Genomic DNA, 72,089 nt, shown 5'->3' on the forward strand with positions numbered 1-72,089 from the left:
ATTAGTATTATGAGTTATAATTTGATGATAGCAATATGAGCTTTGCTACCTTCATCTAATAGTTGATATCATATGTAGATCGTGATTAATTTGACACCATAAATTTTTATATGAGGAACTACATATTTGTCATACATAATCTATTTTACATGCATGTTGTCTATTATTTCTATTATTATTATTGAATAGTTGATATATCATGTGTAGTTTGCGATGAATTTGGATCCATAAATTGTTTTAATGAATGACTACATGTTTTATTTTTACAAAGGAATACGACTACATATTTATAATCTATAATAAATAGTAAAGTAGTTAAATTTTTTGATATTTTAAGATTTTATTGTCTAATATGAGTTTTTTTTTTCTCATTTGTTGTTGGATATTGTTATAAAATTTGTACTGAATTAATGCATAATTTAAATTTCTCATATCGTAATATATTTATTTTTTTTTTTATAAAAATAAAATGATATTCATTCATTTAAATCAAGAGATTATATCATTCAACACCGCTAAATAGCATATAACGACATAATTCATACAAAAATATATGATAAAATTAAAGTGACCGGAATATCCATGGTCTCCGGATCTCCATGGTCTCATATCGTAAATTTGAAAAGGGAAATTATGGTAAATTTGAAAGTTGGAAATTATATTAATGATTTTTTTTGTGTTTCGCTTTGGGGTAATCCAAATTACGGTTTCTCTTACAGACCATCTGTGGGGGTTTTCGGCGGCATTTTAACTATTTGGGACATTGCTGAGGTTGATGTCATGATTACTAGGAGCATGGCTCATGTTGTTATTATTCCAGGTAAAATGTTGAAAAATGGGGCTGATTTTTCTCTTGCAAATGTTTACGCTCCGTGTGAACCCCCTCGGCGGCAGGATGTTTGGAATCAACTTGGATTGGTTATTAGCAATTTTTCGTGAATCCAATTGGTGTGTTTGTGGTGATTTTAATGCCTATTCGGTCTCAAGCTGAACGCAAAAGCAGAATGGTGGGCACTTTTGTTGAAGATTATTCTCATTTCAATCAATTCATTGATAGTAATATCCTTTTAGATCTTCCTCTTTGTGGTAGAAACTATACTTGGTTTAGAGGGGATGGCGTCTCTATGAGCCGTCTTGATCGCTTTCTTCTTTCAGAAGAGTGCACTTGTTGGCCTAATTTAATGCAACGAGCCTTAAGTCGCGGTCTTTCTGATCATTTCTCAATTTTGCTATCTATGGATGAAGATAATTGGGGCCCTCACCCTAGGCGCATGCTGAAGTGTTGGGGTGAATTACCAAGTTACAAACAGTTTTCCAGAGATAATTTGCAATCATTTCATATTGAAGGATGGGGTGGCTATGTCCATAAATAAAAATTGAAGTTGATTAAAGGAAACCTGAACACTTGGCATCAGAACCACGCTCAAAACCTTGAAGGTCGTTTAAGCAATGTTCAAGATCGTATTGCTTTTCTAGATGCTAAAGGGGAGAATGATGATCTTTCACTGGAAGAAATTGAGGATCTTCATTCTCTATCAACAAATTTTCACTCCTTTCCTCGCATCAACACCAGCATGCAATGACATAAATCTAGATTACTTTGGTTGAAAGAGGGCAATGCTAACTCCAAGTTTTTTCATAGCATTATGTCCTCTAGGTGGCGAGCAAATTCCATATTTTCTTTAACTTTTGATGGCACTACTGTTGAAGGCGTGGAAGGAATTAGGGGACTGGTTTTTAACCATTTCTCATCTCATTTTCGATCCGTGGCAGGCGAAAGACCTAGCATTGAGAATCTCAATTTTAATATGCTTAATGTAGGTCAATGTGGAGAACTAACCAAACCTTTTTCAGTTGAGGAAGTTAAGCAAGCTGTTTGGGATTGTGACAGTTTCAAAAGTTCTGGACCAGATGGTGTTAATATGGGTTTTGTTAAGAATTTCTGGCCGGAACTCTGTGATGATTTTATGCGCTTTATATCTGATTTTCACAGGAATGGGAGGTTGACAAAAGGTATCAATAGTAATTTTATTGCTTTAATTCCAAAAGTTGAGTGTCCTCAGTGCCTGAATGATTTTTGACCAATCTCTACGGTTGAAAGTTTATACAAAGTTCTTTCAAAGGTCCTCTCAAACAGATTGCGAAGGGTTATGTCTAGTGTTATTTCAGAAACTCAATCAGCTTTATTCACGGTAGACAGATTCTTGATGGTATCCTCATTGCTAATGAGATTGTGGAAAATGCTAAGCGCCTAAAAAAAGATTTGCTCTTATTCAAAGTTGATTTTGAGAAGACTTTTGACTCAATTGATTGGTTCTACCTTGAAGCAGTTATGAAAAAAAATGAATTTTTCAACATTATGGCGTAAGTGGATTATGGAATGCGTTAGTACGGCCTCAACATCTGTTCTTGTTAATGGCAGCCCATCTGATGGATTCAAATTTGAACGGGGGTTGAGGCAAGGTGACCCTCTTTCTCCCTTTCTTTTTTTAATAGCCGGTGTAGGTTAGAATGTCATGATGAATGCTTTAGTAGAGGCTGGACTTTTTTCTGGTTACAAGGTGGGGCTAATAATAATCTTCTTTCAATCACTCATTTACAATTTGCTGATGACACCTTATTAATTGGGGATCGAAGCTGGGCTAATATTAGAGCTCTGAAAGCTCTTCTCATTCTCTTTGAAACGAGATCTGGTCTTAAAGTGAACTTCCACAAAAGTATGTTAGTTGGTGTTAATATTCATTATTCTTGGTTGGCCGTGACAGCCTCTGTTCTTCATTGTAAATTGGGCATAGTTCTTTTTCTATATCTGGGTCGGGGCTGCCTATAGGTGGTGATCCTCGCAAATTAAAATTTTCGCAACCCTTGATTGATCGTATTAAATCTAGATTATCGGATTGGAAGAGTAAAAATCTATCTTTGGATGGCCGTTTAATTCTTCTAAAAGTGATGAATAAACTACTAAATTGTACAAACTTTGTTTTAATTGTACGAAATTATGCCCTCACTCTATTTTGTTTGCATATTCTCCAAATGGTTCTTAACTTCAATTTCATCAATAAAATGATTTTTTTTTCTCTCTTCATTCATTAGGATTGTTGCTTATAGTGTCTATCCTTATTGATTTTTTCTCCATTTGTATTATTTAGTTTAGAGGAAATTAATGTTTCAATTTCTTTACATATACTTTGCTTTTACAAATTCATCTACTTTCAACTAATAGAATCTCTTTCTTAAAAAAAAAAAAAAAAATAGGATCTCTAATATGGCATGTTAATATTTGCTTGTATAGTCTATTACAAAATTGGAGAAGAAAAAAATATTATTTATTAAATTAGTATTAATAGTCAATTTATAACGTTTCAAAAAAAAAATTGAACCGTGTCCTTATTAGGTCACAATATTAATATATTTTTTTAACTAGCTAAAATGAAGAGCCTTTGAACGCACAAGGTGTGTCAAGAAGGACCACAAAATTAGTTTACAAACAGTTCAGTTAAAACCAAAGAAAATAGAAAAAATTAGTCCATGTCCAAACAAATAAAATGGCTCGACCATCACGTAAGAAAACTTAAATCAAAAGTCTCATTATATGCCTTCAACCACCAAAAAGAGTGTAATTTCACTTTCTCTATTAGTTGGTTAGCAGTGATTACTATGTTCTTAAATAATCTGTTGTTGCGCTCGGTCCAGATAACTCAAACACAACAAAGCCAAAGAAGCTGCATAAAGGAGCGCCGAGACTGAGTACCATCTGCTGAGTGCACAAATTGAACAAAATGGTCGCTTAAATGATCCTGAGTAACGGATTCAACACCAATCCAAGATCTAACAAGACTCCAAAGAGAAGTAAAAGAGGGACAAGAAAACACATGATGAGCAGACTCTATCACTCCACACCCTGTCACACAATATTAATATCTTACCATTGAATTAAGATAACATAGAGATTCTCATTTATAGTTATGACTCGAGTGCCTAATAAGTTGCAGAACTATAAACAAAACAAACGAAAAAAATATAGAATTAGATTTGCTCAGTGTCACAAATTTCATATGTTTGATGATAGTTGTACAATTGATATTATGAGTTATATGTTGAAGTCCATCAGTTGAAGCATGAATATCAGCTTTGCTACCTTCATCTAATAGTTGATATCATGTGTAGATTATGATGAATTTGGATCCATAAGATTTTTATACGAATGACTACATGTTTAATTTTTAGGGAACGAATGATTAGATATTTATATTTAATAGAGAGGTGCATAAAATCATTTCTTTAATAATAAATAGTAAAGTAGTTATTAAATTTTCAATATTTTTTTTGTCAAAAATAAAATTCAATATTTTAAGATTTTATTGTGTAATGATATGAAACATCAATTTAAATTTCCTCATATTATAAATCTGAAATTTCCATCTTTATGAAATCTTTTTTTATGATATGTTTTGTCAAAAAAAAAAAAAAGTTATGATATGTATTCCCTTAAAAAAATGTTATGATACATTTATAATGCAAGTTATGATACATATATAATGCAATAGTTTATGCTTTGTAAAAATACACTTTTTACATTCCTATCTATGATTTATTTCTTAGAAATGTAAAAATTACATTTATTCTCCCTGAATTTTACATTCTTTCACTCTCTAGTGTTCATTATATTTTTTCTTAATCTAACTTTTCTACAATTATTTCTTTTGTTGTAAAATCCTTAATTATAATATATAACAATATAAAAAGGGGATACACTTTTTTGGGTTTGATTTTTTTTGTATTTTCAAAAAATTTACTCTTCATTTAAATTAGTTTACAAAATTTATAATACTATTTAAATCAAAAAATTAGTTAAATTTGATTAAAATAGAAACACTCCACAACAATAGGACGGACAATTCACAACAATAAAAACAATATTGACCTTATATAAAAAGTAATATATTTTGACGTTTGGTTAGTTTATAGGCACTGTATGTTATTTTTGGACAATCATTTGTGGTTACCCTTTTGCACTGGATTGTTCATATCTTAATATGTATAGCTCTTATTTTCAAATTGGATAAATAGTTAACTGTATTGTATGATTGCCTATAAATTATTAAATAGTTAATTATATTCTTTAGTTCTTGCATAAATAGGGGTTCAATTCAATTCATCAATATATTCGTATCAGTTCTTTTAGTATGAAGAGCATCCACATTTATTTTGAACGTTAAAATTCGTATTCTTATAGTATGAAGAGTATAATATAGATATTTCATAATGTAGCTAAAACACTTTGTAAGAATTTGTAACTAGTTCAATGTTAGTTACAGGTTTAGGGTAATTTTTGAATAAAACGTGCTTATAGCATTTAATTAATAATCAGATGTTCAATACAATGAGGTATAATAGAATAAGTGGTGGCTAATAATGTTGCAACCCTGGCAAGGGCATTAGCTACCTCATTTGTTTGTCGCCGATTAAACTCAACTTTAAAGTTTGTGAACTTTGAAAAACTGACTTCTAAAAGCGGAAATAACAAGTCCAAATTCAGTAACAGTAATATCTGGACGAGGGTGATTGAATTGGAAGTGTCTGCAATAATGTTTGAATCCAACGCAAAATCAACATTATCAAACCTCATATCACTTAACCATTCGATTAATAAAGACCCACAGCTTCGCCAATATTAACAGTATGCATAATCGGCAACAGAATAGATTTAGAAAGAATAAAAACACCTTATTCATCACGAATACACATGCCTGTTTTATGCAGCTCATCCGAGAAAGAGGCATCAACATTAACATTACATTGTACTATATCTTGAGTTCGCTGCCATGAAATAGGAAGCATGTTGTTGCTTCCCCATAACACTTGCAGCCGAATTGATGGAATTCACGGTTGCATTATGTACAACCATTCTACTGCGGTATGCTTCAACAGAAGAAGCCATGTAATCCTCTATGAGATGTTAAGCTCTGTCTACTACCTTTGTAACTGTTTTCGGTCACTCCTTGCCAAAGCCGTAAATTCCAGCTTCCACATGTGCAGGATAATTATTCAGTATAGGTGTAGCATAACACTATCCTTGTAACAAACTTATAAAGTTAGTTTTAGTTATATAGCTTACAGATTAAAAACTCAATTCAATGTAATATTCAACGATCAGAAAATAAAAAACAAGCTTTAAAGCTTGTGAATAATCTCTTACACTCTCTCTGTTATGGAACATAAATCTCAATCCCAATTCTACCCTAGTTCAATAACGTGTATATGAAATCCCATAGATTCCTCGATTATGATCTTCTCTAGTGCAAACTGCTACTCCAATAGTTGCAACAACCGCGCCTCTGCCACTGGTAATTTCATCTTCTCTGTAAATTGCAACCATTTTTCTGCCATTCTCGAGAAAGCATCTCTACTTCTGCCTTGATTATGATCAAGTAGGAATGGTAAGTATTTTCTTTTCCAAATGTTGTCAAGTATCTGCCAAGACAATAATATCCTCAATTTACAGGTTTGAAAACCAAAAAGACTTTCATCTTTCCTCTAAAACTGTTTCCAAGTTGATCAATTGCACTTGCCATCTTCTTCTAATCAATGATCAAGAGAATGATGCATATGATTCTTGATGAATCTTGAATGACCGGAGGTGTATGTTGCTGATACCAGTTGATAGGATTGTAGGGAGAATAGTGAAAGAAAAATCGAATTGTGAAAAAAGAGAAAAAGTGTGAATTTTTGTGTATGCAACAACTCCTTGACTTCAATAGTATACATATACGACGTGGTGATAGGTTTTCTATATCATACATAGCCCCAATAATCTAATTATAACATATGGTTAATTACTTGCATAACACGTAACTAGTGACAGATCTTATAAGGGGCAGGTAGGTGCCATGGCATCCCCCAGATTTCCCTTATATACTATATTAGGTGTATAATTTCAATAACAATTCAGTTGTTGTGGTGGTAAGGGGTGCCATAAATTGGGGTAGGGTGGCAGGTTCAACACTGCCTAGTCTTCTTTTTAACATGTTTTATTTTTTACTTTTAAAAATTGTATTAAAATAAACAATTTTAATGGGATTTGAACCCACAATCTCTTGATGCTTTCAAAGGATTTATGTCACTAGATTAGTTATTATTTATTTTTAGTTATTAAAACTGTTTAATATATATTCCATGGAAGTTTGGCACCCCCAAAAAATTTACTCAAGATCCGCCACTGCACGTAACTACTTCAATACTAACTAACTAACAACCCTGTGTTAATCTAGAGTACATATATTATAACACCTGTATATTATAGTAGTGAACTAGCACATCCTCTGAACCTCCAAAACCTTGGTATTTGAATTACAGTTCAATAGTGTGCAATATGAAATAGTTCTAATGCCATGGGATCGAGTAAATAGTAATCGCAATCTTTATACCGTGTCTCAACTTATACATCTGTGACTTCCAAATAGAATGAACTTGACAACTTGCCACTTTTGTGTAAGCCGAACAGAGAAACGTTTTTACTAATGTTCAAAGATAGGCCTTAAAACACTGTTTCCTTCTTCTTCTTTTTGTAACTCATGAACGATAAAACTAAAAGCTTCAAATGAGACATCAAGATTAGACATGTATGTTTGAACTAATTTCTCATCACTCTTTAAATTTTGAATCTGCAACAATATTTATCTCTAACATCTAATTCATTTCAGACAATGTATTCATTTTTATTTTTTTAAATTTTGATAGTATATTGAATTTCTTCGGTTCAATTTATCGAGTTGTTTCCACCTTCCTCAATCTAATCAAAGGACTCAGGGACGGACCCAAGTGTATTCAAATAAGGGTTGTTGCCACCAGAGCTACAAATTACAAGGGTGAAATAATTTTCTTGTTCGACTTTACTTACCTCTTAATAGAATTTTAAATTATCATAATCCTTCTCCAAGATAAACTTTCTTTTTTAAGCTTTTTAACAAGTGCCCCAAATGTGCTTCTTAGCGTTTCCCATAAATAAAATAGGGGTTGTCACCCCTATTTTGATGTGAAAGATGGGGTTGTCCTCCAAGCAAATTCCCATCAACTTATGATTCCAAAGAAACATTCTATCTTCTAGAAGGAAAAGTGAAGAACACCAAATGGAGCAAATGAATCAGTTGAATTTGGCGCTGGTGACTTGGTTGTGTTTCCTAAAGGGATGAGTTGTACTTGGGATCAGGGTCGTTCCTACGAATTCGGAGGCTCGGCTCTGTAAGTGAAAAGAGGCCCATAAAAAAATAAAAACGTTTTTTTTTCAAGATAAATGTTCTACTTAAATTTTTTAAACGATAAATACAAGGTGTCGTATATATACGACACATCCAAAGGTGAAAATCACTACCGTATACATGAGGAACCTCAAACTACCCTCCCAAAAAAACACTCACCTAACACCAAAAGTAAAATGACCCAATTCTAATAGGCCTAAAACAAGACAACAAAAGAGGAAAAAGAAATCAAATCGGGGAAGAAGAAAAGGAAAGTCTGATGGAGCAATGGTGATGGAACGCTTGATATCATAGAGAAAGAGAATAAAAAAATATTTTTTTAGTGAGGTAGTACTACTGAGCTATATTTTTTTTTTAGACCCATACCTTAGGGAGGCCCAGCTCCATTGAGCTCTTTGCACACCCCAAGGTCCGACCCTGCTTGGGATGTGTCTGTTGTCGTAAACAAACGCTATCTATTTGAATAAATATTAAATGTGGCACCCTTAATGATTGAGATAGAAGGATTTTCATGAACTGATTTGTCATGATTGAGATAGAAGGAATTTCATAGGCATGACAATGGGGCGGGGTGGGGACGAGTTTCGCCTTCCCCATCCCCTACTCCCATATACTTACCTGTTACCATACCCATACCCAACGGGGATGAGAAATTGAATCTCATCCCCATCCCCGTCCCCGCAGTGAATCAATTTATTTTAGTAAAAAAAGAGTTTTTTTAAGCTTCAATGGTAATGTTGTAATGCATTATCTAACAATTTGCGCATCATGAAAATTGTCAAAACAAATAACATGACATATCATTATCAACCCCCTCAACAAAAATAAAAATATGACCTTTCTACATTCAGGTAGGGTCTGGGTATAGTTTCGGGGTGGATACATATATTCCCGTTACCCGTCCCCTACCCGTATTTTGAAATCGGGGAAACCCCAAACCCATACCTAAACCCAGTTAAATCGGGAAAAACCCGTCAAATCGAAGTTGGTTTTGGCGGGTACCCATGGGCACGGTTTTTGTTGCCATGCCTAGATTTTCATGAATTGATTTGTCATTAAAGTGAAATAAGAACTTTAAAGTGGTTCTTAGCTTTTTTTTTTTTTTTTTTTGAATAAAGTGGTTGTTAGCTTTTGTTGCTAAAAGTGTCTATGTGTGTTACTCCAATTGTGTAATTTTGCTTAGAATGTATCACAAATGAATACCATTATTATTGTGTCAATTTCTTTACTGATCTATCACTTTTATGGTGAATAAGTGGGTGTTCAGGGTTCGAACTCCAACCCTTATTTACAGAAACATTAGTGTGTATGTTGTGTTTAAAAAAAAAAATATTAAAAAATTGTACAGTTGGTAATTATTAGTTATTAAATATTTTTTTTTGTATTATTGTAGGTTTATCATAATCATGACGAGTCATTATTATTCCGACTAACCCCCTAAATATCAAACATGCATTAATAGTCATTTTACAAAATTACAACTATCTGCGATGAAACTTGAATTTTTACCATTGAACTCACATATCATAGAGATTAACATGTATAGTCAAGACTCAAATATAATTGGATTCGCTCTGTGTCACAAATTTCATTTGTTCGATGATAATTTGACAATTCATATTATGAGTTATATTTTGAAGTCTATTAGGTGAAGCATGAATACGAGCTTTGCTACCTTCACCTAATAGTTGATATCATGTGGAACTCGTGATGAATTTGGGTGCTGAAGTTGTTTATATGAATGAATTCATTTCTTATTTTTTTGTTTACAAGATATATTTGTCATTTATAAACAGTAGTAAATAGTTATTAAATTTGTTAATTTTAGGTTATTATTGTCCAATATATATGAGATTTTTTCCTAATTTATTGTTGGCCATCGTTATAAATTTCCTTCTTTGTAAAATCTTATTATAGAATGAATCATAAGAATAATATCAGTTGTTCAATTTGATGAATAAGTTATGATACATTAATTTCATTTTTTTTTTGGGGTCAAATAATCTAATGGTTAAATTCATATTCATTATGTAGGGAGAAGTGGGGAATCTGAAGTTTGAACCCTCCACGCACATAATATCCTTGATAGTTACCAATTGAACTACATTTATGGGACCATTAATTTCATACTTTATTCTTTGTAAAAACACACTTTTTACATTGCTATCTATTATTTATATCTTAGACATATATAATTACTTATTTTCTCCCTAAATTTTACATTCTTCATATTTTCTCATATTCAAAATTTTCTGCAATTATTTCTTTTGTTGTAAAATATTCACTTATAATACTATTAAATAATAATAATAATAATAATAATAATAATAATAATAATAATAATAATAATAATAATAATAATAATAATAATAATAATAGTTCTTTACTGTACATATTTAGGACCCGTTACATATTAAAATAAAAATAATTTTGACATTGAATAATTTAGTTATTATTTTTTAAAGATTTTATAAAAAAAATCACAATCTATTTTGCGTTTGTTTACCGTACTGAAAACCTTTTTTTTTTTTAAATATAATTTAGTTTGTTTGGATACAACTACATAAAAAAAAAAATTTGTTATAAAGTTAGTTCAATCTTCTTACCCTTAGTTAAAAAATATCATTCTTTTTTGAGAAAAGAGTGATTTTTTTCTCAAAAAAAACTATAAGAAATTATACAACGACTAAAGAGAAAAATGACTTAGAAATTATACAAAAAATATTACTTAGAAATTATACAAAAAATATTACTTAGAAATTAAACCCATATAAAAAAAGATTTGAGAAAAGAGGATTTTTTTTTTTAATAATTTGATGATGCATGGAGCATCACCTATATATACCACCAAAAATAAAGGAAAAAAAACGGGGACATAAACCAAAAACTTTACAAGAGTTTACAAATCTAAAATTAGGTAAGCCTAGTCTATTTATGACATAGTATGTTCTAATCTGAGATGGTACTTCATTAATCCATAAAAAAAAAAAGTTGGTAGATAATCCAAAATTTGTCAATTTACCAACACAACAATTTCCTTCTCTAAAGATATAAGAAAGAATGAAGTCCATATATCTTAACTTCTAAGCAGTTGTCTCACATGTTTCGTAAACAAACAAAGACGGGGGATTTGAATGCAAATTGGACAAGCATCAAATCCGTTTCTAACCAGAAGATAGAAGACCAACCTTTAATTTTTGCTAATTAAATTTCTTTTATTGCAACTGATAATTCAACAAATAACGATGACACAGTTCCCAAGTTCTAAGCAAAACAGCCGAAACACTCGGTTTCTTGTTCCTCAAAATAAATTCCCCAAATGTAGCATGTGAAACTACCAAAATTATATTATTTAACATTAATAAAAATGGTGTAAATTTGGAGCTTTAAAACTGTTATTTTCTCTACCTTTAAGTTTTAGTTCTCTTGATAGGTCGGATACCAAATTTACGAAAAAACATTAATAAAAATGTGCCATACACGTGTATTACAGTAGTCCACACGACATAGAACCACAACATTGAACACTAAACAATAATCACAATTATAAATACAAAGTGTTTTTTACCGCCGTTTCAGAGAATATTGTGCAATCTCTAGCATATGTATTATAATTTTTCATTAATTTAATTGTTTTCCAACGACCAACCACACACATACAGTTCGTATTATAAATTGAGGTCCATGTATCATTAATCAATTGCTCTATTTGATAGTTGACAAACAATACAAAAAATTGCAGATTACATTTACAAGAAAAATTGATTGCAGATTACATTTGCTTTCTTAACCAATTGTGTGCAATCTCTAGCAATACTTTGATCACGACTCATAAATTTTATGAATCGAACAACATCAACATGTTTAAAGTTGACTCCTACATAACAATTGTCAAACAAGATATTATGTATTCTTATTGGTTAACTTCAAAAAACTTGAAAGAAATAATATTATGTAGTCTTATTGATTAACTTCAACAAACTTGAGAGAAATAGTATTTTCACCCTTTACTTGCTTCCCAAGTAAAATGTTTTTCTGTCCTATTTGAATTCTCTGCGCAAACTTTAGTATGTTTACTGAGATTTAGGGCTTTTGAGGAGACTATTATGACTAGCATATGTACTGAGTAAGTAATGTGTAATCCTTCTTACATATAATTCAGTTATATGATCAATGCATCATTTCCGTGATACATTTTTTTTTTACTATAATACCACTTTGAAATTGATTATTCTTAAACATGAAGATTTAACTAGAGGTCATTTTTGTTTATAAATCGAGTATATCCTCACAATTACATAGACTAATTTCTCGAATTGAATAGTAATATATAGACGATCATCTGATTTGTGTGATATATATGCTAGTTGATGCTAGCCACTTTGTCTACGTATAAAAAAGCATTTTGGATGCTTACTACTTTAGTCACTTTATGATAATATAGATTTTGAAACTGTATTTTTGTGAGGTTGATTTCATTATGTTTTGTTGCTAAACTTTTAAGAATGATGTACGAGACAGATTGGTATTTTTTTTATTTTTCTTTAACTGTGTATGCTTGATTCTGCAATGATGAAAAGTGGTTTTGAATTAATTTATTTTGGTTTAGAGGAAGTTGAATGTAAATTGATTTATGTTTTAGATACATTCATAATGATTTTTATCAATTTATGTTTGGTCAATATTGCTTTTGAGTGTGTAAAGTGTCTTTCACTTTTAATTAATCTGAGAAATAATTGCTTTTGAGTGTGTAAAGTGTCTTTCACTTCAAAAGCTATAAATCTAACCTTTAGAGTATAATTGTGTTTGAGGCTAAAATCAATTTTGAGTGTGTAAAGAGTATCTTTCACTTTTAACTAATTTCTAGTCACACTATGTTTCACAAACCGAGACGTTATTCTAGGGTGTCTGGCCGTGGAATCAAACATAGGCTTACTTGCTTAAGTTTAAGGGGAATATTACATCTAGAATCATTGAACAATCTCTTCCAAAAATAGAAATTGATTGGACTCTTTCTTAACTCTGTATTGTTTGTTTGGATACACAACAACGAGTGTCAAACTTGAGTTTTCTCGTGTCGAATGTGATTTTGGTAAACATCTCGATGTTTGGTTATTTTGAAATCAGAATTGTGCCCTTCATCTCGATGTTTGGTCAACTCTAGTGCAGCAGTGAAACTGAATAGTACAGTGTTGCACTGCTGATCCAATTTCTAATTATCATCCAATTTCCAATGAGGGTATTTGTATGTTAAAGATGATAATGATAACTAAGCTATGATTAAGATAAGTGTCAAAATATGTTGTTTTAAACACTTTTCTTCTCAAAATGGTCTCCTAGGTTGTTAAACTAAACTAAATCAGGAACTATTACATGATAAACAAGTCAATTTCCACCAGCATTATATGATATAAAGGCCTAAAATGTTCTTTGGTGTCCGAGACGTGTCGATGTCCACATCCGCAAGACATTGATACATGTGGTTACATTGAATCACTTACGTTTTCTATAATTATTATTAGTGTCTACGCGTCAGTGTTACTCTAATGTGCTTAGAGGTATAATATACATAACTTTGCATTTATGGTTTATTAGTTCAAAATCCATTGGTTTAAGTATATTGCTGCCTCATGAATCTACTGCAGAAGATGAGGTTCAATGATTGTTTTTCAATGTGCGGCTTAAATTCATTTTACCTTGTATTGTTATTGATAACAAAGTGCATTTAATAATACTAATCAAGAGTGATGAATAAACTAGTAAAATATACATTTTCTTGTTTTATTTTAATGGTATAAAATTATACATTTACTCTATTTTTTTGCATGTTACTCTTCTTACTTTTCTCTCTTCTAGAAGGAAAAGTGAAGGTAACACCAAATGGAGTAAATGAGTCAGTTGAATTTGGTGCTGTTGACTTTGTTGTGTTTCCTAAAGAGATGAGTTGTACTTGGGATGTGTTGTTGTTGTGCCCCTGATGAGTGAAATAGAAGGACTTTCATGAACTGATTTGTCATTAAAGTGAAATTAGAATTTTAAAGTGATTGTTAGCTTTTGTTGATAATACTCCATCCGTCCTAAATTGTATGACGTTTTGGGCATTTCACACATATTAAGAAATGCAATTAATATTGTGTAGAAAAGAGATATTATGAGTTGTTTTATAAAATTATCCTTAATAAATAACATGGGAAAGATAAATGAAAGAATTGAAAGAAAAGAGATTAATAAATAGTTAAGGTTATAATAGGAAAAGTAACATTAATGTTGCATTGGTATTGTAAAGCGACATATAATTTAGGACAAATATTTTTCCTAAAACGAAATACAATTTGGGACGGAGGGAGTAGTGTTTATCTTCGTTATTTTCTTCTCCAATTGTGTTATTTAATTTATAATGTCATGTATCACAAATTAATACATTGTGTTAATTTTTTTACAAACCTATCATTTTGCTTTTACAAGTTCATCTTTTTGTCAACTAACAGAATGTATGATGTGTCATGTTAATTATTGGCATGTATAATATTCTGTTTAAAAAAATAAACAAGAGGAATTATTAGTTATTAAATGCATTTTTAGTATTATGGTTGGTTTATCAGAATCATAGTGAACCACCGTAATTTTATAAATGCTATAAGGTGTAGCTTCTATAACATCAGGGTGAGTCACTATTATTCTGACAAATCCACTGTAATACCAAACATCCACTAAATTTACATTAATAGTCGTTTTACGACCATCTTCATGGAATTTAAAATTTGTTTCATTTAAGTTACAAGATCAATATCTTACCACTCAACTCACAAGTTGCAGAATTGAATTCGCTCGGTGTCACAAATTTCACTTGTTTGATAATAATTTGACAATTCGAGTTATATCTTTAAGTCTATTAGTTGAAGCATGAATATGAGATTTGCTACCTTCACTTAATAGTTGATATCATATATAGCTCATGATGAATTTGGGTACATATTTGTCATACATGGTGTATTTTACACTGCTATCAATTATTTATATCTAATAATCGATATCCTGTGTAGATCGTGATGAATTTGAGTCCATAAGTTGCTTATATGATTGACTACATTTCGTAAAAATAAGTTCTTTATATGAATGATCACATATTACATTTACACATGTTTGTCGTTCATAATAAGTAGTAAAATAGCCATTAAATTTGTACTATTTTAGGATATTATCGTCTAACATGTATGAGTTTTTTTTCTCACTTGTTGGTGTCACTATAAAATTTGTTTAGTATTGTCAATCTAAAAATGGAAATACTTCTTTGTGAAATCTTGACTAGAGAATGGTTCATATAGAATAATGAGTATGAATAAGTTATGAAATATTTTTGCTAAAAAAAAAGTTATGATACATTTCATTTATTTTTCTGAGGAGAAGTTATGTTACATTTAACCAGGGACGGATGCAGGTGCACAAGGATGTAGGCTTGTGCCTGCACTAAATTTTGAGAATTTTTTTTTTTTAGGTGGTAGTAATATAGTAATATATAGTTATAGTTGAAATGTTGACTAAATAGCCCACACAAAACACTCAACACTTTTCTATTGGCCCACACATAAACACACACTTTGATACAATATACAATATGATGTATATTTTTTTTAATAGACGGAATGAAAAATTTGTGAACATTTAATATCATACTTTTATTCATTGTAGAAACACACTTTTAACATTGTTATCTATTATTTATATCTTAGAAATATCGAAATTACTTATGTTCTCTCTAAATTTTACATTCTTTCGTCGTCAAATATTCACTTTTAATAATAATAATAATGACTAGAAAAAAAAGGCATGTTTTTATTCTCTTTTTATTCCACTAACGCATGTAATTTATAACTTGTGATTTTTATGAAATTATGATTTTGATTAAAAATAGAGATTAGATGTTTGTGCTTTTTAAATTGTAAGAAACCCAAAAAATCATGTTTATCTTTTTCAACGAAACCAATAATATAACAAATATAATAAAATTATTATCTTTTGAATGACACCAACAATAAATTTGAATGAAATGATACGACATATGAGGCAACTTGAATATTTATATTTATTTTTTCCTTTGCAGTTTCACTTCCAGTTTCATTTCAGGTTAAGATTATGGCGAGGCAAAACCTGGATTGAGAAAGTTGGTGTTCATTAAGGTCGAACAGCTTCGACCGGGGATTAATGCCCACACTCTAACTGTTAAGGTGGTGAATACTAAGATGGTGATGCAGAAGGGTCATCCCGATGGTCCTCAACCTCGTCAGATGCTTGCTGGGAGTTTGGTTGGGGATGAGACTAGGATGATCATCTTTACTGCAAGAAATGATAAAGTCAATTTGTTGAAAGATGGCTCTACTATCATTTTGCGAAATGCAAAAATTGACATATTTAAAGGATCAATGTGGCTTGTTGTGGACAAATGGGGTCGTGTCGAAGTAACAGATCTTACTAATTTCACTGTTAAGGACGACAACAACTTGTCCCTTATTGAATATGAACTTGTTAATGTTGTGGAGTAACTTGTTGGAACAGTTTGCAGAAAGAAATGGTGTAAAAGTGTTATATGTATTCCTTTTACATAATGTGCTTATATACACATATTGTAGTACAATTGAGATCCTATAATTAAGACATTTATAATTACAATAATTGTAGAATGAATATAAATGGCAAGAACTAATTATGTTAGTTGTACACATGTGTTGACTAATGCTAGGCACATCAGGTCATAATTATTAGAATCACAACTTTCTCTAACTCCCCCTCTTAAACTAATGGTGACATAGTCACCCCAAGTTTGTGACTAAAAATGTTGAACCTTGTATGCGTGAGAGGTTTGGTTAAAGAATCTACAATTTGATCAGTTGTGGGAACATAGGATATAGTGATTTTATTTTGAAGTACTTGATCACGTATGTAGTCAACATCTATTTCTATATGCCTGGACCGAGCATGCATAACTAGGTTCGATGCTAGTGCCTTGGCACTCAGGTTATCACACCACAAAATTGGTTTCCTAATCATAGGGAGTTTCAACTCTCTTAGAAGTGATATGATCCAAGCTACTTCAGCCGCTAAGTCATCCAAGGCCTTGTACTCTGACTCTGTGCTTGATCGTGACACCACTATTTGTTTTCTTGATGCCAACGAAACCAGAGTTTCACCAATGAAGACACATTGTCCTGCCATGGATTTCCTTTCATCTACACTAGTGGCCCAATCTGCATCAGAGAACCCGGGAATATCAAGATCAGTTGAGGGTTTGATATGCAGACATAGATTTGTTGTGTCATGGAGATATCTTAATATTCTTTTTATTCCTTGATAGTGATTTGTGGTTGGGAAACTCGTGCATTGACCGAGTTTGTTGAGAAAAAATGTTATGTCAGGCCTAGTGTTGGTTAGGTACTGCAATCTACCTATAGCCTATCTATATGGTGTAGGATTGTCCATTGGTTCTCTTTCAGCAACGAATTGTTTCCCAGTCACCATTGGTGTAGGGCATCTCGAAGCTTTTTCCATATTAAACTTCTTGAGCAAGTCTCTTATGTACTTTGTTTGTTTCAAATACATTCCACCAGCAACTCTGTGCACTTCAATTCCGAAGAAGTAGTGTAGATGGCCTAAGTCTTTAAATTAGAAGGTAGGGTTTAGTTAAGCGATGAAAGTCTCTAGGAAATTGCTATTACTGACTGTTACTATAATATCATCAACATAGATGAGAAGAAATGTGATATGGTTGGTTCCTTTAGGAACAAAGAGGGATGAATGACTTTTGGTATTTTGAAAACCCCAACCTAGTAGAGTATGCTTTAAACTGTCATACCAGGCCCTCGGGGCCTGCTTCAGGCCATAGATCGCTTTAGTCAACTTGCATATGTGATAAGGTTTGGCTGGATCTATATAGCCTTCTGGTTGATGCATAAATACAATTTCTTTGAGATTGTCATTCAAGAATGCATTATTTATGTCTAATTGCCTAACTTCCCAATTTAAATGTATTTCAATGGTTAGGACAATTCTTATAGTGTTGGATTTGATCACATGACTAAAGGTCTCAGCATAGTCTAGACCTGCATTTTGTTGAAAACCTTTGGCAACTAATCTTGCTTTTCTTCTTTCAATTGAGCCATCTACCTTGTACTTAATTTTAAAGACGCATTTTAAGTCTGTGATGTTTTCTTTCCTCTGAAGTGGTACCAGTGTCCAAGTTTGATATGTTGTTAGAGCTTTGAATTCTGCATCCATGGCTTCTTTCCACTTTGGCTTCTTAGTGCTTCTTCGACACTTTTTGGTTCCTTATCTTCTTTGTGAGTTCTTGTCAGGCCTATATAAGGCAACTTTGGCTTGTAAATTCCTCCCATGCTCCTGATACGTATGCAATTTGTGTTGTCCTGCTGGGCCGGTTGGTTGTCCTATAGTGTGATTTGGTTGCTTGGTTCCACTAGTTCTGTTAACTCAACATCTTCACCTTCATTTTCAATTGAGATGGCCTCATCTACATTCGTAGAGTTCTCACCGAGGACTGGTTGATCTTTTGTTTCCTGATAGTTCACATTAGTTGGCTTATTTGTGTTGCTGCCAGTGATACATGTAGAACAAGAAGGCATAACAATAGGTGTAATTTCAGTTAGAGATTTTAATGGATTTCTTGTGTCAAGAAAGTCATCATGAAATGGAAAATGGTTCACATTGAAGACCACATGTCTTGAAACAAAGATTCTTCGATGAGAGTTGAGACACTTGTATCCTTTATGAGAGTTACTATACCCTAAGAACATGCACCTAGTGGTATGAAATTGTAGCTTATGTTGGTTATATGGTTTGAGACATGGATAACAGGCACACCCAAAAGGTTTTAAGGCATCATAGTCGATATTCTAGAAGGCAAATTCCCATGGACTTATGATTCCAAAGAGACATGTTATCTTCTAGAAGGAAAAGTTAAGGTAACACCAAATGGAGCAAATGAGTTAGTTGAATTTGGTGCTGGTGACTTGGTTGTGTTTCCTAAAGGGATGTGTCTGTTGCTGTGAACAAGCACTATCTCTTCGAATAAATCTTAAATGTGGTACCCCTAATGATTGAAATAGAAGGATTTTAATGTACTGATTTGTCATTAAAGTGAAATAAGAACTTTAAAGTGGTTGTTAGCTTTTGTTGCTAAAAGTGTATACGTGTGTCACTGCAATTGTGTTATTTTGTTTAGAATGTATCACAAATTAATACATTATTATTGTGTCAATTTTTTTTTACAGATCTATCACTTTTAAGGTGAATAAGTGGGGTGTCAGGGTTCGAACCCTGATCTCTACATATATTATGCATTGTTTCTACCAATTGAATTAGACTCACAAAAACATTAGTGTGTATGTTGTATTTTAAAAATAAATAAATAAATAAAATTGCACTAATACTCATTTTATAAAATTACAACTCTACGATAGAATTTGTATTTTTGCCATTGAACTGACATATCATAGAGATTAACATGCATAGTCAAGCAGAATTGGATTCGCTCAATGTCACAAATTTCATCTGTTCGATGATAATTTGACAACGAATATTATGAGTTATATTTTGAAGTCTATTAGGTGAAACATAGATACAAGCTTCGCCACATTTACCTAATAGTTGATAGCTCGTGATGAATTTGGGTGTTGAAGTTGTTTATATGAATGACTTCATGTTTGTCATGTTTTTTTGACAAAACATATTTGTCATTTATAAACAGTAGTAAATAGTTATTAAACTTGTTAATTTAATAATTTTAGGATAATATTGTCTAATATATGATATTTTTTTCCTCATTTATTGTTGGGGGTCGTTATAAATTTTCTTCTTTGTGAAATCTTATCATAGAATGAATCATAAGAATAGTATGAGTTGTTCAATTTGATGAATAAGTTATGATACATTAATTTTCAAGTAGTATAGCAGCTAAATTCACATTTATTATATATAGAGAAGTGGGAAATCTGGAATTTAAACCAGATCCTTGCACATAATGTCCTTGGTAGGTATCGATTGAACTACACTTCCAGGACCATTAATTATACTTTATTCTTGTAAAAACATACTTTTTACATTGCTATCTATTATGTATATCTTAATTAGTTCAATCTTCTTACCCTTATTTTCTCTCTACACTAAAAGATTTTTTTTTTTTTTAAGAAGCTACTCTTAACATCTAATTCTCATTTGAAGTTGTTTATTGATTAATTTTTTTAAAAGGTAGTAACAAATGAATGCGATACTCTTAAAAGTGATTTTGTTTTTGGAAAAAATGATTTTTTAAAGAAAATTAAATAAATATTTTTTAAACCTAACTTTATAATTTTTTTTAATAGTGACCAAAATGATAGTAAAGTTTATAAAATGACTAAAGAGGTCCCGTAAGTGTAGCTCAGTTGGTAGCTACCAGGGATATTATGTGCAAGGGTCGGGGTTTGAACCCCGGATTCCCCACTTCTCCACACATAAGTGTGAGTCTAACCACTAGACTATCTGACCAAAAATAAAATAAAATGACTAAAGAGAAAAATTACTTAGAAATTTTACAAAAAATATTACTTGGAAATTAAACCCATATAAAAAGATGTGAGAAAAGAGGTTTTTTTTTTTTTTTAATAATTTGATGATGCATGAAGCATCACCTATATATACCACCAAAAAGAAAGGGGGTCATAAACAAAAACCTTTGAAGAGTTTACAAATCTAAAACAAGGTAAGCCTAATCTATTTCGAAATAGTTTATTCTAACTTGAGATGGTATGTCATTTATCCTTAAAAAAAAAGTTGGTAGATAATTCAAAATTTGCTAATTGATCAGCACAACAGTATCTTTCTCTAAAATACGAGAAGCAGTGAAGTTCGCATGTTTAATAACTTTTAAGCAGTTGTCCCGTAAACTCCAAGAAACTAAAGATGATAACTTATAATGCAAATCGAATCAGTTTTCAACACAAGTTAGGACAACCTTTGTTTTGTGCTATTTCAATTGCTTTCATTGCCTGATAATTCAGCAAATAACGATGACATAGTTCCCATGTTTTGAGCATAACAACCCAAACACACTCAGTTGTTCATGAGAATAAATTCCCTTAAGGGTGTAAGGTTAGTTTCACTTCTAGAAAGTTAGTTAGACAGTTAGCACTTACTTATTATGCAAGCTATAGCTGGAACATTGTATACATACGTAGTTTCCTTGATCAATAAAGTTAATGCATTCATTTTCTCATTTTCTCTCTTTCTGTTTCTCATCTTTCTCTTCCAATCACACAAAAGCAAAGGTTTTACTTCGGTCAAACCATATAAGGTTTTGCTCTGATTTCAATTAAAACTTTCATTTGTAGATGGTTGAATATGTCATTTACATTAATCAGCATTGGACCGGATACCAAATTTACCAAAAAAAAAAAGGTAATAAAAATGTGTCAACATATATTACGGTCGTTTACGCCACATTCAACCACAACATTGATTGCTAAACTTATGATATTATAGATAGTTTTTGAAACTGTATTTTTGTGAGGTTGATTTCATTATGTTTTGTTGCTAAACTTTTAAGAATGATGTATGAGACAGATTGGTATGTCTTTTTTTTTTTTTTTTGTAATTTTGTGTGTGCTTGAATCTGCAGCTATGAAAATTGGTGTAATTAACCCGGTTGTTGCTGCTATTTCCGTCTCGGTCCCTTCGTCCATAACCCGTTTAAAAATTAAGAATGATTGGACTCTTTCTTGACTCCATAATGCATGTTTGGATACACAATAAGGAGTGTCAAACTTTAGTTTTCTCGCGTCGAATGTGATTTTGGTAAACATCTCAATGTTTGGTTATTTTGAAATCAGAGTTGTGTTTTCCTTCAACATCGATCCGACTAAAACCGCTTAAAAGTTGACTTTTTTTCTCCAACTTTTATATCAGACTTGCTTTTAGAATACAAAGATCCAAAATATATTCTCAATTTGTGGAGACAAAACAGTTGAATTTACACTATTATCTGGTGTCACATTTGGGCACCTATAGGGATTATAGTTGTTTATGACATTTCTATAGAATATGACAACTTAGGCAAAGCAGACTTGTCTTAGATGCGTGCATTTAGTGATAAGAATTTGTATTGAAATTTCGTAGATTCTAGCCAGGCTAATGAAAAAAAGAAACTTTAGAATTAAGTGAGCCATCGATGTTGTGATGGTGTTTGAACAGTCTGATTGAGAAAACCCGCAAACTCATTTGGTCGATAAATATGTGAAAATGATACTTAATATTGCATATTTTAGAGTGTGCATATGTTCAACATTGAGTAGTAAATGAATAGTTTCCATGCAAATATAATTCTGTCTTGATTGCATTATGTATCCTACAGTCATAACAGCTGAAAGTCCTTGAATTTGGCATGGTCAACTGAATAGTACAGTGTTGCACTGCTGATCCAATTTCTAAATATTTTTCCATGAGGAAAAAAGTTAAGTTAATGTTATTTTATAGTTAGCAAGCTCTGATTAAAACAATTATAAAAAAAATGCTGTATCAAAATGTTCTCCTAGGCTGTTAAACTAAATCTTGAACTATATTATGATAAACAAGTCAAATACCACTAGTATTTTTCATTGAAGGTATGTCTATTTTAATTTTCATTTTTAATGACATTGAAGGTATGTTTGGTGTCCTGAGACGTGTTAATGTTTGACTCTGACAAGACATGGATGTATGTTATTACACTCAATCACTTCCATTTTCTATAATTATCATCGGTGTCTACATGTTAGTGTTATTCTTATGTCTATCTTAGTACATCATAGATGTTTAGGGGTGAGTCATTGATTCTTACAAATCCACCGTAATACCAATCATCGACTAAATTTACATTAATAGTCATTTTATGGCCATCTTCGATGCAATTTAAAATTTATTTCGTTTAATTTACCACTACAAGATCAATATTTTACCCTAAACTCACAAGAATTGAATTCGCTCAGGTTCACAAATTTCACATGTTTGATGATAATTTGACAATTTAAATTTTGAAGTCTATTAGTTGAAGCATGAATATGAGTTTTGCTACCTTCACCTAATAGTTGAGTTGATATCATGTGATGATGAATTTGGATCCATAAGTTGTTTATATGACTGACTACATTCCCTAAAAAAAGAAAAGTTCTTTATCTAAATGACCACATATTTGTCATTTGTAATAAGTAGGGAAATGACTATTAAATTTGTACTATTTTTTATCACTTGTTGAGGTCCCAATAAAATTTGTTCAGTATTGTCAATCTAAAAATGGAAATACTTCTTTGTGAAATCTTGATTTGAGAATCGTTAAGAAAAAATTATTTCTTTCGGTTTGATGAATAAGTTAGGATACATTTAATTTATTTTTGTAGGGAAGTTATGATACATTTAATCTTATACTTTTTTAGATGAACGGAATGATAAATAATCATGGAAATTCGCACATATAAATGGAGGCGTTTGAGTTTAAACATCGGTCACAATGTTCGACCTAACAATTTCGATGTTTTTACTAATTGAATTAAAACTTGTGGACATTTAATATCATACTTTATTCATAATTGAAACACACTTTTTTCATTATTCACTATTATTTATATCTTAGAAATATAAAAACTACTTGTGCACTCCCTAAATTTTACATTCTATCGGATTTTCTCTTATATAAAATGTTCTACAATTATTTCTTTAGTTGGCAAATCTTTACCTAAAATGTTCTACATAAGAGATTGTTCTACTACCTTTCTTCCAACATGATGCAGCTTTTGATATCATTTACAGACACTTTGTTATTATTTCACGGGAGCTTTAAATCAGAACAGTTAGTAGTGCTTCAGTTATATTTCAGTTGGAGTGTCTTCAGTAGTTTTTCTAAGCACCTTAGGTGCAAGCTACAACGATAATAATCCCAATTCAACTTAAAAAAATTTGGTCTCAGCCATATAAGTTTCCAACGATAATAATCACAATTCACTTGGGAAAAGCTTGGTCCCTACCATATAATCTGAGAACAATGATAATGGTTTTAGAAGCCCCTTCCTCTTCCGGAAGGATAGTGGAACGCCATTCCAAGATTACACTCTTAATAGCCATGAGTTCAGCGTCATGAACATCGAACGCCTCCTCGGAAATATCACCATCAATGGTATTCGACAACTGAACCTAATTAATCAAAATAAAGAGTTAATATCACCATTGTTAGAATTATAGATTGTAGATATTCCCTATAAGTGTAACAACTTCAGATTTTGTATATTCCTAGGATTACAGAACTTCCTAGTCTAGTGGTTATTCAATGTATTTATTGTAACACGTATAAATACAATAGTGTGATCTCATTATAGACACAAATATTCAATCAGAAAATACAAATTCTATATGGTATCAGATCGATTATCTCCATCATATTCTGCTTTTGTGGTTTCCTTGGATTATGTGTCTATTCCCAAAACTACAGGTGAAGCTATGTCTGACCCTGGATGGCAACAGGCTATGGTAGATGAGATGGCTGCTTTGCACTCCAATGGTACTTGGGAATTGGTTCCATTACCAGATGGAAAAACCACAGTTGGTTGTCGACGGGTCTATACAGTTAAAGTTGGGTCTGATGGAAAGATTGATCGCTTAAAAGCTCGCCTCGTGGCCAAAGGATATACCCAAATACTCGGCCTTAACTATGGATATACCTTCTCCCCGGTTGCCAAGAGAGTAAGATGCTTAACGTGGGAGCTAGAGAGTAAGATGCTGGAATCTTATCCAGAGTTGTTTGCTTGAGGTAAATTTTCGAGGACGAAAATCTTATAAGTTGGGGAGAGTTGTAACGCCCGTTTCGAATTATTTAATTATTTAATTGAGTCTAGAATTTATTAAGATGAGTTTATATTATATTTATATGATATATGTGTGATTTAAGAGGTTTATATGATTGAGGTGATTTTATGTGATTTATGAGAAGTTGTGACTTATTTTATTGTTTAATAAAATAAGATTTGAAAATAAAATAAATATTGAGTTTAGGGGTTATTTTGAGATTTTGGAGAGTTTTGGGGGAGAAAGAGAAATAAGATAAGATAGATGGAGGAGATATAAATAGGGAAACCTAGTTTAGAGAAAAACATAACGTACGATCAATTTTGGAGAAAAGGGAGAAAAAGCCAAGAGAAGAGCAAGAGAGACCTAGAGGCTGCGATTTTGATCTATAAGGTAAGGGTGAAACTAACTTTGCAATTCTATTAAGCCTGTGATTCAATGGTTAGGTTTAACATGATGTAGGATGAGTTTTAAAGGAATTGGAAACTAGGTCAAAATTGTAGAATTGATGATTTAACGGTGGAAACTTGTTAGATTGGTGTAGAAATTGTTCCTAGACCTTAGATAATGATTATGATGAATTCTGGAATCGATGTTAGGCTTAAATCCATGAGAATTAGTGATTTTTATATAAAACTGCACTTCTGCCCGTAGCGACATTCATCGCTCGCCTCCCGAGCCATGATCCTCGCCACGGCGAGTGATGAACTTCATCGCTCGCCTCGCGAGCAAACCTTACCCGCCTCGCGAGTTGCACCTTGCAGCTCGCCATAGCGAGCTTGACCAGAGAGCTTGCAAGATTTCGTGATTTTTACTTTTGAGTTGATCCTTAGATGTTTTTGAGTGCCTAAACATGTCTAAATATGATTAGGGAAGAATGTAGGATGAGATTGAACCTGGAAAGATTGTAGAATAAACTTTTGGAAATCTGACCTGAACTCGCTACGGCGAGCAGAGGCTCTCGCCTCGCGAGTGACCTAGAAACAGAGTGCCTTGTTAGGATTTTGCGATCTGTGTCGCACAAGTTGTTAAGGGTTGAACCTTGGGGTAGTATTGAGACTTAATGATAATGATAATTATAATCTGTGAAGCTGTTTAAGATGTGTTGATGTTGATTATGATGTGATATATTGTTATACGCATTACTTGAATTATGAATGTATAATTGAGATGTTGTTGACTTGCATTTGATATTATTATGTCATGCTGTTTTCGTATACTGCATGTGTTGCTGTTTTTATTTAACTGAGCTGCATGATTCGGTCTAAGTTGATGAAGATGATGATGTTCCAAATTATTGGATTATATAAGAGGTTGTCGATTTAAGATGTTTAAGAGGTTGAGTCCATGCATTAGCATTTCATTGCTGGGGGCTTGATGCCCTGGAGCCTTGTGCTCAACACGATGGAGCTTTAGCTCAATAGCGATGGGGGCTTGATGCCCTGGTTTGGTACCACATGCATATAAGAGGTCTAAGTTGCATAGTCACATTGTCGAGTCAAAGATGATAAGTTGCCAAGATGTTGAGTTGTGTTCCATTTATGAACTATTTATGAAGTGATATGTGATATATTATTATCCATGATGTTATTATGATGTTTCCAAGTTGTTAAATATAATTGTTGAGTTATATGTTTAATATTATTGTTTTGTGAAATCTCACCCCTTCTGCTTGGAAATGTTGCTCTTCGTATGAGTAACTTGCAGGTGATCAAGTTTAAGTAGTTGGTGTTGCTGTCATGAGTGGCTTTCCCTCACTGAGTCCTTAGGTTGCTCTGATATGTAACGGGAGGGGACCTTTAGTGGCTATTTCTCTTTCCTTTACGTATATGCTATGATTCATGACTATGTTGCTTAACTGAATTTATGAGATGGTTTTTATGAGGCCTGCGTGCCAAGACTTTTTTATAATGTTGAATTTAATTCCGCTGCTAATATGTTGAAGATTTATGTTGACGAGGATAATTAGTTAATTATCTCTTTTATGATTTTAAGAAGTGTGATATCCCGTTTATGTGATGTTTTACTCTGATAATATGTTTGAAATTTTTAAGTTGGGAAAACGGGGTGTTACAGCTGCATCCAACAGTTGAAACAACATCTATCCCTTCACTTTCAAACTAAAGATTTGGGTCCACTGAAATATTTCTTAGGGATTGAAGTTGCTCAGTCCAAGACTGGAGTGGCTATTACTCAGCGAAGATATGCTCTTGATATTCTTGAGGAAACTAGTTTGCTTGATTGCCGACCTAGTGACACTTCTATGGATCCCAACGTCAAGTTACTACCAGGTCAGGGGGAGCCACTGAAAGACCCTGGCAGATATCGACGTCTAGTCAGCAAACTTAATTACCCCACAGTAACTAGACCAGACATTACATTTGTTGTTAGTGTAATTGGCCAATTTCTAAATGCTCCATGTGACGATCATTGGAACGCTGTGATCCGCATTCTTAAGTATATAAAGAATGCGCCGGGTAAAGGATTATTATATGAAAACAAGGGTAACACCAAAGTTGTAGGCTATTCTGATACTGATTGGGCAGGTTCACCAGCAGATAGAAGGTCCACCTCAGGGTATTGTGTCCTCATTGGATGGAATTTGATCTCATGGAGGAGCAAGAAACAGAACATAGTTGCAAGGTCTAGTGCAGAAGCCGAATATCGTGCTATGGCAGCAACAACTTGTGAACTCACGTGGCTAAGGCAATTACTCCAACAACTCAAATTAGGAGATGTCAAGGCAATGAAGCTAATATGTGACAATCAAGCAGCACTACATATAGCTTCCAATCCAGTTTTCCATGAAAGAACCAAGCACATAGAGATCGACTATCACTTTGTGAGAGATAAGGTTCTTTCAGGAGAAATCATTACGGATTTTGTTGGTTCGAATAATCAATTGGCTGACATATTTACTAAGTCCCTTAGAGGACCACGTGTTGAATCTATTTGTAACAAGCTTGGTGCATATGACATGTATGCTCCAGCTTGAGGAGGAGTGTTAGAATTATAGATTGTAGATATTCCCTATAAGTGTAACAGCTTCTGATTTTGTATATTCCTAGGATTACAGAACTTCCTAGTCTAGTGGTTATTCAATATATTTATTGTAACACTAGTATAAATACAATAGTGTGATCTCATTATAGACACACAAATATTCAATCAGAAAATACAAATTCTATAACCATCAACTATATTCGACAACTGAACCTAATTGATTAAAAGAAAGAGTTAAAGCCGGTTACTTGAAGCCTTCCTCCGGAGGGGCAGTGGCCTTCCTCCACGTTACACTTAGTAACTCAAACTTTTGTTGTTGTAAATGTCCCTTTTTATATGGTATTTTGTTGTATTAAGGTTTGAGCATTCTCCCATTATTGCAATTTTATTTCTGTATTTGATTAAAATAAAAAAATAAAATCTCTTTTAATCACATTTATCAAAACAATATTTTTTTCTTTAAAATCAACCAACGCATAAGTATTTTATACTCATAAATAAGTTGAATTCTCAATTGCAACAGGAGACACGTAAGAGAAAGAAACCACTTTTATTTTTGACAAATGAAAAAAAGAAACCAATTTTGTCAAGCATAATAATGAAAAAAACTTATTTGTCTGTTCATTTAAAGGGTTAATAGTGTTTTACCCCCCTGTAATATATATTATTTCCGGTTTTATCCCCTGTAAAATATATTTTTTGGATTTCGTTCTTGTAATATGAAGATTTTTAATTTTTATTCGTATTTAATAAAAACGAGAAATAAATATTTTTAAAGCTAATAAATCTTGCACAATTAATTAGAGATAATCATTTTTAACAAATGTTGTAGGGTGCTAAATCCTTCTCTGAGCATAAACAGCTTATGAATCTAAAATTTAGCTTTAAGGGCCATTTTTTCTTTTTAAAGGGGTTTTTCGATGTTTTCCCTGTTTTAATGAACTTTGGTTAGGACGCAACAACTCCATTTTTATACTTATAAGAAAAACAAAGGAAGAAGGAAAAGAGAACACTTGTACCTCAGTTGTTTTCAATAAGAGAATGGGAAATGCTAACCAGCGTTCTCGGACAGTGGTTGAAAGAATCATATATAGTAGTATTTTGTATTAACAGTTGTGTATTCAATACATTAAAAGTTTAACAAGTTTCAATTTTGACTCAAAATTTCCTTTTTGACTTTCTTAACCAATGCCCCCGGGGCACCGGTTAGCATGAGAATAAGAGAAAGAGGAATGTGAAACGGGTATGAATAATTGCAGAACAATGATGAAAGGTGGTTTTATGTAGCCAGTAGCTTAACGAGGAAGGAACAAGAACATGGAATGAATCATGGTTGAACTCTTTGAAACAGAACAATGAAAGAAATGGTTTTTATAATGATTAAAGGAGGGTTTGATGAAAGGGTTTGTTTTTGTAGCTTTATTGTGAAGGAAGCTTTGACATTTTAAATTTCATAGAAAAATGGGTGTGTTTGACATACAAACATATTGTAACTAACTCGTCAATTTGAATTTTTGTTTCGTTGTTCTGACCCTTCATTTTGCAATTGGCTTTTCAAATAAATTTTAAATATTATCATATTTCTTTTTTACAAAACCTATAATAATGTTTTTTTTTTAACAATTGACATGAAGTCTGATATAGAACTCATTTTGTAATTCCTGTGTTATTGGCTTGTAATTACCAATGAATTTGTTTTCCGTTGGGGGATGATGACTCCCACTCTTCTTGATGTGTCGACCATTCTTAATTTGTGGACAAGAGTTTACTTTTCGGAGTTTCTTCGCAAGAGCTCTATTCCTCGTGGAATAATAACCAAACAAGTTTTATGGGAATTGCTAGTTTGCTACCTGTAGCTTCAACTAAAACTTTTGACGTGCCTATGCGCTTATATTTTCTTCAACATCCGATCAATCAACTAGGATCCAATTTTATCTAAGGATTTTGTTCCCATCGGAATCCTTCAATCGACACACGCTGACATCTTTGATTTGGCTAAGATCTTGCTATGCAGCTTAAGACCCGTGTGTATGAACAACAAGACATCGTCTAAAACTTAAAGTACCCATTGCGTATCTAGACAATTAGGGCTTCTGCAACAAATCCTTCTTAGCATAAATCTTAACTGGAGGTGCCCCTAATGAATGAAATAGTAGGACTTTCATGAACTGACTTGGTATAATGTTTTAGTGAAATAAGAATTTTCAAGTGGTTGTTAGCTTTTGTTGCTTAAAGTGTCTATCATTGTTGATTTTTTCGTTTAGGGGAAATTAATATCCAAATTAATGTTTTAATTTTTATAGAGGAAATTTTTTTTTTTTTTGTTTTTGGATAAACCAGGAGAAAGGACAGGCATCAAGAGGGACCTCCGACATCTCAACTAGGTTGGCACCCCGGAGAACCTCCATCCTATGCCGCCAGACTCAAAATATTATTAAAAAAAAGGGAAAAATATATACAAGAGGGGGACTAGGCCAAAACCCTCAAAGCAAAAGTGAAAAAGAAAAAAGAGGAAACAAGGAGCAGCAGACAAAGGGAATCTGTAATTGGGCAGACCTACTCTATCCCTGAAAAAATCAACAGTCACATCTTGGGGTAACGAGGTGAACCAAACAGTGCCGTGAGCTGAATGTTCCAAGGCTGCCAACCTGTCAGCACAACAGTTGCCTTCACAGAAAATATGAGATGAAATTGACTTGGACACCACGATGGCGAGCATTGTGCCACCTATTACGCATCAGAATCGGGACCAAGAAGATGTTATGAAAGACCATAAGAGCACTCGTGGATTCACTCTCTAACCAGATATGAGACCACCCGTTTTGAGCCGCAAACTCTAAAGCAAGAATAAAACCCATAACTTCAGAATTAAAAACAGAGTCATTGCCGAGGTTACAAGTGAAAGCGCCAAGCAAAGACCCTAAATGGTCTCTGAAAAAACCACCGCAAGCAGCATGATTACCAATAACCGAACCGTCAGTGTTCACCTTCAACCACAGAGAGGAAGGAGCTTTCCAAATAACTGGGATGATGTTGGACATCCGTATGTTGTGTGCTGACACAGAGAAAGAATCCAGCAAAGGCCCATCAGACGGGATACATTTACCATTCGACATATTCCCACTCATTGCAATGGAGGAATGAAGGCGGACCTGAGAGGCGTGAATGATTTATGCGTGAAGGGTTACCCTCACTGATGTTATTTTTGGACAATCATTTGTGGTAACCCTCCTACGCTGGTTTGTTCAATTTTGTTAACAAACTTTGAAAGTTAGTTACAATCCTATCAGCTTATAAATACAAGTTTGAACTCAATATAATATTCAAATATCGGAAAATGAAATAATCTCAATCCTAATTCTAAGCCTAGTTCAATTTCTAACATGATATCATGAAATCCCATTGGATTCCTCGATTTTGATCCTTTATGTTGCAAACCGCTGTCACCATTGGTTTCGTCTTCTCTGTCACATCGCAACCATTTTTCTACCATTTTCGATAAGATTTATGCGCAAAGCTACATCATCTAGTGTCATCAAGTCGAACCAATAATTAAATATTACAAACTGCATCACTTTTTCGTTAATCCTTTGATTCTGTAACGTTTTATCATGATTGATGATTGTAATCAAAATAGTATCAATCAAGCGTATGAAGCTTGGGAGTTTCAAGATTATACACTTATTTATTTGCTTCAATCGACGATCTTGAAGCAGAGTGATTGTAAGTAAGCAATCTTGGCATCTACGGCAATGAATCCATGGATTCATTCAGGCCCACACCAATGCAAACTCACAACAGTTACGCTCGTGCGACGCAATTGAATCAAGGTATTGTATGTGAATTTCTTCTAAAAATTCAAACCATAATTGATTCACTACAAGCTACTGGGGAACGTGTTTCACCAACAAAACATTGGTAACTTTTGGTTAATTTCCACCGTGGATGGAAGGTGAAACACTATCCATCAATGTAGCTCTAGAGGCTGAATCACAGAGACTAGTTCAGGGATTTTCTCCAATGTTTTTTTTATTGACGTTTATGTAGTTTTTTGAACGTTTCTTGAAATTCAATATATTTAAAGCTATTTTAATAAAGTTTTGAGTTAAAATTTTAGTCAATTCCCATTTGAAATAAAAATATTTTAATTTATGATAACTCAAATTAGACGTTACAGTTGCATACTTGTACCTCTGAAGTTATATTTGGTTCCAAAAGAAGAAGAAAAAAAAAACGAATTTCTCTTTAAGCAAATTACAGAACGGACAAAAGGGGGGAAATTAAATCCATATTCATCAAAATTAAAATAACATTTCCCTAAACTGGTGCAAAAAAAATCACCAAAAATAAAACACTGAAAATAAAAATTCATAGTCTAACCATAGTCTAACCATGAACTGAAATATTATGGTTTAGAAGAAAACAAAAATTCTGTGAAATGGGGTTTCAAATAATTGATAAGTGCTAACATAGTGTTATTTTCCATAGCACATATTGACTTGTTTTGCAAAGAGTAAAGCATGACTGCCCTCAATTTGATATAGTTATTAATTATTGATATTAGTATAGTATGTCGGAAATCTATAACGTCAAGTTTTTATACACTTTTATAGGTTTAAGATAATGAATGACTACACCAATGCAAAATAATCAAAGGCATGGGCACACACTCGAGTTATTCCAAAGCATCATAAAGACATGTGGAGACAACCACAATTCGCTAAGCATGCATGGCAAATGAAAGCGGATCTAAACAAAGGATTCTAGAAGATCTGAGCATAAGTTTTTTCAAAATTCACTTTAAAGAGAATCAACTCCTTGCCTGATTTACGCGCATCATCCACTACCTCATTAGCAATAAGGATACAATTTAAAATTTATCGGCCTTGAACAAAAGCTGATTGAGATTCAAAAATAACACTTCCAATGACTTTTCTCAATCTATTAGCTAAAACCTTCGCCAAAATTTTATAAACACTACTACCAGAGAAATCGACCAAAAATCTGACAACTTTTGAGGACTTTCCACCTTAGGAATCAACCCAATAAAGGTGTTGTTCAAACCTCTAGACAACCTACCCTTCCTATGAAACTCACCAAAGAAGCGCATCAAATCATCTTTAACCTCTTGCCAAAATTCTGTTAAAAAGCCCAAATTGATCCCATCCGGCCATGGGCTCTTAAAAGTATCACAATCCCACACCACTTGCTTCACCTCTTCCAAAGAAAAAGGTTTCACCAATTCACTTGTTTCAAACATACCAATCATATTAAAATTGAGATTTTCCGCCCCAAGGCGATCCACCATAACAGATCGAAAATGATTCTTAAAATGATTGAACACAACTCCTCGAATATTCTCTACACCTTGCACCTCACTTCCATTATCATCAAGTTTAACAATAGAATTACCACGCCTCCTTGCCGCTAAAATATCATGAAAAAACTTGGTATTGGCATCTCCATCCTTTAACCAATGCATTCTAGACTGTTGCCAACGAATATTAGAATTTAAATGACTTAACGACATCAAATCAACGGATAAGGAGTTCATCTCATCCAACTCATCCTCTAATAAATATTGATTCTCCCTCTTAATATCAAAACAAGCAATTTTATTTTTTACCTCATTAATTCTTCCTTCAAGGATCTTAGTATGATTAACATGTTACTCCTTCATACTAGCTTATAGAATTCTCAATTTTTCTATTAACATAAAGCCTCCCCAACCTTCCAACTAATTCGATTGTCACTTATCAATTACAAACTCCTTATAACCTGGTAATTCTTCCCAACATTTCGACATACAAATGGGTCGAGGACCCAAATTATCTTCATCAACAAAATAGGGCAGTGATATGAGATTCCTCTTTGCGGCGTCGATTGCAGACATTTCAGCCATTTGATACACCACTCCTCCGATAACAAAAAAAACAATCCAAACAAATCATAGTTACCACATCACCCCGGTACCAAGTAAAGCTTCTTCCATGCAACGGGAGATCAAATAAGAAGCTATGATTTATAAAATTGTTAAACCCATAAAAATCCTCTGTTCTCCTCAAACCTACTCAACTATTTCTTTCATCAACAAAACAAATAGCATTAAAGTCTCCAGTCCCACACCAAAACAAGAATCATCAATTGCTTATAACTTAGTCTCCTGAATACACAACACCCAAGGACGATGCTCATTAACCAGCTTACGAACCTCCCTCCGTTTCTCCCATCCACCTAAACCACGGACATTAAAAGAAATAATCTTCATTAAAACCACCAAACCCTCACCACCCACCCCTCAAAACCCTAAACACTACTTCCGACCCCTTTCACACCCTCACCATTCCCGCCAATAAACTCTTAGAACTTTCAACCTCTCCACCCTGCGCCTGCCCTTCTTTATCTTTAATATGAGATAATGCATTAAACATGTTAGCATTATTCCCTTTAAAATGTACCTTAATAGCTTCACCTACCTCTGTCACATCCTTAGCAATCACATTCTGATTGACATGTAAAATCACACAATTTTCCCTATCATTGCTGCTCATCGAACTCTTTGTTCCCACTGACAATGATACATCATTGCCCTTCTCCACCTTTGGCATGTAATTTTTCACTACTCTCGCCTCCCCCTTCCTTCACCTTCATTAGTTAAAAGACCCTTTATTTTAATTTCAATTCATGATTAAGTCACGTGTCAGGTGATTAGATAAAGAAAAAATAAATAAATAAATAAAGGAATTACACAATCAACATGACATTTGTGCAAATTCTGTTGACATGTTTAAACAAGGGATTTTCCTTCAGAAAAATGTTTAAACAAGTGATTTAAAGTGAAAGAATCTGAAATGACAGAGACAGAATCTAAACTTTTTTTAATAAAGACAAAATTGGAATTCGCTAATATTACAAATACCAAAAAATGTATTAACCCAATTAATTAACTAGTTTATGTGTTATTTCTTCAAAAAAAACTAGTTTATGTGTTACTTCCTTATGTTTGAAGAAATATATTTTGTAAAAAGCTAATCTAAATAGCTTTTCATTTTGTAGTAAAAAATATTTTTTGTGAAAAACATTTTTTTAAAATCTTAAACAAACTTAAAAATGACATTATTGATTTTTTTCACAAAAATAAATAAATATATTTTCTCCTCAAAAAACTTTAGGCTCTGTTTGGTAAAAATAATGGATAGCTGGTGATTGATAGCTGATAGGAAGGGTTTTATATTTTGAAGAAAAATAAACTCCCCAAAGCATTCTTCTTTCAATGTCATCTATTTCTTTCACTTACTCCTTCTTTTTTTTTTTCTCTCTTCCAAACTCTCCCTTTCTTTCTTATCCAAACTGAGATACAAAACCTGGATATATTTTCTTTGTTCGAAAAATGGGGGTATATTATAATTAAAAAAAAAAACACAACAGAAATATATGAAAAAAAGATGCGGAGACAAATAGAAAGATACAATGAACAATCTATAAAAAAAAAAGAAGAAGATATTTTTATAAACTAGGCATATGTACATTTAAATTGTAATAAATTATAATAGGTAAAAATAAATTTTAGATAAAATAACAAAGGTAAAATTGGAAGAAAAAATGATAAATTATAAACTCAAACGTTATTTGAAATAGAGTCTGAAAAAATAAGCTATAAATTCATGAAATAAATCATAAACTCGTGAAAATATAATGTTTATCGAACATAACATTTTTAGACATAAAACTTATCCGTTATAAGTCACGCCCCTTAAGAGAACAAACTTTTAAGTTTTAATAGCTTTTCAATTCATAGTTTTTTTTTTAGGGAAGTTTTTTTTTTTTTTTGTCAAGTAGCCTAGTGTTTTTTTTTTTTTTTGTCAAGTAGTCTAATGGCTAGAGCTCACACAATTTAATTGTGGAGAAGTGGAGTGTGCGGGATTCGTACTCCGGCTCCTGTATATAATATGCAATATCGCTATCAACTGAGTTAAGCTCACAGGGATGGGAAGCTTTTCAATTCATAGTTAAAACTTATCTTTTGGCTTAAACGTACTTTTTACCCTCTAAGTTTGCAAAAGTTGCAATTTTGACCCCCTATTAAAAAAAATGGCAAAAGTGACCCCTCATATTTACTCCTTTTGCAAAACTCCAATTTTGACTAATCAACGCTTATGTGGCACTTCACTTGAGTGAGTTGGGTGCCACATGTGTAATATTTAAATTAAAAATAAAAGAAAAAAAATTTATGAATTAAAAAATAAAAAATAAAAAAGGAATTGGAAGGGGGCACACGTGAGAATCCAACCCTTCTTTCTCTCCCTTCTTTCTTCATCAATCTCTTCCCTCCTTCATCTTCTTACCCCCACAATTCATCAAACCCAGCAACGTCACCAAAAATCCCAAATCAACCGCAAAACGCTTCTCATCCACCACCACAACCATTGCATCATCCTTCGAATTCCCACATAATCTAACCGAACTTGAATTTGGGTTTAATGATTTTGGGGTAAACGAATTTAGGTTTTGCTTGAACGTGTTTGGTCCTTGTTTTTGCTTGTTTTTCTATTTGAATTGATGATTTAATTAATGAAGATTGAAGATTCTGTGTGTGTTAGATATCTGGAATTGATGATTTTATGAATATTGAAGATTGTGGGTGTTTTTGAGTTGAATTGATGATGATAAAAAATGATTATGTAAGCTTGAAGAAGAAGGATGAATATGAGTGAGACATCAGAGTGAGAGATAGAGCTACTAGTGTGTGTTCACTACCTTCATTTCTTTTTTACTCACGTGCCGTTACCTTTTCTTCTTTTCCTTTTTCATTTTTTTTGATTCAATTGGTAAATATGTGGATTTTTTATTTTTTTTTAAATACAAAGATATACAGCTGGCAGCTTTTCATGTTGAGTCGCTTGACACATGACGTTGACCAGGTCAAAATTGAAGTTTTACAAAAGGGGATAATCATGAGGGGTCACTTTTGCCATTTTTTTTAATAGGGGGTCAAAATTGCAACTTTTCCAAACTTAGGGGATAAAAAGTGTGTTTAAGCCTTATCTTTTTAATAAAATGATTTTTTTTTTAATTCCAAAAAAAGAATTTTTTTTTTCTTAAATATGGCCCGTTTAAGTTTTGGTCCTTGTAAAATAAAAATTTAGAAATCAGACCCCGCAAAAAAATCTGTCTTTTAAAAATATCCCTGGGCCCATTTAAGTCATGACAAGTCATCAAAATGCCTACGTGGCGCACGCTGATTGAACCCATTTTGTAGTTTTTGGTCCCTGCAAAATATTTTGTTTTTTAAAAAGGTCCCTGCAAAATTTTTTATTTTCAAAAACAAAAACTTTTGCAGGGACTGATTTCTGAATTTTTATTTTACAAGGACCAAAACTTAAACGGACTATATTTGTAGGGACGAGTGCAATATTTAAGTTTTTTTTTTTTTTTTTTAGGTCCAAAAAAAGAACTTAAAAATAGCAAATGTGATTTGTTTTTTATAGTATGAAGCGATTACAAAGATTGGATTTTAATCCCAACCCCAATCAACTTTTTCATTAAACTCAGCTGCTCTTTGCATCAGAAACAGCTTTGCTTTGAGTCGCACTCTTCCGCAACAGTAAGAAACTGAACCGGTTTTCCTTTTTTTTTCTTTTTTTTTTCTTTCAGATTGTATTCTTTTCATGTAAATTTTGTTACTTTCAGGTGTTTTCTACTGTATGGAGTTTATGGGGTGCCACTTATCAGCTTCTAACTCATATTCTCCTACTTTCAAGGTTTTTCTACTTAATCTTGTGTTTTCTAGCTAGCTTCAGTAATCATTCCATTTGCTATATAGCTAGTTTATAACAGATAGTAAATAAGTTAACTGATAGCTTGTAGCTGATAAGCTAGTTGGTTAAATTTGTAGTGTTGATAAAATTAGTTGTTGAACTGTTTGATAAAATTTTGAGCTAGGTTCAATTTGGATTAGTTTTCTTTTTAAGAGTTTCTCAATTAACATAAAGTTAGTGTTTTATAAGCTTTAATTTGTTTATGGAGAAGTTAAATGAGACAGTTTCTGTAAAAATTGAGATACAGAAGCTAATTCCAACTCATACTGTTTAAAAACAGTTGTAATTATTGCAAGTTTTTTTGAGATATATACTAAATGTTCTTGTTGTGAAGTTTATCTAAAATGGTTGATACTTTCCTGCTGTGTATAACGGAGAGAAGATCTCAATCTTGATATCTTTTAGAGTAGAGTAATCTTAGGATTGCATCCTCGATTTCATTTTTCATCTCAGGTGAAATTTACTTTGAGGTGTTATGCTAGAGCTTAAGATTCACTGCAATGGTTTTTCCGCATAACTCTTGTTTGCTATTCCTATTTATTAGGATGTCCCAGATGTTTTTCCAGTTGCTAACTGAATGCAATTTGCTTCGTTTCATCAATCCCTTGCATCCATGAACGTCCGTCATAATATGCTAGTGCTGAGTCGTTGACTCTGAGGCAACTTTAGTCTTACTACTCCTCTTATATACCCCATCTATCTCATATTAAGTGTCATATTTAGCATATATATTTGTCTCAAATTATTTGTCATTTTAGAATTTCAACAAAGCATATACTTTTATTCCCAATATTATCCTTATTTATTAAAACAATTGTGTAGGAAGGTTAATCATAAATGAGAGTACAAGGATATTATAGTCTTAATCATCATATTATTTTGTATTGAAAATTAGGATATGTAGTCATTTTCTCCAGATGTGTGCATTACCTGACAGTTAATATGTGATAGAGAGAGTACGTTCAAAAGCTAGATATGTATATGCAATGTTTGGTATCGAATGGGGAAACAAAAGTTGATCTATGCTGTGTTGGACTCTAGTTATAATTGGTCCATCCATCATATGGATAATTGAATTTGTTACTAGTTCCATTCATAAGATGTAATGAACCTTTCTCAAAATATCGCTACTGATTTCCTTCCATTGCTGTTTGATTTATGTCTTTCCATGTAGAAGTAGGATAGGTACCAAAATCAGAATAGAAGGAAGCCAATAAAAATGTATTGATAACTCTCATAATAGAAAACGAAACCAAGATAAATGTATTACTGTGTTATTTTCTGAAGTGTTTTTCTTCTCAATTGTTTGTAGCATTTATCATCCAAGTCATTTAAATATAATCTGCTTCTTAAGTTCAGCTTTCCGAACAGGCTTATTGGAACTTACACTTATCTTTGTTGCAGTTTAAGTGTCAACAATTCGACAAGTGTAGGTCGGCATTACCTGGAGTAATACTTTGTGGCAATCGGAAGCTTAGACCTGACGAATTTGTGTGGAGACGAAATGAGTCAACCCAAAATGTCGATTTCCCACCAAAATTGCCAAAAGGGAAGAAAAAACCATACCCTATTCCCTTTAAACAAATCAAACACGCTGCAAAGATGGAAAGAAAACTTGCGAGCAAGGGAATAGAGAAACCTCTTGAACCTCCAAAGAATGGATTGCTTGTTCCTGACCTAGTTCCCGTTGCTTATGAAGTATTTGATGCTTGGAAGCTTTTGATTAAAGGTCTTTCCCAGCTTTTGCATGTCATTCCTGCATATGGCTGTAGGTACACCATACTGTGCCTATCTTCTTGTTTTTTATTTTTTAAGTGAAGACCATTATGGTCCCTGAGAAAAGTAAAGGCAACTTTTAATCATTGAGAAAAATAAACCGAGACAATTTAATCCCTACTTAAACTAAACTTGAAATGTCGTAATGTTCTGCTAGGGACTAAGTTATCCCATTTTCTCAAGGACCACAATGAGTCTTTACTCTTTTTGTTGGTCAATGTCCAAGTTTCGTTGCATTTGTTTTCTTTTTATTTTAATGTTGATGCAGGAGTTAAGTTCTTGTCAACTCGATTTCTGCAGTGAATGCTCGGAAGTACATGTGGCTCAGACTGGTCACTCCATTCTAGATTGTGAAGGCCGTACCAGTTCAACACGTCATAGTTCTCATGCATGGGTCAGGGGTAACGTCAATGATATACTTGTTCCGATTGAGTCATATCATCTCTTTGACCCATTTGGTAAGCGTATTATGCATGATACACGGTTTGAATATGACCGGATTCCAGCTGTTGTTGAGCTCTGCATTCAAGCTGGCGTGGATATCCCGGAGTATCCATCCCGCCGAAGGACCAATCCCATACGAATGGTAGGGAGAAGAGTACTTGACAGAGGTGGACATCTAGAGGAGCCTAAGCCATTGCGCACTGCAGAGTTCTCTTCTGTCATCGACTTTGATACTTACCGAGCTTGCGAGCGATTTCCCCCTCCACCGTTATCAGACGTACCTAAAATTGCTCAAGAAACTATCGATGCATATCAAACTGTTAGAAAGGGTGTGAGGAAGTTGATGAAGAAATACACCGTGAAAGCATGCGGTTATTGCTCGGAGGTTCATGTGGGACCTTGGGGTCACAATGCAAAGCTTTGTGGATCATTTAAACATCAATGGAGAGATGGAAAACATGGTTGGCAAGATGCTACTTTAGATGAAGTTTTACCTCCAAATTATGTGTGGCATGTTAGAGATACTAATGGACCTCCCATAAAGGCTGCATTGAAGAGATATTATGGAAAGGCTCCTGCCGTAGTTGAAGTTTGTGTGCAAGCGGGTGCACGTATACCGGCCGAGTACAAGCCGTTGATGAGGCTTGACATTGTAATTCCAGACACCGATGAGGCAGGAATGATTGCTTAATATGTGATCTTACAAAATATCTTGAACAGGACATGTCTGATTCCTTGATGTATCCAACATGTATATAGGCCAATAGCAGAACAAGTAGGTTATATCACTAAATTTTGCTGTGTGAATTTGTCTGTATAATGTCTTAAACTAGTGAGTAGTTATGTAGGAAGATCAATGTATGTGTTCATTTAGTCTGTTATGGATACAATAAAATCAAATTGAGTTTTTATAGAATTCAAGAATGTTTGCAGTTATGGTTCACATTTTTTCCATCTTAAACTGGTTACTTCATCATTCTGTGAATGGGAAACAATTTTTTTGTTGTAATTACATTTTAACTCTCAAGTCAGTTATACTCCAGTGCATTTGTGATAACAGCAATGCTATTCATCGCGAGGACTTTGATCACGAACGCCACATGAATTGCTGTCGACCAATTGGTTCTGGCAGGGATAAAAACAACTTGTTAGGGACAATAATTGAAAAACTTATAATTTGAAAAGGTTTGGTGACTTTGATAAATCTCTCAAATTTATTATTTTTTAATTTCATATTCCTCTATATATAGTCTAACAAAACCAGCAACTTTGAGCTTGAAGTATCTATTGCATACTAGTATGGTCTATTGTAATATGTTGGCATTTTCTCATTTGCAAAGCTTGGTTAAACAAAAATCAGTAACTTTGGGATTGAATTCTCTTTAAGCTTTCATATCCTAAGGCTCGTTTTATTTTTCTCATGAAACAAATACTCCTTTTCATTTTTCTTTCAAAAAACAAAAATACTCCATCTCATTTTAAGTGTCTCGTTTATTATTTTTCTAAATCAAATTATTTGTCATTTTAATAATACTAATACAACATTAATATTTTTTCAAAATATGTAAAATCCACTTCTTTAATTCGGTGTTATTATTTCAAAATGACACTTAAAAAGAACGAGAGAGTAATAGATTGTTTGGATACACATTTAAATGGATCAAACGTGTGCTACTTGCTCAATGATAAGTTGGTGCTCTATAAAGTTGTTCGGATGGCATAGACATAAAGCAATTTTAGTGTTCAAGATTGATTCTAGTTGAAGCTTATTTTGGAGCTTCTACGTCAAATTGAATCGCTTTTCATTGTAATTTTTGATACAAATGTTTCTTTTACCTATTTCCTTTAAGATTGTTTTAGATAACTTATGAGATAGTCAAAATATACAAAGAAATGTAAGGATTGACATAAAAACTAAAGTAATAGAAAGAAAAAGTAAAAATGCAATGTGAGTATTGTAAGGATTGACACAAAAACCAAAACAATAAAGAGAAAAAGTAAAAATACAGCATGAATATGAAAAATTATCATAAAAGTTGTCACAAAATCACAAGTGGATCTATGATGTCACGCCGGATTTATTGTCATTTATCAAATACAAGAAGGAATATATGGCTATGTTCTTTATTCGAGACATCATTATGAAGATCTATAAATTGCAATCATGTTGCATCTTAAAAAATTAATCCATTCCTGTAATAAAAAATGAAAATTAATCCACTGGTCCCAAATAAATTATTGAATATTTTTGTTAATCAATTTATCCCTAGGGGAAGAGGATTAACCGATGGAACAAATTGATGGATGAAAATATAATTTATTAATTTTTTAGTTAATGTTAAACATTTAAATACTAAATTGATGAGAAAATGATAATCTAAAAATTAATTCATTGTTTATTTGGTTTATTTATTTTATAACGTTTCTTTTTTTCTTTTTTTTTTACAAATTTTATAACTTTTCTTATTAATATATAAGAGAGAATATTTTATTTCTGTCAAAGAGAGAATATAGAATATATTTTTTTTTTTGAAAAATAGAACAATTATTTTTGTTACACATGAACTTCTTATTAACAATTATTAATTGATTTTGTATAAATTTATCGATAAATGTTGAAAACTATAATACACTCATACAGTTAATAAGTTTTATTAAAGAATGAATTGTTTAGAAGAATACAAACAAGTTTACCAAGAAGAATAAATTTTAACAAAACTTTTACTTGTATTTTCATTTTTCAAAATTATTGAAGTCAATTTCCCTTGGAAACAGAAAAATCAAAGTATTATTCTTCAGCCTTGAAAAGGCAATCTAATTTATATTAACGTTACTTTTTTTTAAGGAACATTCTATTATTTTTAATTATTTCTCCTCAAAATAAATATTTTAAATTATTTAGTCCATAAAGTGGAAATTTTCTCTATATAGAACTTTTGGTTGAAAAATACAAACAACAATTTGGTAAAGCAATGAAACCCTTTGTGCAACGTTTATCAATCATCATTTTCGTTCCTCTCATTCTCTCCATCTTGTTTCTCATTCTCATGCCAAAGGAAACTTCCATGGCGACCTATGAAGTATTTGGAGTCAAGATAGAGAAGAATCCATCCCAATCCAAACTCATTGAGCTTGGTGTTTCAACTTGGCCTAAGTAACTTCCTTCTTCTTCACACTCTTTTTTTCTTCATTTTTTAATCACTTTTTGCATTTTCTTAGATTTTTTACTACTCCAATTGATGTGCTTCTTTTGAAGTTTTAAGCTTTTTGAAATGACAAATTTTGGGTCTTGATCTATGAAGCACGGACACTTGATAGTGACACACCGACGCGGCTAATAATTCGAGAAAATTGCATAATTCAGTGTAATTATAAGTGTTGGTGTCGTGTCGATGTCAGGCACGATACCAGGTCACGTCTAATCCGAGAAGTGTCTGTGCTTCATAGGTCTTGATCATTTTTTGTGTTTTAGGCTTATATTTGTTGCGGGGTAGTAATAGTAATTTTTTCCTTTACAATTATTATCAATGTTGTTTTAATTTGTGTTTTTTTACTGATCCTAGTAATGTGTTTTTTTAAAAATTTAAGCTTTTTTGCATAACAAATTTTGGGTCATGAATCATGATCATTTTTGTGTTTTATACTCATTTGTAGTGGGGGTGGTAATAGTATGTTTTCTAGGTGTGTTTGTAAATTTATTTTGCAATTTAGATGATTGGTAAGTTTTTCTGTTTAACCTCTTTAAAGGATGCACTCTGTGTTTCAATCCTTGAAAAGATAATGTTTGGAGGCTAATTTCTTCACTTCAACGCCAATTGAACAATGACCGAGAGGTCTCACTTGTTCGATCTTCGATCCAAATTTTAAAACATTTGTTCAGATGCGTGCTTTTAGACAATTTGTGTCGTCAAGATGCACACTTCTAATAACATGAAGTTATTTTAATAGCGAGGACGGGAAACTGCATCCCGAGTGTTTTAACTTTTAACCTCATTTTGTTTTGTGCTACATTGGGATGAATGAAGTTTTATTTCCGAGCATACAGTAAAACACTACATATTCACATCTCTTGTGAAAGTTTGCGATATTAAGATCTTTTGTTTTGTTATGTTCATAATGTTTCAAGTCTTTTACTTAATGTATTTAATCTTTAATTTACAGAGATGATAAGATTAATCTTATTTAGGATCAACTGTTCTGGTGATGATAGTTTAATGCATTTTGTCAGCGAAACAAGGCCAAATACCATTTTTGGTCTTTTAGTTTGACAGAATTCTCAAGTTAGTTTTTAAGTTTCGAAAGTTTTAAATAAGTCCTTTTAGTTTGACAAAATTCCCAAGTTAGTCTTCAAGTTTCAAATAGGTCCTTTTAGTTTGACAGAATTCCCAAGTTAGTCCTTTAAGTTTCAAAAGTTTCAAATTAAAAGGACCTATTTGAAACTTTTGAAATGGTGACGGTGAAAATAGTTTATCAACTGAAATGACCTATTTGAAACTTTTAAAACTTAAAGGACTAACTTGGAAATTCTATCAAACTAAAAGGACCTATTTAAAACTTTCGAAACTTAAAGGACTAACTTGGAAATTCTATCAAACTAAAAGGACCAATAGTGGTATTTGGCCGCGAAACAAAGTGAAAACATAGATGATTGTTTCATCTCTAGATATCTGAAGAGGAATAGATGTGTCTGAGACAGTAGCAAAATAAAAGCTTTCAGGAAAAAGGATTTTAGTTTCTTGACATATATACAAATATTTGCAGCGTTTTTTCTTTTTCTCCTTATATATCACTGACCAAGTTCCCTGCAATCATGCAATCAAGAGATCTTGACCGTTGGATGAAGATAAGACTGTTCATATTCTGACTTCTCGAAATCAACTTTAAAAGATATGACGGACTACGAACTGTCAATCATCATCTAACCGCTAAGATTCACAATTGCGAAATTGCAGAGATTTCAAATCCATTTTAGCTCAGCTCATAAGTCAAGTCATGATTGACAGTATGCTACTGAGTTAAAGGACCCTATTAATTAGTATCTCTTCATGGATTGGAGATTCAAATTAATAGGGTCCGGCTTTTCGCGAATAGTTGTGTTTGTTTGCGAATGAATGCATATTTTCATTTGACAGTATGCTACATAGTTTTGTTTTCTCTTGTGCACAAATTGAAGTTATGAAACTATTGTTCTTTAAACTATCATTGAATGATATGCTTCATAGTGGATGTACAATCCATTTCAAGGAACTCCGAAGTATTATGAGGGGATTCACGGCTACTCTACTGCATCTAGTTTAGAGAATTTGGTGGGTCGAATCGAACCTAAAGAAATATGTGCTTGCACATGCGAAGTAACCATAAATAGGTTCGATGCTGACTTCCGATCATATTTCATATCATTTTCACCGTCGGTGTATAGTTGCTAAACTCTCTTAATCATGTCATAGTATAACATTACTGTCGTAGTTTTGCTTTCTTTCTTGCTATGTTTCTACTCCGTCTTTTCATATTTCATTCAATCTTAAGTTACTTTGACACAAGATTCTGTCTGAACATTCAACAGGTGGGAAGGTGGTCCATTAAAAATTCCATGGTCATTTGAAGAAGAAGAAACAATGTATATACTTGAAGGAAAAGTGAATGTTACTGTTGAAGAGTCAATTGGATCTTTTGAAATTGGAGGTGGTAATTTAGTTGTTTTCCCTAAAGGAATGAACATTACATGGGATGTAACTGAACCTGTCAAGAAGCACTATAGTTTGAAAAAAGAATGAAGCCTTATAACTCTTATGGCTTAATTAGTAATTCTGCTATGTAGAATTTCATGAAGTGATTATCACACACTATGGCTATATAATTGATGTAGGGATGCTCCTTTAAGCTTTCATTTCCATTAGATTATGGATATATTATGCTAGTATTTCATTTGAATTATCTGGTGGAGTTGCTCTTTGTCATATCATTTGATGCCAAAAAAAAAAGGAATTAAATATGTTTAGAATCTGAAAATATTTGTTTCTTTTCTTTTCAAAATGAGTCTATTAAATTTATTTTCATTGGTATATGCTCAAACAAACTTTTATATAAAATAATTCTAAATCATAGCAGCTACTTTGCTATTCAAAAATTCTCAATCTTGGTTAATCTTCCCCTCATGCAATTTCTTACAATATATCTGTTCATCAATCATTAAATTTCAAAAATTTAACTTGAACATAAGAGTGTCATGTGATATACTATGCTAAGGTTAAAATTGAGGGTGACAATTAGCTTAGGACTAATTCAAATTAAGTTTTTTGACAGCCAAAATACATATTAATTTAGATATAACCCAACTTGTTTATTAACCAAGACTTTTTAAAGTCTGTTTTCAGCTAAATATTTGAAGCCTTCAATAGCATAAAAAATTAGATAGACATTTTTTCTGATACAATTCCTTTAGTTATAGAACACAATTCTGACAAAACAGACCTAAATTTGATCAAACTATTCAAATAAATGTAGTTTTTTTTTTTTTAAGGAAAATGTAGTTAATATAACTTAATTAACAATTTTAGATGTCAATCCAACCATATTGTCAGCCTCATCTAATGGAAGAAAGATTTGATTGTTTTGTTGTAAATATAAGTAGTAATAAAATGATGTTACTAGTATTTATTTATCAATATAATTAATTTATTATCATATTAAATTATTACATCATTTAGCAACATATATTTGCTAGATTGTTTAAAGAAAGATATGTAAGGACAGTGTTATATGTTCCATTTTGATGAACACAAATCCAAGGGAGAAAAGAATGAGTATAACCATTAACTTCATATAAAAAAAATGATTACATTCAAGATTCCTCAAAAACAAATGGAAATATGTATAATGTGCTGCCTAAATTAGCAATGCTACACTACACTTTTCATTTTTCTTTTTATTTCCTTCCTATTCAGTAAGAACTGAGACCAGTAACTATTCTGTTATACAAGGGGATAATTACATCAAATTTTCTTTTAATGTCATTTTTACAAATAACAAATGACAATGAAAAATTATACACTGAATATGGTAACTATAATGTTACATGCTCATGGCTCTTGATGAAGTATCTGAATCCCTATCTTGTAACTCTGATTCAGCTACTACATCCTGCAAAAGATTAAAAAAAATATGGTCAAAAATAAAAATTACCAATTAACACTACAACCTCATTTCAGAATGGCGATGTAAAGAAAATGATAGGCCATTCTATATTTTTTTCCCGCGCTATACATGTGGTAGGTAGGGGAGGCACCAAATCATGCAACCGGGCAAGGTGCCAATGGCATACTAGGGCTGCGAATATCTGATTTTTAGGGAGGAATTTTCTCCATCCCAACATGAATTCAGATGTACACATCAGAAAAAGGCGCAAATTTTGTTCAGAAGTACCCTACTAGTTGAGTCAAAAAAATCGAAGTATCCGATTTTTATTCTGTACAAGCCCACACCAAAAGCAATATTACTCAATTATAGTCCTCTCCTTAGATTGACGGGGTATTCTCGTGTTGCTACATGGATCAATGTATCTGACTCGTGTATCCATGTAGCAACTGAGTTTATCATGGGAGACTCGTGCATGGATATCATGGATGCTCGTGTGAAAGGTGAGAGTAAATCGTCGGATCCTTGATCCCTTCTGTCAACCCTCAATTAGGATAGGCCTTTTATAACAAATATTCTCAAAAGAAAAAACCAGTCAATTAGCCTTTATGAAAGATTGTACCTCTGAATCCTTTATCTTAGCTAGGTACTGCTCCAAAGCACCATCTCCGCGAAGAATTTTTCCTCCGCATCCAGGAGCTGTTAGTGATCCTACTGATTCTTCATCAACAACTACGGCGTCAATGCGGTCACTTCCTGTCTTAATATCAGGAATCTGGTGCACACATAAGCATTGTGTGTAAGTAATATCAAACCCGCAGAGATTGATAACAATTTTTGATAATCGAAGATAGTCAGATCAATACCTCATACATGGCATCGGTTAAAATGTTTTCTATTAAGGCTCTTAAACCCCTGGCACCAGTATTTTTGGCCATTGCTTTCTTTGCTATCATTCTCAGAGCTTTGTCTGTGAAGTGTAACTTTACCTGAAGTGCAAGATTAAAGTTTCAGACACATTGAGTACGTGCGCGCACAAACACACAAACGTAGATGCTTACTTCATTCATGCCGACTAATTTCTTGTACTGTTTACCAAGAGCATGTTTTGGTTCTGTGAGGACCTGCAAGCCAAACAATATTTTCATTGTCATATATTTACTCTAAATCTAAAATAATCCTGCATAAGGGATTAAAAGCGATATAAACAATGAGGGATTACCTGCATAAGTTGCTCTTCGGTTAAAGCTGACAAGCTAACTAAGATGGGGAATCGTCCAATAAACTCTGGTATGAGACCATATGCAATAAGATCAGAACTTTCCACCTGAAAATTATTACCACGGCGTTTTATACTCATTTGGAATTTGGAATTTCTCAGATGTAACAATCAACTACAGACACAAAACTGACATTGACACGTCAACACCATAATGATATGAAAAAATAGAATAATTGATTTTAACTATATGTGTCGGTGTCTGGGCATGGCCTCAATGAAGTGTCAGTGCTGCATATATGTTCTTTTATGGTCTTGGAGGATTTGGTAAAGCACACAGCACTGCAGTAGCTTGAGTACATTACTACTTTTTTTTTTTACAAGAAGCTCGAGTACATTACTCATTAGTTTCAATTTCTTAAACTATACATATACTTTTCTATCTATTTTGATTTATAAGATTAAAACAAAACGAGTCAATAAAATTTCAGCTAATAAAAGAGAATTTCTCACCGATTCAAGTAAAGATGATGCTACTGCAGAATCGATTATTCTACCGCTTCTAATGTTGGCACGAACTGGTGCACCAAAACCAATAGAAGAATCTTGTCGTCTGGTTTATTTGATTGATAATTCAAGTTAACGAATATTCCGCAGAAACCAATACGAGTGTAAAACATTTATCATCAGTTAAAGAATTTTTTATTCAAGACCAAGGCATAAAGATTACCTCTCTGAAATGGTTTTTTCAAGATCAATAAATGCTCCACCACATATAAAAAGAATGTTCTTTGTGTCTATCTGCATAATATATTAGAAGATAAATAGAAAATTATTATTCATAACATTAACAACTTACGTGTATATCAGTGTTCATTAAACAATTAGGTGACTTCATTGTCCTCATATTTTTATTCTTTGTCCAATTGCAGACAAATGTACCAGGATTCAAGAAAATGCAAACAGACAAAAGATGAGAAAATTTGTCTAATCATATATATATATATATATAAACAAAACGGAGCGAAGAGAAGAGATGATATTTGTTCCAAAACAACATACCTGAATGTTATCACCCCGTGGATTTTTCCTGGCTCCTTTCTCCGGAACATTTACTATCTAGACAATAAAAAATCATTGTGTTTAGGATGCAAGGCTAAAAATCAATTGCAGATCAAGTTATAATCAATTATACTCAAAAACATTCAAACATGTCAAAATCAATTATGCACCTATGGAACTTAAAAAAAAAAAAAAAAAAACATTTACACCTCTGCAAACAAATTTGCCTCCTCCAAATGTGAAACCAAAACTACACTACAGTGTTTGTTTTGTCCTTCGAATCTCAAAATTCAGAACCCACCAGGCAAAATAATATACTTATTCTGTATTTTCTTAACCTAATTGAAATTACCATACGCCATCAACGATATTTGTTATCGGTAAATTACCAATTAAAGTATCCTTGCTCGTATTATGTAATAGAAACTCAATATGCAATTGTTATGAGAACCTATGTGAACAAATTGCTTCTTTATTCTAGTTTTGGTACATACGATATATCTTCGCAATGTCATGATACAAGCGCTGCTAATGCAAAATTGTAAAGTAAACTAATATAGTTCCCTTAACAGAATTCATTAAAAAGATATTATAAACCAATTAGCAACAACAGCAATCTGGAATCGCTCTACTTACAGTTCCTTCGAGCATTTTTAATAATGCCTGCTGAACACCCTCACCAGAAACATCTCGGCTGATATTTAAGCTCTCAGCCTGTAAAATTATGCATCGTAACATTTAAAATCTATTGTGGATGAGAAAATTTGAACTAAATCCAATTATTTTAGACAAACAACCTTCTTTGTTATCTTGTCAACTTCGTCAATGTAAATTATTCCTTGTTGAGCTGCTGCAACATTGTAATCTGCTGCCTATACGGAAAAAATAATCGTTGTAGCAATAAGAAAGGTAAAATTACAATCAATGCGATGAAAAAAAAAAATTGCAAAGAAGATCTGCTGTTGACAAAAAAATAAATACACTTCAAACAAAAATTATGACAAAATTTCTAGGATACGGCACTATGTCGAATAGCGGTTTAGTGGCACTGTAGCATAGCGATATTTGGAGAAATCACTATTGTTCTACGATATGCCATTTAGGCTGGTGCTATTCAGCAATTGCGGCGCTATAGCTAGTGCTCGAGAGTAGCAGAATTTGAACAAGCCGCTATTTATTGCGATCCACAATCGACAACATTGGGATGCTGGACAGTGAACATTGAAAGAATTGATAATTTATTCAAACACCATAACCCTGCTGAACAATACACGTACCGCAAGTAGTTTATATAGTATTGATTCGACATCTTCTCCAACATAACCAGCCTGAAAATCAGAACATTTCATCTTTCAAGTTAACACAACAAAATTGAAAGCAACTCAGGGTACTCATTTAACGTAAAAATTTATAGCAAATATGAAAACCAGCTTAGCCTAATAATTTATGCTACAATACCAAATATGAACTTATCACTCAAATAAGTAAAATTTTGAATAGTTATTTTTTAACTTATTTATGCTGAACAATTGGTTTGCGAATTTCTAATATTATCTCATAATAAATGCATACTTGCCTGTGTTAAAGTTGTTGCATCAGCAATGACAAATGGAACATTCACAAATCGAGCTAGTGTTTTTGCAAGTAATGTCTTCCCTATATGATGAAAGTTAGATTAGATTAGCGGACACATTGTACTTTCAGATACTGATATGAAAGGTGCATCATGTTATTTTCGTTTTATAAGAGAAAACGGAAAAGAAAGGAAAAAAAACTAGTTGTAATGAATGTTATACCTGATCCTGTTGGACCCATCAAAAGAACGTTACTCTTTTCTAGTTCAACATTTTCGTCATCATCTAATATGCCTGAAATTCCTGAATCTGCACCCGACCTAGTATTGAAATCCACCATTTTAATCACATAAAAAAGATAATGCAAAAGAACAAACTATAAGTTTATCATTCCTTATATTTTCCAGACATTTATCATCACATATAATCGGAAGCATCAGTTGAAATTCAACCGAGGAACACAAATAAAGAAAATGAAAGGGAAAGTAAAAGAACTAACCCTTTCGGTAAAGTGGCATGGTATATTCTTTTATAGTGATTATAAACAGCTACAGAAAGCACCTTCAACAGAAACATAAACCATTAATTAATGAGGTACAATCAAAGGCAATAAGTTAGAAAATGCATTTGCAGTATGTCTTGAAAACAGTAAATGGATAGACAAATATGATCGGTCCCCGTGAGCTTAGCTCAGTTGGTAAGGACATTGCATAATATATGCAGGGGTCGGGGTTCGAACCCCGAACACCCCACTTATTCACCTTATAAAGGTGAATTTCTAGTCACTACGCTATTTAACGAAAAAAAAAGATAGACAAATATGATCGAACCGTTTTCTATACAGATTTGCCTTAAAGACACGACTCCTTTCCAAATCTATAATTAAAACTTACAACATGATTATTGAAACTAAAATTAGATAAGTTTTAATAAACATCGATATTATGAAACTGAAACTAGCAAATTAAATTAAAATGAATGTCCTACAATCCTACGATAGAATATATACACAACGAAGCACAATAGAAAACAGAGACAGACGGGCACGCAATAGCACACATGCCCGTATTTCCGCCAATATTGATAATAGTAAATAGATTTGGGAAGAACAACATACCTTCTTGGCTCTACCTTGTCCAATAACAAACTTATCAAGACCTTTACAAATCTCCTTTGGTGAAGGCAAATCCTTCCCCAAATTAGACCCTCCCCATGTATTCTTCTCACCATTACCACCACCACCCGGACCACCCTCCTGCGGCCCCCTAGCCCTTATAACATTAAGCCCCGGCGCAAAAGGAGGACCTGGAGGAGTATGCACAGCCAAACCATTCCCATTACCACCACCTACCGGCAGTGGCCATGTCTCCGGCGGCTCCCCATTATTACCACCACCAGCAGCATTTCCACTACCACCATTGTAATTTCTCAAAGTTTCCCACATTGACACTTCAAGCCAATTACTAGCACTACCATTTAGACCTAAATCCTCACTTCCATGATGACCACTCTTAATACTATTACTATCTTTCCCAATACCATTTTTAAACCTTCTAGATAATTGAGTTTTACTACTACCACCATTATTATTACTCACTCTACCAATTTCAACAAATGTACCTTGCAATGGTGATGTATTATACGGTCGAAAATGATATGCTGTTTTACAATTTGGACATAAATTCACTGCTTGATAACCCCCATCACCATTAGAACCTAAATTTTCGCCGTTGCCGCCACCGGAATCACCACCATTACTTTGCATATGACGATTGGAGAAAAACAAATTCATATCTTTGGAACACCTTGGACAATTAGCCTCAGCCCGGATTTTCCGGGTCGGGTTTTGCATATCACCATCCGACCCACCACGTCCCCACTTGTACCTTTCTTGAACTCCAACCACCGCCACCCGCCGGCATTGTTTACCACATCCGGCAACTATGATGTGATTCAGATGGGTTGAAATCGCCTGAACCCGGTTGAACCGGTTTAATAAACTGAACCCGGTTCGACGGTTACCTGAACCAAATTCCATGTGGGTCCCATGAAATGAAGTCATTTCCTTCATTTTTTTGCATCTTGAGATGAATCGAGACATGGGTAATGAAAATTTCGAAAATGTTATAAAAATTGTGTCTTTGGATTGAAAAAGCAACAAAACAGATTGATCAAGTATGTTTTTCTTGATACGATGATGTTTTTCTTGGTACGATGATGGATTTTTACTGTCTTTGTATGAATTTGAATGACCCAATTGAGAATTGAAGAAGTTTGTAAGAATTTGGATGACCCAATCGAGAATTGAAGAAGGAATGATGAAAAAGAAGTGAAATTTGGATCTATAAGTGTGGTTTTTATGGATGTTAATGATGTTTTTTTTTGTACGATGATGTTTTTTTGTCTGTGGATGTTAATGATGTTTGGTATATGAATGAATGACCCAAATGAGAATTGAAGAATGAATGATGAAAAAGATATTGAATTTGGATCTATAAGCGTGATTTGTGAAATGGGTTTGCGGTAATCTATGATTAAGATTGTGTGTGAGGTAGAGAGAGAGAGAGAGAGAGAGAGAGAGGATTGAGCAAGAAGATAAAGTGGGAGAGTGTTTATCGGTGAAGAGATGGAGTTAGAAAGAAGACAAGCACAAATGTGAAGAGGAAAGAAGAACATACATTTGGCATGTGTGATGTATGTGTAACGTGAATGTGTAAATGTGTGTAGTGGGTGATGTAATGCGTTAGAATGTGATGCAGTTTGAGTACTGCTTAATAACGTGGTTTAATATTTGGTAAGTTATCCTTCAAAAACAATATATTTGGTAAGTTAGGGGTTGAATGTGAAACTGTTTTGTCTTTGGCAAAAAGAATAATGTTTGGTCTACACCTTATTTTGTCTTGAGAGAAGGAAGAAGAAAAATATGGGAAATGTTATAGTAAGTGTTATCCATTTAAAATGAAAATTTTATCTTAGAATTTGTGTATTTATGTGATAGATTGATAAAGAGATAAATATTACTATTATAAGCGAACATCAACATTTAATATTCATTCAATAAATGATGTATGTGATATATAATATTGATCGAAGGGTGTGGAAAAATAATTTTCATGAGGTGTGATGGGAAAAAGATATAGAGATAAAACATAAGATAATAGTCATTTTGTTCCTTGAATGGCAACGAGTAGTCATAATAGTCCATCAATGTATCGAATTTTTAAAATAGTCTCTGATTGTCCACTTCGCTAGTCAAAATAATCCATAACATTAAAATATTTCGTTAATATTTTCATATTAGTCCTCGATTATTTATTGTCATATCGGTCTTTATAAATGCCTACTTGAGGCGCCTCCTTGCTTGGGAGGAGGAGGGTGTTACGGAGTGTTCTGTTTTGCTGCGTAATATTGTTTTGCAGGCTCATTATCATGACAAGTGGAGGTGGCTTCTTGATCCTATTAACGACTACTCTGTTAAGGGAACTTATCAGTATCTCACGACGGTAGAAGCGCCTTCTGTTAGGGGTGTGTTTGACTTTGTGTGGCATAAGCATGTCTCGTTGAAAGTATCATCGTTTGCTTGGAGACTTTTTCGTGAACGGCTAGCGACAAAAGATAATTTAGCGAGGCGTCGAGTCCTTCACACGGATGATACTATGTGCATGGGTGATTGTGGCGTGCTGGAGACCGCGGATCACCTTCTATTCAGTTGCGATACTTTTGGCAGCGTGTGGTCTTTCGTCCTACAGTGGTTAGGTTATCTTTCGTCGCTCCTGTTAGGAGTCGGGTTCATCTTCTTTAGTTTGGACAGTTGGTTGGGTTACCGCAGTTTACACATCCGTACATTCGGTTAATTTGGCTAGCTTGTGTTTGGGTAATTTGGAAGGAGAGGAATAATCATGTTTTCAACAATAAGGCTTCGCAAGTCCGCACCATCGCGGATGGAGTGAAGTTGCTATCTTTCTAGTGGTTAAAGGCAAATATGCATGTTTTTGTTTTTAGCTATCACGACGAGTGGTTGTACCCTTTGTCTTGTATGGGTTTTATGCTTTAATTTCCTTGTTATTATGCTTTTTCTTGCGGTGTTTGCTGTTAATACACCGGCGAATTGACCTTGTAATTTCTTTGGGTGATTATCTTTTGCACGCCTTATGTGAGATGAATCACTCGTGTTAATATAATTTCATTTTGGCCTGTTCAAAAAAAAATACCTACTTGATGTCATATCAATCCCTATATAAAAAGAGTTAATGTCAGCATTGAGAGATTATTTTAGCGTCAAGAACTATTTTAATCATAACTATTTTGAAATTTCGATACATTGAGGACTATTATAATTACTCGTTACACATTCAAGGGTTAAAATGACTATTACTCCGATAAAATAAGATGTTGAATAGATATATAAAATTTAAAGTTGTACAAAAATTATTGTTTTGTTTTCTCTATTAGCTCTCTAGTTCTTGGGAAATTGTGTCCTTGTAAACTAGAGTTCAAAATCGAACTCAAATTCTCATAATAATTTGTAATTCGGTAAAAATTCACCAACCATTTAAATTTAATCATTTAATTTAAAATAATAAAATAAGGTTTACAAATATCATCGTTGAACAAGTAAAATAAGGTTAGTTAATAATTGATGTTTTATTACTACTTTGTCTTTTCTATGTTTTGTTCGACCATAAATCCACTTTTGCGGATTGGACTTCGAATAATTACAACATGACTTTGTCGGATATAGGCTCTGTTAGGTAAAAATAGCGAATAACTGATAGCTGATGACTGATAGCTTATAGCTGATGACTGATGACTGATAGCTGATAACTGATGACTGATAGCTGATAAGCTAATTGAAGTATTTGGTAAAATTAGCGGTTCTGCTAGCTGATAAATGTAAAATGACATAAAAGGATATTTTTAATTTATAATAAAACTTATATCAATTAATATTTAAGTATTTGAAATTTCTTAATTTAGTCATTTAAATTTATTATTCTAATCAATATAATTTTTTTTAAATTTTTTTATTTTTTTTATATCATTCAGTTTGTATACTTTATGAATGAGTAAAGTATAAAATTTTATTTTATAGACAAAGTAAAAAATAATCTATCAATAGGATTAAAAATGATAAAACAAAATAAGTTTTAAAAGAATAGCAACAAAAACATAAAATACGTAATCTCTATCAATAGGATTAAAAATGATAAAAGAAATAAGTGTTAAAAGAATAGCACCAGAAACATAAAATACGTAAAAAAAAAAAAAGTTGACGGGAAAATACGTAATCTATATATATGTATACCTATAAAAATCATAGGTCATTTTTTTTAGGAAAATCATATGTCACTAGCGTTGTTGCACAGAAACTGTAACTATTAAAGAGAAGCATACGCCGTTTTGTTTTTAAGTATAATAGTAAATGATAAAGGGTAAATATGACTTTTAGTTAAAATAATAAGGGTAAAAATGGAACAAAAGATAAAAAACTAAAAGCTATAAGCTCAGATGCTACTTGAAATAGCTTCTGAAAAATAGTTTATAAGCTCGTGAAATAAGCTATAAGCTCGTGGTAAGAGAGCATTATCAAACAGAGCTTTTTTTTATCAAACAAGCTTATAAACTATAAGCTCATTTAATGGACTTACCAAATATTTTTTGCGGTCATTTAAGTTAAATATCTAACTAAATGATCGTAGAAGGTATTTAACTTAAGATGCATGGACTGTTCGATATTAAATCAGCAGTCTATATCGTTTGTGTTGAGTGTTTGTTGTTATCCTTCATCTCTACACTTTCTCTTATATTTGTAGCCATTAGATAAACTTTTATGTTATCTATAAAAATAGCTTATTGGTGTTTGATTTAGCTATGATTTTTTTTTTTTCTGTCAAAATTTAGCTATGGTTTTTAATAGGTAGTTTTTTAATAATAGTTTATGTTCTTTTTAATTAATAATACTATTTTTTGGTAGAATAATTAATAATAATAATTGTAACATCTAGGAAGATGTCTGGTACTAGGAACAAAGATAAATTTTTAAAATTATCTAAACTGATAAAGTTTGAATACTTTTGGGTCCTTTAATATTACAATTATAGATATTTTAAAATGTACAACAAGAATTTACAATCTTGTATACGACTTTTACCGTGATCCGATAACGAAGAACTCTACATTGAACTGTTGACGAGTAGTCCGAACATACTCTTTAACTTTTCAATGTCAAGCTTAACCTGATAACATCATCCAAACATAGTGAGTACAAAGACTCGGTAACATAAAATATAAAATAAAATGCACCTTGATGTTCTCAGCCATGTCCGGTGTACTAAACATGGAAAAAAACTCTCTTGTCAATATTACTAATCAATAATCTCTTTTACCTATCTAACGGTTTACCAAATAAACAATGGTTTATATACATAAGAATTCATATGTTATTTACTTTAACTGGACACTCAGGATTTACCTTCCTACTGGGTTTCCATTGTTTCCCAGGTTTGCCCTACAGTGTCATACTTTTAACTAAACTAACACTTAGGACTTTCCTTTCTACTGAATTTCCATCATTACCCAGGTTTGCTCTGCAGTGCACTTTCTTTATCTCAGAGTACTTTGTTGACCAGTTAGCAAAATCAACTACTGATATCTTAATCATAATTATTATTATCAACTTTTATCTTTATCTATTTAGGCATTCTACATAGATCAATAGTTAACCATGTATAACATGTTTATGTCAACAAAGGTGGGAAAAGCTGAGAGATCAATCAATACTGTAGAAAAGTGTAATATGATGTTAAGCCAGGAGCAATCAAATAATGCTGATTTGAGAGCAATTAAATAAGGTGGTTTAGAGTTTTATTGTCCCGTTATGGCGAGGAGAGAGGGCGGCTTAGAGAGGGTGGTAGGTTAGGGTCGGCGTGGTGGAAGGAAATTGTTAAAATTTGAGAGGGGATAGGTGTTGAAGGAGAAAGTTGGTTTGAAGCTAATATTATAAAACGTCTTGGTAACGATCTAAACACTTATTTTTGGTCCGATTGTTGGATGGGGAACGAGTCGTTGATCGAGAGATTTAGGAGACTTTTTGAGTTATCAGTTCATCAGGGTTTGACGGTGGGGGCTATGCACGCCTTAGGTTGGGGAGAGAATGGGGAGGCTTGGAGGTGGCGACGTCGTTTGTTTAGGGATAAGCTGAGGTTGCTTTTTCACTTCTTTTTAGTTTCGGACAGGTTGTTATTTTGTTGTAACTTTGTTTTGTTTCTTAATGCACTCCTTGTGCTAGAGAGCAAAACTTTTTGTTAATAATATATATCTCATTTTGGCTTGTTAAAAAAAATATATATATATAGCATCCAGAGACATCATACATGTATAATATACCCTTTTTAATTCCTAGCAAACTCAGCTAACTATAATAAATGTAAAAATCATGAACTCTTTCCACTAAAATATTTAACTAACCACAAAACTTTTATCAACCATAAACAAGTTACAAACCTGTAACTATTGAAGCAGAACCATAAATTCCAAACGAGAATAATCAGTACTTACAAATTCAACTAATTATTAGTACAAGAGATTCTTTCTTGTTAAAATATAACTCATATTGAAAACTTACAAAAATACATAAATTACTTTCAAAGTACAAAGTAATTTAAACTATATGGAATTCTACTTCTATTTCTTGAATCCAACATTAATTACAATTCATTTTAGGATTAAATAGGTCTTTCGTCTTGTAAATATATGTCATTTGAATTTTCGTCCTTGATGTTATTAATCCTTCCAATCTGCCCCTGCAAATATTAATCATTTGACTTTTGGTCCTAATTACATCTGATTAGTAACTTCAAGGACGAAAATTCAAATGACCTATATTTGCAGGGATGAAAGACATATTTAAGCAAACCACCTCGCCCAATCATCACTTGCCACATGGGCACCAAATCGCTAATGGAAGTCCACCTCAGCAAAAAATATAATTAGGACCAAAAGTCAAATGATTAATATTTGCAGGGGCAGATTGAAATGATTAATAACTACAGGGACGAAAATTCAAATGACCTATATTTGCAGGGACGAAAGACATATTTAAGCCTTCATTTTATTACCTTTACTAACATTACAAAAAAATACAGAATCAAGAGTTTTCATGGTACAATTATCTAAATCAATAGTTTAAATACAGAATTAGAGTTTTCATGCCTACACCCTCAGATACCATATTGAAATTCCTCCACCAAATTCAACCTTATCCCTTCTTTTCTACACTTTCTATTGTATTTGTATCAATTAGATATACTTTATTGTTTCAATGAATGAGAATAAAAAGACAGCTCATTGTTAATTGATGTTTGATTTGGCTTTGGTTTTATTTATATTTTTGGTATCATTTTTAGCTATGGTTTTAAATAAGTAGTTTTTAATTAATAGTAATATAATATTTGTAGCCATGAGATATATTTCCTTGTATTTATGTATAAGAATAAGAATCGGTCGTTGATGGACAATTTCAGCAAGTATACCAAATCGTTATCAAGTAATAAAATGATAAGTGAGTATCGTATCTATAGGATCGTCGTTTCAATTAGGCAACTAGCCTTGTATTTTAAGTGATGAGTTCGTAGGGAGTTTACGCCCCTCCAGTTAAGATGATATGTGGTCTTAGGGTCGTCAATCATAAAGAGGTTACACACGCATTCACTAGTTTGTAGTCTAGGGTCGCACTCTCTCAGAGGTAATTGAAACAGAGAAGAGGAATTCCTAATTTGCCATCTAACGGCTGCATTTATCTATGAATCTTAGAAGTACGTTAACATACCATATCTTATCTTAGTAGTTCTAAAAACGGGCAGCCCTATGTCGTCTATCTTACCAAGGAGAAAAGAGTAAAATTACTATGCAACATTTGAAATAGGGTTTCGTCCGATTTCTAACTTCATACATCTTCTTAGGTATGTCAGCTTCCTATGTCTAATGAAACCATTAAGACCTTTGCATAATAAAATTAAACATGACAAATAAAATAACTAAATATAAGACTTAAGTAAAATAAATGCAAAAAATAGAATAGAGGTTCATATTAGATCCCTACAAAATTGGGTTTGGCTACTCATCAAAACTAAAGACAAATTACTAAAGAAATAAAACATACCCTGGATATTAAGGTGGGGTGTAACGCCCTGGATTTCGGTCCAAGACTATTATTATTTTCTTTTTCTTTTTCCGAAAAATACTATTATTATTTTTTTATCATTAATAATAAATTCTTAATAAAAAACCTATACAAAAGTTCTTAACATAAATATCCTTCAAATCACTTTTCAAATTAAAATTCGATCAAAAACCCAATTTGTGTCCCCCGCCGCTCTTCAAGCAAAACACCAAAGCATACACCATGTCTTCTTTGATACCTAAAATGTTACTGTAAGGGTCAATTTCTTTATCCAAATTGGTTCATACTCAAAGCACAAGAACAATGCCATAAATAGATACTACCAAAACTTCTCAATCAAAAAGAAATAAGAAAATATTTAAGTCTTTAAGGTAAAGTGCATACACATTTCTTTTATATATTGTTGGGTATAGGCTTCATTGTTGCTAAAACAAATACTCATGTATGTTGGATACGATGTTCTAGTATCTTGGCACGGTTCAGTGTGCCCTGTTTATGTGGCTTGATTTGCGCAATCCTTATCTTATTAAGGAAACCACACTATATTTCTTGTTCACCAAGCATCGCGTTTTTGTCCAAAATCAGCTGGAAGATTTGTTTCTAAAATATAAACAATGTTTTAGAATTCCTTGTTGGTGTGTTTGGTGGTTCCTAAAGATGTTCCTGCTTTTTATGAGTTACCATATTTGTGAAATATATTTTAAAAAGAGATTTTGGAAAATATATTTCTGAAGAATATTTGTTTCAATATATTTCTAAAAAGAATATTTGATTCAAATATATGTGTATCCAGAAGAAAGATATTTTTCCAATGGATATTTTATTTGTAAAATATATTTTCAAAAGAGATTTTGGAAAATATATTTTCTAAAGAATATTTGTTTAAATATATTTCTGAAAAGAATATTTGATACAAATATATGTTTAGCCTATGACGAAAAAGCCCATACTTTGAATGGCTATATAAGGAAGACTTGTACCCTAGTTTTATTCACCAATTCAAGAATATTGAATTGAGGCTTTAGGGTTTCGACTTATGCTTTATTGTGAGCCTCTCTTTGTATCACCTTGATGCATCGAGTTGGACTTTTAGTTGAGTTCTATTGTATCAAAACCATAGATTGTTAAAAGAATAGTTTTTAGGGTTTTGAGTCGTCTTCCATGTATGTTCTTCTCTTGTATCGTTTGTGATGCAAGTCTAGAACTGTTTATTGAGTTGTAAACTCATGTTCACTACTCCGAAGCTGGAGCTAGGTAGATTTTGTACTACACCGAAGTTGTGAAACAAGGTGCTAGTTGTTTGTTTCAAGGTAACTTTAATTTTTGTGTTTGTGTTTAGGTCTGATAGGTCACAGGGGCTGTGACTGACCATAAGATAGTGAGATGAGATCTCATATCTAGGAGTTCTTAGGTTGAAGTCTAGACGGGTAGGTCCTAGGTCATAAAGTGTAAACGAGGAGTTTGCTGAGAGTTTTAGAATAAGGGCTACACTAGTGGATTTCCTTCCTGGCTTGGTAGCCTCCAGACTAGGTGACGTTGCACCGAACTGGGTTAACAAACTCACTGTGTTCTTTACTTTCTTGTCATTTATTTTCTTGTTTTTATTTCTGTTTATCGCGTGATGTTGGAACATTGAACGTAACATCGCAAACGTTAAAACATCATACATAACATATTAAAACAAGTGCGCTCGAATTTCATATATATAACAGTTTAATCACTTATCAACACACATATGTACAACAGACCCAATGCAATGCAATGATGTATAAAACACATGCTCTTAAATACTACATGATCCGGATATACCCCACCATACCCCGCCACACAGGCATCCACACAGAATATAGTTATAAATCGCCACACATGCATCCACACAGAATATAATTATAACCAGCCACACAGACACCACACAGATGCATATTGTAACACCCCGTTTTCCCAACTTAAAAATTTCATAGCAATTAATCAGAGTATTCACATAAACGGAATGTCACATTCTTTTCTTAAAATCATAAACTGAATAAATAACTATTTATCCTTTAAAATTCAATAACAAAATCTTTAATACTTCGCAGCGGAATTTATTCAATAACTAAAACAGTCTTTGGCACGAAGGTCTCTTCATAAATGTCTCATAAAAATTCAATCTAAGAATATAGTCATAAATCTTCAAAAACAATACGTAAGGAATAGAAAAGCAATAACAAAGTTCTCATCCTGTTACGTATCAGAGCACCTAAGACACACGAGAGAGAAAGCTCACACGACATCAACTATTCTTGGTTACCTGCAAGTTACTCATACGAAGATCAACATTTCAAAGCAGAAGGGGTGAGATTTCACAAAACAATAATATTAAGCATATAATTCAACAATTATATTTAACAACCTAAAATCATCATAATATTCATCATAGATAATAATATATCATATATATATCACATCTTTAATAGTTCATATAAAGAATCACAACTTCAACAACTTGGCAACTTAAACATCTTTGACTCGACAAATGCGATTCCAACTCGACTATGCAACTTAGACCTCTTATATGCATATGGTACCAATCCAGGGCATCAAGCCCCCAACATATTTGAGCGTAAATAGGCTCCCAGGGCATCAAGCCCTTAACTTATTTGAGCGTAAATAGGCTCCCAGGGCATCAAGCCCTCAACTTAATTGAGCAAAGGCTCCACGACATCAAGCCCACAACAATGAAATGTTAATGCATGGACTCGACCACTTAAACATCTTAAATTGAAAACCTCTTATATAATCCAATAATTTGGAACTTCATCATCTTAATCAACTTAGACCAACTCATGCAGCTTAGTTAAATAACAACAGCAACACAACAGTATACAAAAACAGCATGGCATAATAATATCAAATGCAAGTCAACAACGTCTCAATTTCACATATAATTCAAGTAATGCATATACAATTATATCACAATATAACAACATCAAATCATAATCAACATCAACTTAAACATCTTATATAATTCACATAATGCATATACAAATATATTACATTACTATCAACATTAAATCATATTATAATAGCTTCTCATATCATCAGTAATATTATATTCAACCCTCATTCCTACCCGAAGGATCAACTCACAACATGGGTTAAATACTCTTTAACACCTTAATTTAACTCATAGTATTTCTAGTTTTGAGGGTTGGAATTATCCCATAAGTTTTGGATTAACTTATAAACGGTTATGCTGAATTTTCATAAGGTTTCACTAAGACCTCCTTGGACTATTTTCATCATATCTCAAAAACTAAAAATCATTTTCAAGTGAAACCAAAGCCATTGGAAAGCTAACTCAATTATCTACAACTTTCATGTTTACACCGAAAGCAAATTCAAAACAGAAAAGGGTGAAAATTACGAATATTTTCCAGATTTGCTTGCCAGAAAATCGGGGTCCGAGTTTGACAAATCAGTGGCCGATTTTCGTTGAACCAAAGCTAGAAAATCAGCTCAGAAATCGGTGGCCAATTTTGAGCTTCACAGCAGTTCAAAAATCAGTTTAACAATGCGTTTTTCACTTAAGAATCACTCTTATTTCACTAGACTCAAACACAAACTCCCAAATTTGTTAGAAAACTTAACCTATGATTATTCTACAACCTGAACATCAATTCTTAACACAATTACCATGGTTTCTACACTTTTCTAATCAAACTCAACAATGGAAAACCTAATTCCCAATTCTCAAACTAAACATCCAACATGTTAAATCTAATCATCAGAATCATAGGTGTAAGAAAATTGAATGTTAGTCCCACCCTTACCTTAACAATGAAAATCGCAGCTCTCTAGGTGCTTCTCCCTTCTCTTGGGTTTTTCTCCCTTTTCTCCAAAATTGATCGTACGTTCTGTTTTTCTAAACTAGGTCTTTCCAACTGATAACTCCACCATCTATCTTATCTTTTTTCTCTTTCTCCCCCCAAACTTTCTAAAATCTCATAACAACCCCTGAACTCAATATTATTCTATTTTCAAATCTTATTCTATTAAATAATATAATAAGTCACTTAATAAATCACATAATCATATAAATATATTCTAAACTTATTAAAACAATCAAATAATTCAAAGAGGGCGTTACACATATGTCATTGCATGATAATGATAATGAAAACTAAATCCCACCACATAGACACAACAATGCAATATGATATTATCCCGCCACTAAAGCACACCAAAAATGTTTATGTCATGATAATAAAAATAGATGGAATCCACCACTTGGGCAACGAAAGTAATAACACAACATCATGTACATGACAAATCTGCCACTAAGACATTAACCATTGTCAGCTAGCTACAAGAATTAATTAAGCTATACATATACTGCAAATTTAGACTATTAACCGAAACGGAAAATAAAATAAACTTAAGCATTTTGCTCCAAGAAACATATAGCCACATATATATAAATGGTTGGAAAGGTGTTACCTTTACGTCACACGGAAAATAGACTTAAAAAAAACATTTCATGGATGATCATTATAGGGATGAACGAAATTAATAGCTATGGATTTTGTTTTGTTTAGAGCCGTAAGGGAAATTAAAAGGATGGTGAGAGACTGTCAAGGGCATCGTTTTGAGACCTAGAGAAATAGACAACTAGGAGATTTCTCACTAAACTAAAGGAAATAGTAAACTATAGCTTCTTACACCTTATCAATTTCGTTCACTAAATTATACTTTAATTATTTATTTATTGTAAAAAAAACCATTCATCCTATTTCTTACTATAAGAATTTCCCTTAATTAAATATCAAAACAATGTACCACAGTCAGTCGAAGACAAATATAAGTACATAGAAGATTATTCTATCATAGAGAACCAATCAAGCAAACTAGATGACTAGAGATATGACTTTATCTAGTCTCACCCCATATAATTCTAGTTACATCTAAATTTATTTAAAACTGTACAATAATACTAAAATTACCCTCTTCATGTAAATTTCTAAAAACTCTTCTTTCATTATCATTCTGAACGCTCACCCTTTTTTCACTCACAAACCACCATGGATATGCAATCAATACCTACTAAAATCACCAATTGAATCAACATCTCTTTCATTGATACGTACTCGATTCATACAAGTAAGTGAATTTCATAAATTTAATCGAGTTTCTATTTATTATTTGCTCTATGATTTATTCGATGTTGTTAATTTTACCATGGATGTTTATAGTTGTTGTTAATTTCACGTTGTCTGTCGATTTGTTTGATTTAAGGTTACGTAGAAGGGTAACGTAATTTAAGTTACATAGGTCTCATATGAATTTAGTTTACGTACATATTCTAAAAAGTAATAACATACACGTAATAGGTCTCATGTATCATTATGTTGAAGAAAAAGAAAAATGTACCGCTAATTGTGTAAGTAATACATATTGCAATGTTAACATTTTTCTGATACATATATCGTAAACTTGGAATTAATAACATAAAATTCCATCCTTTGATAAAATTATCAGTCTTTATTTTAATTTTTTACGGTTAATTTTTACCTTTCTTTATAGTAAGAATCATATATATATATATATATATATATATATATATATATATATATATATATATATATATATATTTTCCAACATTACTATTCTTAGATAAAATTACAAATTTTATTATAAATTTTATTTTATGAATGATTTTTATTTTGTTGCAGGTGAACCAAAAATTGGTTAAAGTTGAGATGAAAATAAATGAAAGGCCGATGAGTCAACACTCTTTTTTATACAAATAATATTTTTGTTGTCAAATTGATCAAAAACATTTGTGGACCAAACACGTGGTGCTTCCCATGCCAACTCAACCGACCCACTCGCCATCTGTCCAATCCAAGGTCGACCCAATCCAAACAAAATTTGGCCACACATTAAGATGGTTTCTCAATCCACCTCATCATTTGTCAAATATATCAAAATAAACTACCAAAAGTAAAATACCACATTTTAAGGATCATATTGAGCAATCATCCACATCAGGGCCTTGGTTTGGGCTGAATTCGCCTAATGTCCCTTATTTGACAAATAAAACACACAAAATAAAGTCTCTAGGATAGCTAGTCCGTTTAATGAAATATTAAGTACGACTTAATCGTGAGATCCCATTAAATATAAGAATATTATTCTTAAAGCATCCGTAGTGAATTTTTATTGTGAAGTGAGATAAAATTAAAGCATAAAGATTTTTATGTTGGTAGACTGATGATCACATCTCACATATCATCGATAAAGAAATATCAAACATTCACATAGATATAATATTAAGAATAATATTTATATTGATTGACCCATCATGAGAATATTACGCAGAGTCATAAGTTATTCTCTAGAGGTGGTTATGGACTTACGCCGAACAACACAAATTCCCAACTATAAATTCAAAAAAAAAAAAAAATCCTAACAAAAAGCAAAGTGAAATTGAATTTAAAAAAAAAATAAAATATGGCTAACAAATTATCTCTCTCTCCCCCTCTCTCTCTCTCTCTCTCTCTATATATATATATATATATATATTTTATTCTGATTTCATTTTGATGTGCTAAATGTAAGAATTTAACGTATTTGTTTTGTTTTGTTTTTTTTTTTTTTATTTTTATTTTTATAAAAATCTAAACCCCAACATAATGATACATATAATTAACAATTTTTAATTGGTTTGATTGTTCAAGTTTATGGTTGAGGAGTATTTTGACTAGTGATACACCGATTCATGGGTTGTCCGATCGAACCGGGTGATCTCATTAGGGTTTTGAAACATTGATACAATGAAATGTCATTTTGTCGTTGTACCGATTCAATAAACACTAAGGTATTAAAAAATAAATTAGTTTTCAACCATTCTATTACGATCCTACCAAAATTTAATTTTTGAAACTTCGTAAAAGGAAATGTAAATCTATATGCTTCCAAAATGTAATCGATATCAATACATGTCAATTACTTATGCGGAAAGCATCCCATAATTTGTTATATAATTTTTATACAAAATTCGCTGAAAGTGAATTTTAAAGATAAATTTACCGTAAACATGGAATTTACAACATAAAATTACCATCATTTGATAAAATTATTAATCTTTATTGTAATTTTTCCACTGTTAATTTTTACCGTTCTTTATAGTAAGAATCATATATATATATTTTTAATATTACTATTCTTAGATAAAATTATAGATTTTTTTTTAGGGAAAAATTATAGATCTTATTATAAATTTTATTTTATGAATGATTTTTACTTTGCTGCAAGTGAATGAAAAAATGGTTAAGGTTGAGATGAAAATAAATGAAAGGCTGATGGACCAACACTCTTTTTCATATATATATATATATATATTATGCCAAATTTATCAAAAACATTTGTGGGCCAAACACGCACTGCTTCCCATGCCAACTCAACCGACCCACTCGCCACCCATCCGATCCACAACCCACCCAACCGAAACAAATTTTGGCAACATATCAAGATGGTTTCTAAATCCACCTCACCATATGTAAAATATATCAAAATACACTACCAGAAGTAAAATGCCACATTTTACGGAGCGTATTGAGCAATCATCCACATTAGATACCTCTGTTTGGGCCGAGTCCACCCGATGTCCAACCCTAATCGTGTCGGCCCAAATCCATAACCACCTCTATACTCAAAGTCCAAAATTTCTACTATAAATTTCACCAAAAAATGCCCTAACAAAATAACCCAAGTAAAATTTCATTTCAGACAAAAAAAAAGCTTAGAACTAAAAGTGCGTTTTGTGTGAGCGTGAAGAAGCTTGAACAATCGGTGACAAAGTACAACACTTTCTCACCAAAATTCCAAACACTTTCTCAACAAATTCATCATTTCATCATTTTTCTTCAACGATCTTAATTCCTTCAATTGTAAGTCACCATTTTTCTTCTTCACAATCAATAGTAATAATAAAAAAAATCATCAAAAAAAATTTCATTTTGTTTTTCATTTTGACGACCCTTTAATCATTAACTTCATAATTCTCATTTTTCATGCTAAATTTCTCAACTTTATCTGATTTTAGGGTTACCCAGATTTTCATTTTTCAATTTTTTTCTTCATTTTTATGATATTATTATAATTTTAGGGTTTTGTTCGTTTTTCTTTCAGAGTTTCACCAGAATTTGCATTGAACTTCAGAAACTTGCTGTGATTTCTAGAAGCTTGGAGGTTTTGAAGTTATTTTGATTTGGGTAAGTTAAGATTCTTCTCGTTAATGTTTTACTTGAAATGAGTGAATTTGATTTTAAATTTTTGAATTATGAACTTGTTTGTGTTGTGATGGATTAAGATTAAGAAGTTGATGAATAAGTTCAATTTTGTAATAATTTTTTTTGGCGCGGTTGTTTGTTTATATCGTTATTTAGTTGCGATTGATTCTGTTATTTATATATGATTTTAATTTCATTTTCACGCGTGAAATGTAAGAATTCAATGTAATGTTTTGAAAAATTTAAAACCCTAGCATGTTGATACCGGTAGTCAACGGTTTGATTGTTTGAATTTATGGTTGACGAGTGATCTGACTTGAGACACTGCCAATCCAACTCACGGTCTGACCGGTTGAACCGGGTGGTCTGATTAGGGTTTAAAAAATCTAAACCCACATCACACTGATAGTTATAATTAATGGTTTATTTGTTTGAATTTATGGTTGAGGCTGAAGATACGGCCAATTCACGGTCTGACCGGTTGAACCGGGTGGTTTGATTAGGGTTTTAAAACATTGATATAATGAAATGTTATGAAATGCTGTTTCGTTTTTGTACTGATTCAATGAATGCTGACGTATCTAAAAATTAATTCGTTTTCAACCATTCCTTTTCGATCCGACCAAAACTTAATTCTTTGATACTTCGTAAAAGGAAATGTATCTGTCTCCCGACATGTAACCGATACCGGCACGCGTCATTTACTTATCCAGAAAATATCCCATATTTTTGTATACTACTCTTTATTTTTATATTTTTTTTTTATTTCAATTATAGTTATTGAATACAGTTTCGATATGTTGTGCCAATTATTGACACGGTTGTCACCCAGATACAACGCGACTCATTCGTAGCGCCATTTTTAACCTACTTTTTGTACCGTTGTAAGTTTGTAATTCTTGAATTTTCTACTTAACGTCTGTCTGTTCGATTGTTAAGGTCCAATGTGTTCATATTATGCTGCCAGACTTCTTTTCTCGTAAATGTTATTGTGTCCAACTATGGAGTTGATATGGTTGCAGAATTGTGGAGTTCTGAATTGCATTGTTTTGTAGCTCTTGCTCATTATTTGCTCTGTTTCTGTTGTTGATATCACACTATGCTCTAGGCTGTATATCATACATCTACTTCATTGGTTTGGTTTGCACTTTTCCTGACTTAATGTGTTCCTATTTTTCTGCTCTAAGCTCCTTTCATTCTCTACTATTTTGCCCATCTCTTTACATATATTTTGCATTTATGTTACATATATTTATAAAATTTTGTTAACGTATCTAGGCTGCGTTGTATGTTGATTTTTTTAAATGTCTGATATCTTTGTATCTTAGTGTGCCTTTATTGTATTATGTATCTGGGCTTCTTGATACCAGTATTGTCATTCGCGGATTGTGGAAAATAGTAGTTTGTTCAAATTTTTGTATGCAACAACGCTATGATGCTGCTATTTCACAATATTTTGTATTAAATAGCGAAGTGCAAAACAATATGGTTTTGTTTGAATTCCGATATGTTTTAGACGCTATTTAACAACACTGCTTGATGATACCCTTTTTATTGGTATTTGTCAATTAAAAGTGATCTTGTTCTAGTACACACCGTTTGAGTGTGTTTGCAGTTGCATTATGGTGCGTCCTAGAACATAATACAACTGCAAACACACAAGCGGAAATATACTTTGATGTTTGAGTTCTGCTGTGACAATTTTTTCTAAAACTTGTGTAGGACCTACTCGTTTAAACTATATTGCTCTTGACTATTTTGTAATTACGGACCAATCAATGTGCCATTGTAAATCTGATTGTGTTATAGTATACCTCAAAAGATAGTGCCCTTGTATTTTCTCTATTTGAATTTGATTGAATTCAATTTGCAATGCAAGTTATTACCTTATTAACTAAAATCTACTTTTACCTAACAGGGTTTTATTTTCAAGGACGGATCACTTGCCGAAGCGGTATGTGAACTCAAACTATCCATAAACTGGTCTATATAGAAAATAGACGTGAACACGAAGGCAGGTGAGTGAAATGGAGTGCAATAAGGATGAGGCCACCAGAGCTAAAGAAATCGCTGAGAAGAAGTTTAAAGCAAAGGACTTTTTGGGAGCAAAGAAGTTTGCTTTGAAAGCGCATAATTTATTTCCTTCCCTTGAGGGTATTCCTCAGATGATAGCTACACTCGACGTGTATATTTCTGCTGAGAACAAAGTAAAAGGAGAAGTAGATTGGTATGGTATACTCGGTGCAAACCCCCATGCTGATGAGGATACAGTCAGGAAGCATTACAGGAAACTAGCTCTCATGCTTCACCCTGACAAGAACAAGTCCAGCGGATCCGATGGGGCGTTTGGGCTTATTTCAGAGGCATGGAGTATACTGTCCGATAAGGATAAAAGAGCAGCCTATGATGCGAAGATAAAAGCAAAACCACAGAAAGGTTCAACCATTTTTGGTGGTTCATCGACAAAAGCGACGGCAAACGGGGCTAACAACAGTAAAAAGAAAACGCCTTCAAGCGGAAAGAGTCATAAGAATATGGCTAAAGAACCCACTTCATCCTCTGCCAATGCATCAAAATCCACATTTTGGACTACTTGCCATCGATGTCATATGCAGTATGAGTATCTTGTGAAGTATCTTAACCTTAAACTCGTCTGTCCTAACTGTCATGATGCATTTGTAGCTGTAGAAACTAATCCGCCTCCCAAAAGTGGTATTAGACCTGGAACTTCGTGGAATTTTAAGCAAAAGGCCGATAACCAAGGACCTAATAAGGGCAAATTTAATGCCGGAAAGAACAACATGGCAGCTCCAAATGTTGGTGCAGGGTCTAACAATAACAGTTTCCAATGGGCTCCATTCACAAAAACTTCCGGTGTTTCTAATGTGGCTCAAGCTGCAAATGTGGTTCAGCAGGCATATGGTAAGGTGAAACGAGACCGCGAGGAGGCACAAGCAGCTACCAAAAGGGAAGAAGCTTTAAGAAGGAAGCAGAATGTTTCGAAAAAAGGTTACTTTAATCCGGCTAAGAGGAAAAGGGGGGTCATGGAGGCAAATGGAGCTTCTGACTTAGGCAAGAAGTTCAACTGTACTAGAGATCTTTCCCCAGTTGAACTTCAGAATATTCTTTTCGAGAAAGCTAGAAAAGAAATTACCAAGAAACTCAAGGAGTTTCAGTCAAATACTGTTGGTAAATCAGTGGGGAAAAAGAGTAGAGACTGCTTTGAGAAAGCAAATCAGAAAGGAGAATTTTCCGGCAGAAACTCTGAGATCTGTGCTCAAAATAAAATCGGGAAGTCAGAAGATGTGGAGAATAGATTGCAGGCTTGCAAGTCAGTTGCAGCTCCTACCATTGATTACAATTGCACGGAAATTTTGGATGCAATGCTAGTAGATGTTCCAGATCCTGATTTCGATGATGTTTACAAGGATCGAACTAAAACTTCTTTTGGTGAAAAGCAAGTATGGGCTGCATATGATGTTGGTGATGGGAT

The 72,089-nt window shown here is 32.7% G+C and overlaps 5 protein-coding genes across 5 annotated transcripts in view; 3 read left to right on the forward strand and 2 right to left on the reverse strand.

The window, feature by feature from the left end:
* Nucleotides 1–33,063: 33,063 nt before the first annotated feature.
* LOC112422808 (uncharacterized) lies at nucleotides 33,064–34,723 on the reverse strand. Its single transcript, XM_024786482.1, has 2 exons — nucleotides 34,457–34,723; nucleotides 33,064–33,603 (listed from the first exon to the last, which is right to left on the reverse strand). Exons 1-2 carry the CDS (start codon nucleotides 34,721–34,723, stop codon nucleotides 33,064–33,066), a joined length of 807 nt encoding a protein of 268 aa, XP_024642250.1.
* A 2,844-nt stretch (nucleotides 34,724–37,567) lies between these two features.
* LOC11445495 (APO protein 1, chloroplastic) lies at nucleotides 37,568–41,145 on the forward strand. Its single transcript, XM_024786648.2, has 4 exons — nucleotides 37,568–37,719; nucleotides 37,806–37,876; nucleotides 39,338–39,705; nucleotides 40,010–41,145. The coding sequence occupies exons 2-4, from the start codon at nucleotides 37,820–37,822 to the stop codon at nucleotides 40,842–40,844; spliced, it is 1,260 nt and encodes a 419-aa protein (XP_024642416.1). The 5' UTR covers nucleotides 37,568–37,719; nucleotides 37,806–37,819; the 3' UTR covers nucleotides 40,845–41,145.
* A 1,941-nt stretch (nucleotides 41,146–43,086) lies between these two features.
* Nucleotides 43,087–46,087, forward strand: LOC11442996 (uncharacterized). Its single transcript, XM_003619549.4, has 2 exons — nucleotides 43,087–43,307; nucleotides 45,717–46,087. The coding sequence occupies exons 1-2, from the start codon at nucleotides 43,126–43,128 to the stop codon at nucleotides 45,925–45,927; spliced, it is 393 nt and encodes a 130-aa protein (XP_003619597.2). The 5' UTR covers nucleotides 43,087–43,125; the 3' UTR covers nucleotides 45,928–46,087.
* Nucleotides 46,088–46,974: 887 nt separating this feature from the next.
* On the reverse strand, nucleotides 46,975–53,898 carry LOC11442898 (CLP protease regulatory subunit CLPX1, mitochondrial). Its single transcript, XM_003619547.4, has 15 exons — nucleotides 52,260–53,898; nucleotides 51,642–51,703; nucleotides 51,365–51,462; nucleotides 51,145–51,224; nucleotides 50,846–50,896; nucleotides 50,366–50,440; nucleotides 50,205–50,282; nucleotides 49,569–49,625; nucleotides 49,237–49,307; nucleotides 49,020–49,119; nucleotides 48,510–48,614; nucleotides 48,349–48,411; nucleotides 48,154–48,276; nucleotides 47,910–48,062; nucleotides 46,975–47,293 (listed from the first exon to the last, which is right to left on the reverse strand). Exons 1-15 carry the CDS (start codon nucleotides 53,241–53,243, stop codon nucleotides 47,225–47,227), a joined length of 2,169 nt encoding a protein of 722 aa, XP_003619595.3. The 5' UTR covers nucleotides 53,244–53,898; the 3' UTR covers nucleotides 46,975–47,224.
* Nucleotides 53,899–68,055: 14,157 nt separating this feature from the next.
* Nucleotides 68,056–72,089, forward strand: part of LOC11444462 (uncharacterized) — a 5,379-nt gene continuing 1,345 nt past the window's right edge. The window contains exons 1-3 of the mRNA XM_003619543.4: nucleotides 68,056–68,254; nucleotides 68,496–68,578; nucleotides 70,515–72,089. The exon at nucleotides 70,515–72,089 is cut by the window's right edge and continues 1,345 nt beyond it. Of these exons, the coding sequence (XP_003619591.1) occupies nucleotides 70,624–72,089 (1,466 nt within the window). The 5' untranslated portion in view covers nucleotides 68,056–68,254; nucleotides 68,496–68,578; nucleotides 70,515–70,623. The remainder of the gene's footprint in view (nucleotides 68,255–68,495; nucleotides 68,579–70,514) is intronic.

The sequence above is a fragment of the Medicago truncatula genome, chromosome 6, assembly GCF_003473485.1.
Source record: "Medicago truncatula cultivar Jemalong A17 chromosome 6, MtrunA17r5.0-ANR, whole genome shotgun sequence".
NCBI lineage: Eukaryota > Viridiplantae > Streptophyta > Magnoliopsida > Fabales > Fabaceae > Medicago > Medicago truncatula.

Coding starts and splice junctions, on each gene's coding strand:
- LOC112422808 (XM_024786482.1), bottom strand. CDS start 34,723: ATGCCAAAGGTGGAGAAGGGCAATGATGTATCATTGTCAGTGGGAACA. Junction 33,604..34,456: donor AGAGTTTATTGGCGGGAATG/GTGAGGGTGTGA, acceptor CGTTGGCAACAG/TCTAGAATGCATTGGTTAAA.
- LOC11445495 (XM_024786648.2), top strand. CDS start 37,820: ATGGAGTTTATGGGGTGCCACTTATCAGCTTCTAACTCATATTCTCCT. Junction 37,877..39,337: donor CATATTCTCCTACTTTCAAG/GTTTTTCTACTT, acceptor TCTTTGTTGCAG/TTTAAGTGTCAACAATTCGA. Junction 39,706..40,009: donor ATTCCTGCATATGGCTGTAG/GTACACCATACT, acceptor CGATTTCTGCAG/TGAATGCTCGGAAGTACATG.
- LOC11442996 (XM_003619549.4), top strand. CDS start 43,126: ATGAAACCCTTTGTGCAACGTTTATCAATCATCATTTTCGTTCCTCTC. Junction 43,308..45,716: donor GGTGTTTCAACTTGGCCTAA/GTAACTTCCTTC, acceptor AACATTCAACAG/GTGGGAAGGTGGTCCATTAA.
- LOC11442898 (XM_003619547.4), bottom strand. CDS start 53,243: ATGTCTCGATTCATCTCAAGATGCAAAAAAATGAAGGAAATGACTTCA. Junction 50,897..51,144: donor ATGCAACAACTTTAACACAG/GCAAGTATGCAT, acceptor TCTGATTTTCAG/GCTGGTTATGTTGGAGAAGA. Junction 49,626..50,204: donor TAAAAATGCTCGAAGGAACT/GTAAGTAGAGCG, acceptor TTTATTGTCTAG/ATAGTAAATGTTCCGGAGAA.